A 72,089-nucleotide genomic window follows, 5' to 3' on the forward strand; every position below is an offset into this window, starting at 1 on the left:
GTACAACACTTCCACTATCAAACCCCAGGCCATAGGTACATGTAAAGTGAGGTCAGACCTGCACAGTAATGAGTAGAGTACTGATCAGTATACTTGTGAAAAATAGAAGCCTATACAGTTGTTAATTGCCATCTCCCTCTCTCCCCCACCCCTATTTGCATCAATAATGTATACACATAAATAATGGGTATGTCTTTCTCCAAAGCTACTGTTGGGACTTGTGTTTTATTGTTCTACAAATATTTAATTGCTTGAATATTAATGAACCTCATTCACATACTATAATTGGTGACCTGTTGTTGCTGTCATTGTAACTTGCACGCCGTTATAATGCCTAATGTAGTTCTATATATGCATGTGTTCTGTTTGCTATGCAACTGTTTCAAAATTGTTTTATGGGGTCAATTGGAACACCCATGCATGCTGTTATAATCAATCTTGAAATGTGTTGTTCATGACTAACCAACATATTTTTTAAAACCTGAACACTGCAGCACATCTGGAAAGGTAGATACCAGCAGATCCACCTGTCCCACATCATCTGTCAATAGCACTGGGTCCAAGCATGTCTGGGACCCAACCCAGGCCTTCCTTTTCCATTGGTCCTGCACCCCTTTTGGGAGGAACCACCTCAGGGGATGGGGCTTGCCCCCCCTGGAGGTGGATGCAGAGAGGAGACTGTCACCCATAGTCAGATCCAGGGATTGTGGTGCAGCATCCTCTGGTCGGAGTTTGGTGATCAGCTGCGCCAGCTTGAGGCCACCTGGTGCATCTTGTGGGTCAGCCTGCCCCTCCTGTTCAGCCCTCAGCACAGTCACCTTCAGGGCCATGAAGGTGCAGTGGTGACTGCCCATGAGTGGGGACCTCAGTCCCACTGTATCCATTTGGGGGCTCATGTGCATCCAATTCCCAACCACCCTTCCCATCCAAGGTGTCTATCCCCCACATGTCATACACCATCCCTGTCTACTGTCTTGTCTTATCTGTCTTCCTACCCAATTTACCTCCTCAAATTTACCTACTATCCTTCCCCAACATCTCACCCTCACCTTAAAAAAAAAAAGGGCAATCTGTTCCCAAAAAAGAATTACGCCACATACAAAGCTGTCCATTTCACACACGTGTCCATTGGACACATGTAATCTGGACCAATTTGCATGACAACACATTACTGTTGTCCTCACCCCTCTCTCAGGGGTTTGAGTGTCCAGATTCACTTTCAAATTCTGTAGACATTCACAGCTGTTGCTGTAGAAGAAATTGACAGCTATGAACCTTTCCTACACTCGTCCGGTACACCCCTAGCTACCTTTTGTACTGTACTTCCCCCGGCATGCCCCTTTATTCACCACTTTCCTATCACCCTTTTTTCTTTTCTTTCAATGAAATTAGCATAAGATTAAGTGGGAGTAAGCCACTTAAGGCTATGCCCACCCACCCCCCCTAAATATATATATATACTAACTCCAGGATCGCACTACAGTGGGGAAAAGGGCATATACCTTTTACTTTAATGTGTCAATGTTATAAGTTTCAGTCAAATGAGTATTCAGTGTTTTGAACTTTTGATGTTCTGGTCTCAATCAAATAAATTTCAGTCATATGAAATGTTGATCATGTGTAGTAGACCCATATATATATATATATATATATATATATATATATATTCATACATGTAAAAAAGAACACAGCAAAAAAAAAATACATACATACACACACACACACACACATATATATATATATATATATATATATATATATATATATATATATATATATATATAAACAAGACCCAAAGCCAAAGGATTATGAAGAAAACCAACAGAGGTAACTGCAGCTTACAAAAAGCCTTTAAATCGTTGTATAAAATCTTCAATGATGAAACCAACGTAAAACGAATCACTTTTAATGATGAAACACAAAAACATAGAGACGTAAGCGCTTTCACAGGCACACTCCCTGCTTCATCAGACGTTAACATTGAAATGGTACTATTCAAATATATAGTCATTTCACAAACCAATTAAGCTGGGTCACTCCCTAATCCTGATTAAACAGTTTTATGCCTAATTGATGCAGCACAGAAGCAAAAAAGTATGAGCACACACTCCATATAAGCACAAAGCAGTTCTGCTTACGTAAATATATATATATACAATTAAAAATAGTGTTAAAAATAGTAATAACAACAAACTAACACATAAAATATTAGCCATCAGTCCTATGCTAAAAATACTGCATTAACAAAAACACCTATGCAGTACAAACTGACTAAAAAGTCAGCGAAGAGGTATGGCATTTAAAACAGGTTTGAGTGAAACAGCTTCATGGAGGCCATTCCCTCGGTGTGCTCCCAACCTTAAAATCCATCTGAGCTCAGCACTCTCTGTTTCATTGACTATATCACCTAAACATTGGTTCATGGGTACTGTATGCAAAATCTGAAACACAAAACTATGAGATATACCTAAATCTAAAACATGCCTAGCTATGGCACTATATGTTTCACCTCTCCTTATATTATATAGGTGGTCACGAATACGCTCACGTAAAGATCTATTAGTCTTGCCTATGTAGTATTTGAAACAAGTTGTACAGTGAGCGACATACACAAGGTTTCTAGTATTACAATTACCCCCTGTCCTCAACTGCCACAGTACCCCCGTATCTGGGTGTCTAAAGTACCTGGATTCATCCACATAAGGACATTGTGGGCAATTCCCACATTTCATAGTACCCCAAGCCAATTCTTGATTAACTGTGTTGGGCTGGCCTGATGTATTGGTGTAACATAGACGCTGCTTTAAATTCTTACAGTTTTTATACACAAATATTGGAACATCACCAATTAAGTCTCTAGTGTGTCCATCAACCAGTAAAATATGCCAATGGTCACGAATAATCCGTTTAACCCTATTAATGTTATTACCATAAGGTATCACAAATGCCGATAACTGGCCATCCCTCATCCTGCTGTTACTAGGCTGTGGGCCAGAACAACGTGGCCCAAAATAGGGGGTGGCCCTTGTATGTCTCAAGGTTCCCATCTGTCTGTCAATATTCGCAAATTCTCTAACAGAATATCCCCTCTTCAGAAACCCTTGTTCCAAGGAGCTCATTTCTTCATGGAATGTTGTATCATCACAGCAAATCCGGGAAGCCCGCATGGCTTGTCCCTTGATAATATTAGAAAAGATCAAGGGATTGTGCATGCTAGTGTGGTGTAGATAGGCTGCACGATAACAGGAATTTTTATATAGTTTGGTTTTTATAGTATCATTTTCCACATAGACTGTGACATCTAAATAATCTATACTTGTGGTAGAATTATTAACAGAAAACTTCAAAAAATCACTAGTTGAGTTAACTTGTGCAATCAAATCATTGCCACATGTATCACTGTTTCGACAAATAAGGAACAAATCATCAACAAAACGCCTATAAAATAGGACGTTAGTATTGTTAAGAAGATGACTATGTTCCCAAGATACCATTATAAGGTTGGCATAACTATTTGCACAGCTCGTGCCCATAGCTATGCCTTTGACCTGTTTATAATATTTAGAGTCAAACAAAAAATGTTGTAATATATATATATATATATATATATATATATATATATATATATATATATATATATATATATATAGATAGTTAAAATTTTCCTATAAAGGCAAATATATATATATATATATATATATATATATATATATTTTTTTTTTTTTTTTGTTAAAATTTTCCTATAACTTGCAGTGCTGTCATACCTTAGAACACCTTAGTGCATGGAGTCTGGACCAAGCCATACAAAGTGGGAGGACCAAGGTATGGAAACAGGGACACATTGGAAATAATTGGGTAGATAAACTGTGCAGGTTGCTGCAGTAACTCCGTATGTCCTAACATATGTTGAATGTAATATCAGACGTCTAGGAAATCAATTGCCTGTCATTATGTAGTGAGTACATTCCACACATCATCCCACTGAATTGTCAGCAATACGTACCTGGCATGGGGACCAGATCAAATATATGAGACAGATAAGTGTACATCCTATGAACACCTGAAAGACTGAGACCTATGAGCGCGGCTATGTAACATTTGGAAAACTACAATGAGCTGACAAGCATGTCACCAAGTACCATACAAAATACAGTCAGGACAACACATCACTACCCCAAAGCAGCTTTGGGGAATTAAATATGCATTAGCTGCTACAGCATGCACTACAGGGATGGAACTGTACTGACAAACAGACACCGGTGTGAAAGTGCATGCACACAACCAATTGCAGTACAGTCACTGTTACATACCCGTAAGCCTACCAAATACTACAGTATAATGGCTGTGTCGACAGATATATCCTCAATGAGAGTTATGCAATACTCCTACATATACTATGCCAGGTCACAGTGTAGCCGGAATTGTGGGGTGCTATGGGACAAGTCTCAAAATTCCCCTACAAACATATACTTCTGATAGACCACCTATTACTTGAGCAACATGCACAGTTGGATACAAAAGGATGCATGCCACTGACATCTGCCCCCCTACACAGTCCAGCTAATAAGCAAACTGTATGCTACTACAAAATCATGCTAGGATATACACAATGGCCAGACATACACCAATCTCTTAGAAAAACAACTAAAATGACTGAAGATAGTAAACAGAAAAACAACCAACCAGTAATTCACACAAATTTAATATACTCTGATGTCTCGGCCAAAGCCTTCTGTTAAATTGCCTAGGCTATCATGTGCAAGGTCCTGGGTTCAAGACCTGCAAGGGCTGTTTATATTGTCCTATATGGGCAGTCTCAAAAAACTCCAACTATTCTCTGTCTCATACTGCCTACTTAGAGGTGATCTCTACTTGACTTACAAAGCCATGTCTGACCCAGCTTTATTAGAAATGCTTACATGTAAAGAAATCCCAATCCTTCCGCATCACATGATCCAGAGACCTCAACCTCATTACCACAATCAACAGAACATGCTGGAGGGACAGGTTCATAACCCAGAGACTGCCCATGCTATGGAACAGACTTCTCATACATGTCAAGTAGAGCATCTCAATGACACTCTTCAAGAAAAATCTTGATGAGTGGATGGGAAATAGAAAATTCACCCCGGGGATCACTCCAGTGGCTCTACTCAACAGGGGCACTAGGAACTAAGTTTGGGTGGCACAATGCCAGGGTAATCCTATGGGCTAGGCTTGTAAAGACTTCAGGGCCTCAGCCTAGTACACACCTATGAACCTATGAGTAAAACATTACAAAAAATACTTGCTTTAAATACAAGAAGCGATTAACACTTAATTCCATATTTAAACACACAATCTCCAATTACACTCCTTATTTAAGCCCCTAGGGGATAAAGTATCAAACTTAAAAATATAAATTGATTCTTTACATAGCAATTGTTCTTTTATAACTTTTCAATCAAACTAAGAAACAGACTTTTTCCAACACAGTACCTTGCAACCCACTACTGTTCCCATGGTGAGATTTATTAAAATGTACAGCTATAGAACTGTCTTCTTTCTTATTAGTAAAATCTCTCACATGTTTGAACAGCCTAATTTTAAAACACTTTTTACTCTCCCCCACATAAAATTTGTTACAAGGGCATCTAAGAGTGTTCTCTATACACCAACCTCTTGACTGTACAGAGTTCCACATGTTGTCCAGCCTTTGCCCTAATAATTATGGCCCCTACCCCACAAGTGTGGGATTCAACAACATCACTGGGATGATATCAGGAATGGCAGCACTCAAGTAATGATAGACCATACCTATCAACCTCTTACTGCATGACATCTAGACAAAGCCTGACATAATTGGGGGAAAGAGGCCCAAAAACAGGGACATATTTGAAATATTGATGTTATACACTGAGAACATTGCTGGTGTTACAGGGTTTGTTGTAACATATCTTTTCTAAGGGATATGAATTCAGAAACACAAATGGATGTTGGCATTTACTGACTGCAATCCCCAGAATATGCTACTGATTTGCCAAGGACAACAACTGCCTGGGGAACAGACCAAACATAACAGCCAAACCTCTGGCCATTATGTTTATAGCCTTACAGTTGAGAGCTATGCAGACACATAACATTGTCAGACTGAAATTGATGCAGAACTAGCATGTCCAGACAAACCCTGTTAAATTAGCAGTATTCAAACCATATAACAGAAATACTCACATTCTGCCACTAAGTCTGAAACCTTCTCCACCCTTTAGTTGGCCTGTCTCCACAAGTCTTGCAAGAGGTATTCCCACCAACCGTCTGTAATTCTATAGGTCACACACCTCCAGGATGTCATGCTCACAGCAAGGGAAAGGGCCAATGCTCACATGAACTACTCAATTATAGGAGTCTGTTGCCATTACAATGGCTATTGGAATAACTACACAGCTGATCTGCATGCAATTAGCAAGTGGGGAACACCAATTGGTGCACAGGCCATCACCTGGTCATGAGCATTACCTACAAAAATCAAGCTGCTGCTTATTCAAACCAGGCCTATACTTCTAGCTGAGAGACACAGACAAATCAAGAGAAAAACAGAGAGAAAGACTTACATCAACAGTCAGAACCGAAGATCTTATCTTACCCAATCTAGTTCCCCCCCAAAAAAAACAAAGTATGTGAAACAAGTAAGCATGTAGTTGAATGCAGTACATGATCTGTAATAATGAGAAACAGGAAGTTGAAAGAATATGTCTCAACAAGACTTGCTGTACTGATATACAACTGAGCAGCACCTATGGCCATAGCATCTGGCTCTGTCTGCAGTGACATAGGTCACAGTTCAGGCCTCTGACTCACCTGAGGAAAGGGCAGCTCACATCTGACAACTACTGGAGTGTCTTTAAAACACTACTGACTGTGCCACTGCTAGGCCAACTACTGGGATGTACATATCCATATGTTGCCTGTGAATATAACTATGATACATGTTTGTCTTGTAAATCTAAGAGACCTATACAGAGTATGTGCATAGTAAAGTTCTGTTGCAGAAGTGTGTGTTGAACTGCAAGTGATATAGTGTGGTCATACCATTCAACTGTACCGTGTTCCACTTGACAATAAGCACATGCGTGCCTGATATCTGTAGTCACTTACACATAGAGTTGTGATATGTCAGGCAAACCACTGGCAAGTCTGTGAACACTGACATTGTAACATAATAGCCTATTTATGAATGTCGGACATCCTCCGGGTTATTACTGTGATGGCAAAGCCTACTGTGCAATCAACTTACTTATGTATGTTACAGCAATATTAATATGGTGTCAATATTGATGTGCCTTTGCCACCCATTTATGTGTCCAATTGTCCAGATGTCCTGCTAGAACAGGTTGAGAGGTATGACTGAGCAGCAAGACTGTAAATACAGTGTGCCATACTAACATAGAACAGAAATGTATACAGGGTATCACCTGAGCACCTGTATGTATGAGTGTCTTCAGCTGGAAGGCACAAAACAACTGACATGGGTTGCAAATAGTCAGGTAAATAAATTGTGCATGTTGTATATGTGTGTAATATTGGTTTCAGTGCATACAACAGACGTATATGTCTACAGCTACTGGTTGTTGCATTGCCCTGACATAGATATAGGTGCTAGAATAGGCATGATTATCAGGTTGTTATCGGAGAAGTGTCCAACTGTGTTGTGACCCTCTGTCCATGCCTACCACAAACAGCTATATGAACACCTACATACAGTGGGTATCAAAAGTGTACACACCCCTGTTAAAATGTCAGGTTTGTGTGCTATATGAAAATGAGACCACATAAAATCATTCCAGAATGTTTCCCACCTTGAATGTGACCCATAACTTGTACAATTCTATTGAAAAGCAAACAAATATGTTAGGGGAGAAGATATAAAACAAAAACTTACTATAAGCTGGTTACATAGATATGCACACCCTTAAACTAATACTTTGTTGAATCACCTGTTTCTGTAATCACAGCATTCAGTGTTCTTGGGTACAAACATGCCATCAATTAAAGAGACTTTGATCAACCCCAAATAATGTTCAGCTGTCCTAGTAGGATTTTTTTGACATTTACTCAGTTGCCTGCTGCAGCAAAAGATATGTTTTGCAGAGAGCTTATAAAGCATCAAAGGGATCTCATTGTGGAAAGGTATCAGTCAAGAGAAGAGTAGAAAAAACTGTCCCCAACATTAGATATACTATGGAATACAGTATAGACAGTCATGAAACAGTGGAGAAGATAGGGGACAACAGTGACATTGCAAACACCTGGATGTCCATCCAAAATTGATGAAAAGACCAGACGACAACTGGCCATGGAGGCTGCCAGGAGACTTACAGCAACACTGAAGGAGCTGCAGGATTGACTGGCAAGTACTGGTTGTGTACCACATGTGACAACAATTTCCTGTATTCCTCATATGTTTGGCCTATAGGGTTGCAAGATGGATGCCTTTTCTTGCACAGAAAAACATACAGGGCTGGACAAACATTGCCAAACACTACATCAAGTCTCCCAAAAGCATGTTGGAAAATGTGTCATGGTCAGATAAGACCAAAGTTGAACTTTTGGTCCACAATTCCAAAAGGTATGTTTGGCCCAAAACAACACTTTGCATCACCAAAAGAACACCATCCCCCCAATGAAGCATGGTGGCGGCAGGATCATGCTTTGAGGTTGCTTTTCTTCAGCTGAAAATGGGGCTTTAGTCAAGGTGAAGGTAATTATGAACAGCTCCAAATACCAATCAGTTTTTTTCCCAAAACATTCAGTCATCTGCTAGAAAGCTGAAGATGAAGAGGGATTTTACCTGTCAACATGGCAATGACCCCAAGCATACATCCAAATCAACAAAAGAATGGCTTCACCAGATGAAAATTACATTCTGGGAATGTCCCAGCCAGAGCTCAGACATAAATCTAATATGAAACCTGTGGGTTTACCTGACTAGGACTGTGCACAAGAGATTTGGAGTGCGGTTGCAAGGAAGAGTGGGCAACTATTGCCAAGTAAGGTGCCATGCTGATAGACTCCAACACAAGAAAACTCAATGCTGCAATTATCTCAACAGGTGCTTCAACAAAGTATCAGTTAAAGGGTGTGCACACTTATGCAACCAGCTTATTTTACTTATTTTAATTTGCATATGTTTTCCCGTAACAGATTGTTATGCTTTTCAATTGAATTGTAAAGAATATAGGTCACATTAAAGGTGGGAATTGTTATGAAATGAGTTATTGTGGTGTCATGTTTAGATAGCACAAAGACCAGGCATTGTAACAGGAGTGTGTAAACTTTATATATACACTGTAGCTGTATGGACTCAGCAATAGCTGACCTGTAAAACCCACCTCTACCAAGGTAGAGTAATCCACTTTGGTGGACAGCAGCAATACACAAACCACATATCAGGTTGCTATATTGGCTGTACAGGACCACATAGGTGCAGGCAACAACTTGGAAGCATGCCCACTTCTATCTGAACAAGCATATTAGGTCACAGTTGAATCATTTAAGGCTAACTATGAGTACAAATCAGACACATCCATACCAACAAGGCCAATCACAAGGCTGTCTCCACATATGTTGTCACTCTCACCGGCAAAAACACAATTCGCCCTGTACTGGTGGTCAATCACACATCATACACACATGCCATGGCTATAGGCAACCTGCATCAGATAGGTTAGGTGGTAACATCACCTGCCTGCCACGCAATCCATATAGGTGGATATGCACATCACCTGCATGCCTCCCCTCATCAACAGTGAGCAGGTACATATTGTCTACTGAAAGGCAACAACACTAAGAGTCCATGGGGCCTGATAACATCACTGTCTGCATATTACATGAACTCAGGCATGTGCTCCCAGCTCCATCACACATTGTAGCAAACACAGCCTCGGCAACATCCACACCCCATCCACATGGAAGATGGCCACTGTCATTCCTCTATACAGAAATCAATGAGGAATAGAGGATTATGCAGTTAACTGTCCCTCATTGGAGGGAATATGACACATCAGGGCCAGGAGTGCAATGTGAGCTGATACTATGCTGATAGATTACAGGGGTATGGTGTGGTTGTGAGTGGTGTCTACAAATATCCACTTTTGATGTGCAATTTCTGTCCATACTGTTGCCAACTGTATGAAGTTCTGTGATGTGTTTCCCTGTTTATATCTTCCAGGTGAAATGCAGCATGTGAGGCATCTTCCTTTCACAGAGGCAGAGACAACTCTGATTATCGCAACCATCATCGATGACCATGGTATAACGTTTGACCGTACACAACATCTGCGGGAGAGGATCGCCCTGTGGAATGACCTTGTCTACATGGTAAAAAATGTCGGCCTGCATGCACGAACATACAACCAGGTCCGCCATCATGCAACTGACCTCATACGCAATGCCCGGTGAAGGGCTGCTGCCGTAACCATGGACTGCATAGACACAGATGGGAACCCAGCCATGCAAGCCCCACTGACACTCACTGAGGAGCTCCTCACCAACCATGGGGCACCCACCCCACCCAAACATCTGGAGCCAGCATCCACACAATGGACAAGGATCGTGCAGGTAAGGCCCCAGTGCAGATTACTAGACTACTGTAGCATACATAATTGTATCTGTAGAGTATCTACATGCATATATCAGATCAGATAGCAGTTGTGGATGGTGCTTTGAAATGAGTGCACATCTATGGTGAAGGGCAGCATATTTTGTAGTACTGGGGGTTGTACTGTTAATGTGCAGAAATGCTGAATCCACCCTGTACCAAGGCCACATGTGAGTCTGCTGACAATACCTCTCTCCCACAACTACCCAGGTCCCTCTGGTCTGCATGTGGGACAGCAGCCTGTAGCTGGTGAGTATGGAATTGTTTTGTTGTGGTTTGCCAAAATCTCAGGCATGTTAAGGCCATGCTATTTGCCATGCACACAACTGTCACTATTAGCCATATTGCTTGATGTGCATGTTCACATGTGGAGGGGTTAACTGCAGTGCATCACAGTGGTCACCACGGGGGCCTACCTGCAGGGTATGTAACATTTCTGTAGCATACCTCACAACCTGTCAGTGAAAGACTTCTGGACGGAGACCAACAAAATGGAGGACAAATGGCCTAAGGTAGGGACATGTATGAAACATTAATCTTATACAGTGAATACAACAGTGTACACACACCTGTTAAGATGCCAGGTGTATCTGATATATATATATATATATATATATATATATATATATATATATATATATATATACACAACAAGAGACCACAATATTACATTTCACACCTTTTCCAACCTTTAATGTGACATGAACAATTCACTTGTAAAACAAAAAAAATCTGTTAGGGCACCACATATGGAGTATACAAACCTTACAAAACTTTGGATGCATATTTGTGCACACCCTCCAAATAACATATTGTTGAAGTACTTGTGATGTTCTGACAGCATTCAGTCTACTTGGGTACACAGCTGCCATCAAGTACAGGGACTGTAACACCAAATAATGGTCTGCTGTCCAAGCAGCATATTCGTGACATTTGCTCAGTTGCCTGCAATAGAAGCAGCCATGGCTTGCAGACATCTTACAAAGCATAACAGGGATCTCATGTTTGAATGACATCAGTCAGGAGTAGGGTACAACAACATAACCACAGTATTGCATATACCCTGGAACACAGTGGAGACAGTTGTCAAAAGGTGGATTAAATATGGGACAACAGTGCTGTTGAAATGAACCAGATGTCGCTCCAAAACAGATGAAAAGACATGTCAAAAACTGGTGAGGGAGGCTACCAAGAGACATACAGCAACACTGAGTGAGCTGCAGGAATCTCCGACAAGTGCTGGTTGTGTACTACATGTGGCAACAATCTCCCAGATTCTGCATAAGTCTGGCCTATGAGGTAGGGTCAGCAGACAGAAGCATTTACCCACACCAAACACCATCCAGGGCTGTGTACAAGTAGCAAAACATAACATTAAGTCTCTCAAAAGCATGTGTGGAAATGTGTTATGGTATAATGACACCAAGGTTCTAACTTACAGTCACAATCCCTAAAGGTAGGTCTAGTGCACAAGCAACATCTCACTTCACCTGAAGACTACTATCCACATGTTGAAGCATGCTGGTGGCAGTGCCCTGCTTTGGGGTTGCTGTTCATTAGCTGGAACTTGCCCTGTAGACACAGTGGAGAGAATTATGAACAGTTCCAAATAACACTCATGTGTGGGCCAAATCCATCAAGCATCTGCAAGATGGCTGTGGAAGGAGAGGAGTTTCAGCTTCCAGCATGACAATGACCTGAATCATACATCCAAAGCTACCTAAGAATGGCTACACCTGAACACAATCAAGGGTATGAATTGGCCCAGCCAGACCCCAGACTTAACACAGATAGTAAACCTCCAGTGTGACCTCCGACAGCTGTGGACATGAGCTGGCCTTTCAATCTGACAGAGTTGGGGGAACTTTGCAAGGAAGAGTGTCCAAATAATACCAAGTCAAGATGTGCCATGCTGATATACCCCTTTCTAGGAAGAGTGACTGCTGTAGTTCACTTAACAGGTGCTTCAAAATAGCATCAGTTTAAGGGGGTTCACACTTATGCAACCACTATATCATACATATCTCATTCAGTATATTTCACAACAAACATATTTGTTTGTTTCTCGATTGGATTGCACAGGTCATATGTCACATTTAAGGTGGGTAATCTTTTTGAATGCAGTATTGTAGTCTCACTTTCTAAAATACTAGAGCCTGGCATGTTAACAGGGGTGTGAACACTCATCATACCCATGGTAAACTTAGAGGATTCTTGGTGTAACAGAATTTGTTTGAACATACATTCACTGCTGGTTATGAGGTCTGCAAATCAAATGTATGTCATTAATTAGTGACATCAAGCCTCATATCATCCCAGTTATGTGTATGACAAACACATAGGGGTTGTAAAGAACAGAGCAAACATATGTGCCAGACATCTACACATTCAGCAATGATTTGTACAGTTGTGAGGTATGGTCTACAGTAGTTGCCATTGTGCTAAATAGGTGAACAACAATAATGTGCACATGGGTGCAGTGTGTGCTAGGGGAATGGACATCGCCTACTAACACTACTCATGCATCCCAGAGATGTATCTTGTTAGTAACTAGGATTAAGAATGGCTGCAATGCATGATGTTGAAGGCCATGTGTCATGCATGTCACCTTTTGGGTAATGTGAGGTCTGTGTAATAGCTTTGTACCACCTCACCTGTAAGTGTCTGTGTGTGCGTCTGTGTGCATGTCTGCATGTGTGTCTGTGTGCGTGTTTGGGTGTGTGTGTGTGTGTGTGTATGTGTGTGTGTGTGTGTGTGTGTGTGTGTGTGTGTGTGTGTGTGTGTGTGTGTGTGTGTGGCAGTCAACCATAATGTATAAGTATTACTTTACATATATTGTCTTCTCCTCACAGGTGGCGATGAGGGTCAGGGAGCCCCACTTGGAAACTGATGTCAGTGTCTCTCCAGACTCTGACAATGATGATAGGTATAGTGAGGCATAGGCGGGGTTGTCAGAGGCTAAAGCTGTGCCATTGGTTGGTATCCCACTGTTGTCCACCCCATCCCCACACACAGTCAGAATGCCCAGACATACCCTGTCACCAGTGGCCATAGATAATGGACAGTTGGCAGGTGGTGGTATGGGGCAGGCAAATGTGGTGACTATGGCAAGTGTTTCTGTAGACACCAGCCATAGCCAGATAACAGGCGAGGTCCCACATAGGCGGATTGACAGGGGTGCTCAAAGGAGGACTGCTGCATGTCATGCCCCTTTCACAAGTGCCAGAGCAGGTGTCACCAGACCCATGTTTCAGACCATCATGGAGGCACAGGCACATAATGAACGTAACACCAGAAAGATTCTCAGCATCAAAAATGCAACTCTTTCTGCTATCCATGACAACACCCACTATCTTTCTGATGCCCACCGTTATTAACCTGAGGTCATCGATAGATGGTTGGGTGAGATGATGGCAATCCTTGACCATGGAATGTCTCTGTTAGAGCATGTGATGGAAGTTAGCCATCTGCCACATGGGCATAGGACAGCATGACCAACAGCTAAGGGTCCCCATGGGCGTGCAACTTCTCGCTCCAATAGTGGCAGTACCAGCAGCATGATTGCAAGGGGGGTTGCTTTCCATGCCACAATGCAGCAGGCCATGGGCACATGGTCCTGGCTGGTCCCAACAGGGATGCAAATCCAGCAGACAGCAGTCACCATCGGGGAGTAGAACAGCATATGCCTTGGGTCTTGTGGTGCCAGTGGGATCCCTGACAGGCCCAGTTCCCATGTCTGTTGCCAGAGATGATAAACTGTACATCCTGCCATGTATGGTCCACAGCTGTCCAACATACCCATGTGTAGGGCAGCCACATGGCGTGACAGTGTGCATCCATACACATACACATTACCATCACAACCAGGTCACCTCCGGACTTAAACACACCAACTCTGCACTGCCCATTTAATGAATTCCCCCCAAACACACACTTACACACACACACACACACACACACACACACACACACACACACACACACACACACGCACGCACACACACACACACACACACACACACACACACACACACACACACACACACACACACACACACACACACACACACACACACACACAAGATGTCAACCATATGGCCCAGTCTATGCCTTTGGAAAACCCACACCACATCCTGTGCATATGATGATATCTGTGCCATATCCCTGTCATCCATTCCATCAATCCAGGGACATACTAATATGGTTCTGATGCACAGGTTTGATTTAGTACAGTTTAGCAATGTAATGCTGTGTAAAGTGTTGTCAACCAGCATGTTTAATAGTTACACGTCAGAGTGTGTAGCTTTCCAGCCATGATGCATTATTGTTCTTATTAATGCTGATTGAATGTGGTCTCCATAATGTATTCTGTTTGTGTTATAAGTGGCTGTATGTCTGCAGGATGTGGCCCTGCAGACATTATCTAAAAGGGGTATGGCAGGTTGGTAATACATTGAATGCGTCATATCCAGGGTACAGCTGTACACAATTAACAGTTCTGTATAACAGTCATTGCATGTGCCACATAGCTTATAGGGGTCAGGGGTGTATACAGGTAAGTGTAAGGCTGCTGACATCAGCAGTTCTTGTACAGTGGACAATGGTAAGTGCAGTGGGTGGAAAACACCTCAGATTTGTAAATCCCACACACCCAGAGGCAGTGTCGACTGGTGACTTCAAACCAAAGGGGGGCTGCTGGAGGCAACTGAATGGGTGGGGCCAATGGGAAGGGGTGTGACCAACTAGAAAGGGCAGAGCTATGCTCAAAACCATAAAAACTGGAATTTTAATTAAATACACTGCCATGGGTGCCAAACCATCATTATGAGAGTCCAATCAAGACAAAATGAAGTGTAGAAGAAAAAAAATATTTCAATGCATTGGCTACATGGCATCTTACTTAATATCTAGATGGAAACAAAAAGTTTGTGAGGCATGATAAAATAAACAACTTTTTAAATACCTTACTGGAATGCCAGTCAAAATCAAGTGTAAGGAAAACAAGCAGCATTCAACTCAAACCATTTCTCCTTGCACTGCAGTTCTAATTATAATTTATATTCAGCTTTATAAAAGTACCAAACAACATACTGAAAGTAGCAATCTCTGTGATACACCCACTTGCAAAAATGTTTCTTATCCAAAAAAGACCTACTGGCTGCAACAACTATCGCTTGTTTCATGGGGAAAACATGATCAAAGTAAAAAACGAACAGTAAACAAGAAACAAGCTCAAGAGAAAATGATTACTGCACAGATTATGGACCACACATGATAGATTGGAATTCTGTTTAGTTTATGGGTAAAGCCTGCAAAGATGACTGCAAGTCTCCAACAAATGTAATGAGTTTTTGAAAATGCTGTAGTTCTGTCCTTTTTTATAAATACTGACATATGCATTTCAATACCTAAGGCTTACACGTTATCTAGTTTTGTAAATATTCTCTGCATGGCAACAACAAAAAGGCTTTCAATGTTGGTAATTCTTTAACAGTATGCTTATTAAAGCTTACTTGCATCTTACAATCTCAGACACGCTTACCTGATGGTCATTAAAACATTGCTACTTAAACACAGAGCAACAGACACTAAAACAGCATGCATTTTCTGAATAATAAGAAGCATAAATCAACAGTATAAAAATATAACAGAAAACCAGAACATTCTGCAAAATCAAGGACAGATGAAAAGACACCTTGGATGTGGAGATACTCTGCACACTTACACTGCATAACTGCTCCTTGCCTACTTGGACTCATCCAGAGTCACTACATGGGGGAGTGGAGTGCAACAAGTATGTTACAATTTGAAATGTCTCTGGCTGACAGTGATGGCCCTGACACATTTGTCCTACCTCTCAACCTCAGAGCAGGAAATCTGGATAAAGCCATACATAGAAGTGGGACAAAGGCCCAAAAATAAGGACAATGTTTAAATATTGTTCTTATAAACTTAGAAAGATAATAGAATAGTAGGTCTTGAATTAGTATGAACTTTCTGAAGGGTATGAAATCTGAAACTCAAATGTCTGTCATTATTTTCTAACTTCAACCTTTAATGATGTGCCACTAATTTGCCAGAAAACCACAGTTTTATGAAAAATGTACCAAACGTGATGCAAAAATATAAAATAGCCACACAATACAGCTGGAAACCTATCAAAGAAGGGACACTTTTTTAATATTAATACTGTTAACTTGAGTAGCTGACAATATAAGAGACTCTACATGCATTTCTGAAATAAAAGTAATCTATAACTCTGATTATTACAGTTATTTATTAATTTTAAACCCTCCATGTTTTCTTCCAAAATTGCCATTTTGGAGAGGGATTATTAGGGGGGAGCAACCTTTTGAGCCAAAACTCAGGACAGTTGAAGGTTTGGATATTCCTAATTCTATAAAGTAATTTATTTGCATGTTCCTCTCAACCTCTTAATGCAGGAAATCTGGACAAGGTCAAATATATTGGGGGAACATACAAACAGTACTAAAAATTGCTCTTGTATAAGCATAGACAGTTGAGAGAATAACAGGTCTTGCTTTAGCATGCATTTTTATGAAGGTTATGAAGTCTGAAACTCAATGTCTGTCATTATTTATGACTTCATTCCTAAATGATTTGCCAGACAACCACAAATTTTATGAAGAACAAACCAAAAATAAGAAGCAAAAATCTATTAATTCTGCAAACATCTGGACAGTTGAGAGGTATAGTTCAGCCGGGGCTTTCTTTGAGTTTGCTGTCCTTCACCCCTCACAAAATCATGGTCGAATGGAGCCTCACCCCCCTGCAGCCATTCCAATGTCGCATTACAGCTATTTCATCCCATTTACCATAAACATTGTAATTTTCACACTGCTTTACTTCTATAATGATTTGGATTTCATTTTAAAGTTTTATTTTGCATTTTACAGCACAAACACTAATAGACATGTGTTAATAAAGCAATGCAGTCTCACAATGAAAATAGACTCAGCATTAAAACTTCTCTGCCCTTGAAACTCACTTTTATTAAAACAGCATTGTAACCCACATTCAAAGAAAATACATTTGGCCAGTGGTTGATAAAGATTAACTTTTGTTTTCAAATCATAGGCCCCTTGCACACGAAACATATATGTGTTCTTTGATACACCTTCCTAATTGTATTAAATTATATTGCTTGTATAACACAGTACAGTTGTTAAAAGGTGTTTTAAATTTATTGTTTTGAATATTTTTCTGGTAAACAATGAAAGAAAATGCATGCACCAATAATGACAAAATTGCCCATTTCAGAAAATTTCCATCATAAGTCTACTCAAACTTCTGCAATCCACCAGTATCAGTAAATATGCACAATCTCTGCAGAAGTAAACGTCGTCTAAATAATTTTACATTAACGAGATCTGTAACTAATAAAGAGGTTGCAGCTAGCAAACAGCTTTATATTTCATTGTTTCATCTACAGATAAAATGTGTGTTGCCCTTGAGGAATAAATTGCCTAAGTTACATTAAAGAATGATAAGCTAGTAATATTGCAATATTGAATGGATGGCAAACTGATAACAGGTTCATAGTTACTAAGTATCTTCACCAAAGAAGACTTTCTCAGGACTGCAGCATCCACCCCCTTTAAAAGTACAACACAGTACAGTATCAGCAATGCATCTACATACTGTGGGAGTAGAACCCACTGCCTTCTGCATCAAAAGCTAGTACACTACCTGTTGTGCTATTAAAAATGCAAGCAGACTCCCCATAAGCAGCACTAAATGTCTCTTCCCCTGAAGCTCTCAGCTCCTTGTCAAATCCACTCGATACTCAACTGTATCTCTCAACTTTGCAGCACAAGAAATCTGGAAAAAGCCAAAATTTATTGAGGGGGGAATAAAATCCCCAAAACCAGGGACATATTTTAAACATTGCTTGTATAATCTTGGGAAGTTGCTAGAATAAAATGATGTGTTAACACCATGCACTTCACTGCCAAGACATGAACCCAGGACCCTGTGCAAAATAGTCAGAGCAGCATACCACTATGCCAAATCAGCTGTTTCTTGAAAGAGAGGAAAATTGAAACTTAAATGGCTACCATTTAGTGAACACCTGGACAAAGCCAATAATGGGGGAATTCAGGCAACAAACATAATCAGTGAATTCAGTTCTCAATATAGCTCTCAACCTCTTAGCACAAAATACCAGGACAAAGCCAATAATGGTGGAATACAGCCCCCAAAATAGGGACACATTTCAAATATTCATCTTATAAACAACTTATAGACAATTGCTAGAATATATAGCAAACAGGACAGGACCACCACGATAATCCTAAAATATAGATTTAATGTTCTAAACACAAAGATGAGTGCTTTCACGTACCAACAAGCATGCTTCTTCAGATCATACAAGAACAATCCATCTCATCACTTTATATACTCTCATCATGTAGACATTAAGAACTGTTAAAAACAATCATTCAATTAATCTGTATAATCCAATTTAATAAAACAATTAATTAATTAGTTGTCTATTTAAAAATATATATACTTATAGCAGAACCATCTGTTACATCATAACACATGCTGAAACTCTATCTAATCACTCTATATCTATGAATATAGAATATGTTATATCAAATATACTATAAATAAATTCCAAACATAGAGAAAACAAGATAAAGCCATGCTAGGTAAATAAATAATAATAATACTTAAAATACATATATATCTAAAAATAAAACTTATAAATTATAAATTATAAATTATTTTCTTCCTTCATATAGGTGAAATGTATATATATGTATATAATTTTCATAACCTATTCTGTTAAATTCATTTAAGTGATCATGCTTCTAATACTGGTTTTATACTAAATTATTTAAACCAGGATGCATATGTGCACAGTTTAAATATCCAGCGTAACTCTGTCAGTTCAAGATAGTTCGTTTTTATCTCCTCCCCTTTTATTTTCAGTTACCAATTGCAGCACTCTAAAACTAAAATGATGATCTCTCTCTATAGCTATGTTTTGCAAGTGCATTTTGTTGATTAGATCGTTTTATATCATATACATGATTATATATTCTTTCTTTTAGTCTCCTTGATATCATGCCCACATAAAAACAAGGACAAGAAGTAAATGTTGCGAGCTATATCAAATTACTATCATTATATGTAGCATAAACTTTTAGGTAAAAACTTATAATCTAGGACAGGGTGACAGAACAATTGTATATCTGTTATTTTTTTACACATGTTACATCAATCACAAGGGAACGTGCCAAAATCTAGCTTTTTCTTACACTCTTTCTTCTTAATATTAGTGTTGTGATCTACAGTGGCGTAACTATGAGAGGCGAAGTGAGGCAATTGCCTCAGTGCGCCAAGAAGCAGGGGGCGCTTTGGGCCGATGGATGTTGTCACGGATTGTTTGCTTATTTAGTAAATGTCCATCGTCCGGTGGTAAGAATCCCAGTTTGCAGCCCTCCCACCTAGAAAAAAAAACAAGAAAAAAAATCTGTGAAACAAAAATTTCATTCAGACTGCCTTTATCGGCAGTCCGAATGCAGAGAAACAGGTACCCAGCAACCTGTGCTGTGTAGGATACCCAGACATCTGTGCGGGCCGGTCAACTACCGCACAGAACAGAGGAGTTCCGGACTGCTTCCCTTGCAGTCAGGGCCAATGAGGAGTGAGCTGAGAGCTCTCTCTCAACTCTCGTGGGAATTTTGTTGCGCGGGCGTCGTGTAGAGCGATCGGGGTTTCAGACATGGTCGGACGGTCACTGGCTTAGTTTCTTTTGGCTGGATTATGTGGATGTTCATTCTGTTGGTCGGACTCGGACGGTCGCTGGCTTCAGAAGGTAGGTGCAGTGTATGTGAATTATGAGAAGGTGGAATACTCCTAGATAGAGCAGTTTCAGGGTTAGTGTGTATTTCCTTATACTCGCACATCAGTTATCACAGAACTGAGAACTGAAGTTGCTGCCCTAAATCATACAATGTAATTCCAGTATATAAGTGATGATCCTGCCCCAAGCACCTTGACACTTTACAGTTAGAGCAAGGTAGTTACAATAGTAAGAAAAGTGCCCAATTCTCTCAAGAAACTGTCCCTTGATGGTGAAATATGAAATGGTATTTGTAAGGCCTAGCAGGCAGGTTGAGCACTTTGATTTTCCTAGGACTTTAGCAAAGTGCCAGACTTTGATCAACTTCTGTGAGTGCATGTCATGCAACTTTTAGGTAACTCTTATTTGGTGCAGAAATTACCCGGTCAGTGAAGTAAATGAGATTAGCAAGAGGTGACTTAGCGAAGATATTCTTTGAATGCAGCCCTTCATGACTGAACAGCCATCCTCCATTCTATGTTCTCTTCATTTCCACTGGTAAGGTAGCATGGATGAGAATGAAGGTACATACCAAGAAAACCAAATGCATGAATGGAACAATGACATATATTTGCCTGACTTTAGCTTGGATATGGAATGACTATCTATGAAAAAAAAATAGAGAATCCTGTTATTGATATGGCTCAGACTCAAGTGCTTGAAAATTTTGAAGGACCAGTCAGATCTCTCCAGCACCTTCTGCTATGTCTTTCTTATTGAATAAATTAAAAGGTTTCATCAGTTTTTATACTTTGGAGATCATCTCTACCTTGCCGACTTACCAATGCCATGCAAAGAGCCTGTACAATTAGTACCATCAGCTCTGAAAAAGATCCATATAAAATGGGAAGATCGACATGTTAATCAGTGTTCAGTTAAAGCCAAGTTTACTAGTGCCAAAGCATTAATCCTCCAGCATCAGTTCTGCTGGACTAGATATTCCCAGGATAATGTTTGTACCCATTGCTTGGTCAAAGTCAAAACTTCTGTGATGGTTAGATAAAATGTTACAAAGATACACTTAAAACATACCTGTAGAAACCATATGTTGTTATCTTAAGGTGGATGATATTATCCATCAGCCAGTCTTATTGGTGTTATAACCTCTGTCAAATGATAGTTTGCTTTGGAGAAATGTGTCTACTTCTGGAATATGAGAAAGATCTATATATATATATATATATATATATATATAGAGAGAGAGAGAGAGAGAGAGAGTAGGAAGGAAAAGACTGTAAATCTACTGGTGAGCAGATCTTCCACACTGAAGCATCTGTACTTTTTTTTCAGAAATCTGTAGACCTGCATTTGAATTATTGTATCACCTCAAGACCCATTGGACAACTACATTACACATAATCTTTGAAATGAGGGAGGGCCATCTATGACTTACATAGCACAGCAGATTTTGAAATGGGAACTGTGTACAGGGAAGCATGCTTTAAGCTGGGGAGACCCCTTTTGTTATTGAAGTACATCATTATCAAAGCTCTCCTGTGTACAAATGCAGAAATATCGTTATACTGAAATGAATTGTCTGTGTTCAAATCGCCAGTTTGTGGTGTTGCACACTTACTCACAGTTCTACTGCTCTGGAGTTTTATTTATATATATATATATATATATATATATATATATATATATATATATATATATATATATATATATATAGTTAGGGGAAGCAGGGGCATAGCACAGCACAGTCACAACACCTTACAAAAAGTGCTTGTTATGCTGTTAGCATGCATCTTCCTATATTTATTTGTGCTGTAAATTGTTCCAGACATTTGTTTCTTGTTATAAACATGCTCACTAATTTTCTGCATTTAAAATGTAGACTGTCAATTACTAAGGATTTTTGTTTATTACTAATATTGTGACATTCCTGGCTTGCGATCTTCTGGTCTCATTAATTTGAGATTTAACATTGTCATGGTTGAACATTCGAACTTCCGATTGCAAAATATATATATATATATATATATATATATATATATATATATATATATATATATATATATATAGGGTTGGGGCGCCTAGGAAAAGTTTGCCTCAGGGCGCTTCTAACGTAGTTACGCCACTGGTGATCTATACATAAAAGTCTCTTAAAGTTCTTACTATTACTATACCTAAATCTAGGGAATTCTCCTATGATATCCAATATAGTTGAATCCACTGTAATAACATGCCAGTTCTTTTTAATTATATCAACTATACTTGTATTATCATTCATATATCTAGTAGGAAAAACTATATTAGTGTTTCTATTATATCTATCATGGTAGCTACCAGTCATTTGTAACTTCTTCTCCGTCTTGTTAGTATCCATAAAAACAGTTTATTTTATTGTTTCAAGCAAGGATCTATTATATCCCCTTTCCAAAAATAGACTTTCCATATAGTTCATCTGTTTATTTAACTCTATGGCATCTCTACAAATTCTCTTAAGTCTATAATATTGACTCTTAACAATATTAGGAAAAACGAATCTGGGATGCGTACTTCTGAAATGTAATAGAGTGTTTTTCCAACATGGCTTTCGATATAGACCAGTGGACAAAACACCTTGTACATCTTTTGAAATGACTATATCCAAAAAATCTATCTTCATAGCTGAATGTAGCAGAGTAAATTTTAAAAAATCCGTCATGGATTCTAAATATTTAACAAAATCATGCAAGGCAGTAATATCACCATCCCATATCAATAAGATGTTATCCACAAACTGTCTATATAGAAGTACATGTGGATAGTAACTACTATTAAACAAAAATGCTTTCTCCCAAAATTATACTACAAGGTTCGCATAAGTATTAGCACATGGAGTGCCCATAGAGACACCCCATGTTTGCAAATACATATTGTCACTGAACACAAAAACATTATTGGATAAAACAATATCCAATAATGTACAGATTAGCAACTGTTCACTACTATTAAATATATTAGTTTCATTTAGAATGTCTCTAATAGCTTCCATTCCATATTCATTAGGTATGGAAGTGAACAGGCTCTTGACATCTAAGGTGACTAATAGACATCCTGATGGTAATGGCTGTTCAATAAATTGATCTAGTTCATCTAGTAGCTGATAAGTGTATTTTTAAAATAGTGGGAATATTCCTCACTAAAGGTCCTAACTTGGATTCAATAAATACAGGCATTGTCTCTGTTATCCATCCATCCACCTCCTGCCACAATAGAGTGCATTGGGGGTGGAAAAACGTTCTTATGAATTTTGGGTAGCCCTTTTATATACAGAATCAACGGAGACTCAACTAATAGATAGGTATATAGTTCATAATCAATCTGTCTACACATTAGGAGATCATATAAACTATCATATACTTGTTTCATAATATTTTTATAGCAATCATCATCAATGGTTATATATGTATTAATATCTTGTAACATCTCTAGCATTGCTTTATCATAGTCTCTTGTATTTAGCAACACAATCCCCCAACCTTATCTGCTGGTTTAATTGATATATCAGTATTCTTCTGAAGAAAAGACAAAGATGCTTGTTCTTCTATATCTAAATTATAATAAGAACATCTACGTGTCTGTGTAGTGAAATAGTCATACAAATCCCTTTCGCACATCTTTATAAAACACTCAACATGTGTCTGTAAATTAGGAACAAAAGAGCTTTTATGTTTCCATCTATTAGCATTGTTTAGAACAACATGAGTATCATTTTTAAACATTAGTTTTAACACAACAGTGCGCCCAAACATTCTCAAGTCCATAAGTATATTACTCAAGACACTGCCTTGAGAAGGAATAAAGGACAAACCTTTGTTCAACAATGATGCATCAGCTGGAGTTAATTCATAGATCGAAAAATTGAAAACTAAAAAGTTCAATTCCTTGTTCAGCGTCTAATTTCTGGATTCCCTCCTGAATATTTCTTTTTCTGATGCCCTCGGCTGTTGGACCTTGTTTGAGACGCTGTACGTATCTTCATCGGGTAAGGTAAAAAATGTTCCATGCCCCTTGGTGTTGTTTTTGGCCTGGCTCCTGAGTTATTACCACTCACATGGTCTAACAGAGCTTGCTGACTGGGTGGAGGAGCATCAGTAGTTATAGAGGCTGCTGATTCTGAGACGCTACTTAATGAAGTATTGGGTAAACAGTCTTCATGTATTTTGTCACTCGATAAGGCATTCTTATTTAAAGTGGCAGTTTGATGAATTGGAGGTCTGGTAGCCCCACTTTCAATGGGAAGAATAGATTGGACAGATTGTGAAACAGTATTATCATGACTATTGTTGCTACTAGTAGTCGTGTTATTCTTAGGCCAAACAAATACGTGGCCTAAAATAAAATCTTTATAATCGCCTTGCAACTTGCAATGTTTAATCTGTTGCAGTCTGTCACTATACATAGAAACATTCATATACATATTGTCCATTTTAGCCTCAAATATTTCCCCTTTAAACCACAAGCATAGATCTTTATTCAAAGCCTCTACCTTTTTGGTCAGTTCATTTTCTATCGGGGTAAGTAATCAACAAGTAATTTCATATAGCTGTTACACAGTTCTATATTTAATTGTTGCCACCTTTTGAGCAGTTCAGGATGGCTGTCACCATAAGTAGGCATACAGAGCACTCTCATTCCACGTGGAATTATATGAAAGTGCATACTGGCTTCCATATGCCTACGTTGCCATATCAATCTCTGCAATTTATAGAGATCATTTTCTAGCTCTCTCAAGAGACTATTAAATTCATTCATATTGTCCATAGTACCTGTAGTAGGGGGCACCAGCTAGTGCTCCAATTCCAAATTAAGGAGTGGATTACTCCGTTTACAAAAATGTTATGCCATTTCATATTTAAGTCCATTCTTGATGGATTATAATCCAATTCCAGAGACAAGGTGTCAGTCATGTGGCCACTATAATACCAAATAAAACAACAAGCAATGAAAATGAATAAAAAGGTATATACAATGGCCCAAACGTCCAAATCGAGAGAAAAAACAACAATATATAGCAAACAGGACAGGACCACCACGATAATCATAAAATATAGATTTAATGTTCTAAACACAAAGATGAGCACTTTCACGTACCAACAAGCATGCTTCTTCAGATCTTACAAGAACAATCCATCTCATCACTTTATATACTCTCATCATGTAGACATTAAGAACCGTTAAAAACAATCATTCAATTAATCTCTATCATCCAATTGAATAAAACGATTAATTAATTGGTTGTCTGTTTAAAAAGTTTTTACCTAAATTTTATGCTACGTGTAATGATAGTAATTTGATATATCTCGCAACACGTACTTCTTGTCCTTGTTTTTATGTTGGCATGACATCAAGGAGATTAAAAAATAGAATATACAATCATGTATATGATAAATGATCTAATCAACAAAATGCACTTGCAAAACATATAACTATAGAGAGAGATCATCATTTTAGTTTTAGAGTGCTACAATTGGTAACTGAAAATAAAAGGGGAGGTGATAAAACGAACTGTCTTGAACTGACAGAGTTACATTGGATATTTAAACTGTGTGCACATATGCATCCTGGTTTAAATAATTTTGTGAGTATAAAACCAGTATTAGAAGCACAATCACGTAAATGAATTTAACAGAATAGGTTATGAAAATTATATACATATACATATATATATATATATATATATATATATATATATATATATATATACATTTCACCTATATGAAGGAAGAAAATAATTTATAATTTTTATTTTTAGATACATTTGTATATATTTTAAGTATTATTATCATTTATTTACCTAGCATGGATTTATCTTGTTTTCTCTGTTTGCGATTTATTTATAGTATATTTGATATAACATATTCTATATTCATAGATATAGTGTGATTAGATAGAGTTTCAGCATGTGTTATGATGCAACAGATGGTTCTGCTACAAGTATATATATATTTAAATAGACAACTAATTAATTAATTATTTTATTAAATTGGACTATAGAGATTAATTGAATGATTGTTTTTAACGGTTCTTAATGTCTACATGATGAGAGTATATAAAGTGATGAGATGGATTGTTCTTGTATGATCTGGAGAAGCATGCTTGGTGGTATGTGAAAGCGCTCATCTTTGTATTTAGAACATCAAATCTATATTTTATGATTATCATGGTGGTTCTGTCCTGTTTGCTATATATTGTTGTTTTTCTTCTCGATTTGGACCTTTGGGCCATTGTATATACCTTTTTATCCATTTACAATTGTTAGAATAAAAGGTTTTGTGTTACCATATATTTTCTGAAGAATATGAAGTCGGAAATTCAAATGCCTGTCATTTTTATTTATTTAACAATTGTTAACCAGGAAATTCTGACTTGGAACAATGCCAATTTTCAGCAGAGGCCCATGGAGAAAAACTCCAGACACATGTTTTTGTAACATAGGAGAAAACTAGAGCAAACCCACATGAAGAACATACAGACTCCACATAGAAGGCACCACAGGCAAGAATCAAACCAGAGAACATCTAGCTGTGAGGCAACAATGCTACCCACTGCACCATCAATTATTTAGTACATTAAAACTCCAGAAACCACAGATTTTATGAGGAACAGAACATAACAGAACAAAAATATGAGGCAAAAATCCAAATTATTTACACAAATGGTGGTGGGTAGGGAACTCAGGCTCTTGCTACCTGCACCTAAGGTATAGGGTTTGAGCCTGAATTATTCTCTAACCACCATCAGAAAATTGTATTTGCAATTTAATGGCCTGCTCAGAGTGGCCAAGCTGCAGCAGTGAGGTTCTTTTTTGCATTAGTGAACAAGCATAGGTTCCTGCACATGTCATTACTTTTCTGGTGATGTAGATCATGTGACTGATACTAGCATGCCCCCCCTCTACAGTTCACTATCATGGCTGTAACACAGAAGCTCTAATGTAATATACAGCTCTTTTGTTGAATACCAATGTTGTGCTAGTACTAATATATAGCTAAGCAGCTCTTGACCATGTGACTGTAAAACCTGCAAGGCATTCCGTTTTGCACTATGACACAGTCAATGTTTCTAAAGACTCCCCATTGACTTAACATTTTGAATACATAATACCATAAACAGGCAACAGGCTATTATGGGATGTTGATATTTGCGAGATAGAAGTCTGCACATTAACACAAACTCAGCCAGTTAGCTATGTAAGTAATTTCATTTATTTTTGACATTTAACAAATGAGCAAGGTCAATGCATCAAACAGAGGCAGAGCATCATCATACTGAAGAACTAAGGGAAACAGATCAAAGACGAGAATGACAAACTATAAATGCAGTAAAAGTTACCCTAAAAACCAGTCTGGTCTCTGTAGGTATCACAGAGAAGAAATATAATTATAACATGTAAAACAAAATGATGAGATGATTGAGAATAGTAAGACTTGTGTTATGTAATTCACATGATAAGCAGACGTCTCAGTCTACAAACAGAACTGAAAGCAGATAGTAAATGGGCATGAATTTGCCACATGCAATACAATAGTAGCAATACTGCAGTGTAAGGGATCAATGCTGTGCATCATACATTGTATGCTCTCCTTAAAAGCAAGCTGATGTAACATAGTCGCCCTAGCAGTAATATAAGTTGTAGTGCAGTAATCTATACATACACATGCATGCAAACATACACATACACACAGACACTCTCTCACACACACACACACACACACACACACACACACACACACACACACACACACACACACCATTACCTGCATTGAAATCCTCTGGGTCCGCTCCTGTCCTTGCTTGCAGCAGCTTCGTCTAAGTCCCACTCTCTACTTGTCCTCCCTTCACAAGAGCAGGCAAGCTATCCAGCCTGCAGACATTGCAGTCTGAGCTCCTTCCAATATATGTGGTTGTAACCGCATAGACTTCTGGGGCATCTCTGTCTGCAATGCCTTCTTTTGAATCTGGACTGCTATTTCACCAGTCTGGATCCCTGCACACATGCGTGCACTTCTGGGAACCGAACTGCCAATCACGCATGCATGCAGTTTATTCCTGGACTCATTGCTGGTTTTTTTCAGCTGGGGGGCTGCAGTCCTGCAGTCCATTAGCATGAGCCACCACTGCTCAGAGGGTATTGTTTTGACCCAACACAGAGAATACTGTTTTCACACACACACACACACACACACACACACACACACACACACACACACACACACAGGATCACAATTGCCAGTTTTGGGTTTGGAACCCCTACCCATCTAGTTACTGGTAGTACAGTGTTAGTTATTGTAGGTGGCACAGAGCTCAAAGTGTGTTGAGTTTCCATAGTACATGTATAGTAAGTAACATCATGTGCCCTTGTAAGGTATGGCAATGTGTGGTGCAGTGGGTGTGACAGGTTTCATAATACTTTCATACATGAGTGTACACACTCCCAAACACTGCTATACATACCAGTGCACACACACAAGTGTGCCAGTACTGTGGTTAGCAGCCCTGCCTTTCTAGCTGCTCATTCCATATGTTACATACCTGTTGCACAGAGCACAGGGCATATAGGTCTGCACAGTGTGTACAGATACTTCTACATTGGATGTAAAAAGCGGCCCTCATAGAGTGGAACACAGGACATGTGCTAGGAGTATGATGGCCTAAAATTGTAAACCATGGCCACATAATGGATATATTCCTCACTCAAACACACACACTCAGGATACTGGTGTTGCACACACACACACACACACACACCCACACACACACACACACACACACACACACACACACACACACACACACACACACACACACACACACACATTTGCCAGGACTAAGATTAGGACTCCTACCTATCTAGTTATTGCTATTAAAGTGTTATGTATTTATTGCATACACCAAGGAGCATGTAGGGTGAAGAGTGTTCCACAGTTCCTCTAAGGTGTACAACATCACCGGGCCTTGTACACTATGACAATGGGAGGTTTACTGGGTGAGAATGGACTCAAAATACTCTAACCTACAGAAATATACACAATGACCAACACAGATACAGTCATACACACATTTGCCAGACCTGAGGTTAGCAGTCCTGCCTATCTTGTCAGTCAGTCCATACTGTTACATAGTTGCTGCACATAGCAAGTCCCTTATTGGGCTGAGGAGTGTCATTAGATACCTCTATGGTTGATGGAGAGAGTGAGCTGCATACAGTGGACATTGGGGCATGTACTGGGGGTATCACAATCTAAAAATGTAAAACTCATCCCCCAGGTAGCCATAGTACTTACCCAAACACAGAGTACTTTTATCACACACACACAATCACACATTTGCCTGGACTGAGGTTAGAGCCACTAACTATCTAATTATTTCTACTACAGTGATATGCATTTATCACATGTGCCATGGAGCTTGGAGGGTGCAGACTGTTCCATGGCTCTTCTAAGGTGAGCAACATCACCAGCCCTTGTAAAGTATGGCAATGTGCAGTGTACTGGGAGAGTGAGGCCTCAAAATGATGTCTCCTACAAATATACACACTTACAAACACTTGCATGCACATACACATACTCACATTTGCCAGGACTCAGAATGGAACCCCTACCTATCTCCTTATTGTATGTAGTTACTGCAAGCACCAGGGAGCTTATAGGGTGAAGAGTGTCACAACGTACCTTTAAAGTGACTAACTTCACCAACCCTTGCAAAGTATGGCAATGGGGGGTGTAGTAGGTGAGAAGGGCCTCAAAGTACTTTCACCTACAAGTTTATATGCTCACAAACACTTCTATACAGAGTAATGCATGTGCACATGTTTTCCAGTACTGAGATTCATAGATTCATGTGTTCATAAGTGTGTACCAAGCAAATGGCCATGGAGCCATTACAAGCCTAGCCCATGGAAGTACTCTGGCATCATGTCACCTGAAAATTTTCCCCAGTGCATTTATCGACTATTGCCACTTGAGTGATGCCCAGGCACTCCTAACACAGCTGCCCAGACATGGCATTGTCAGTCAAGTAGGGATCGCCTGTATATAGCCAAGATGTGACTGAGAATACTTGGAGGTATTGGATTCTGTCCATATAGGACAGTTGTTTAAGGGCTAGGGTCCTATTTGTGAGGTACACTTGCAGCCTCCCCAGTTGTTGCAGGTGTCTGGTGAGCTACATGGCAAATGGACCATTGTACCTGATGGTTGGCCTAATAAGGGAGAGTAAAGGGAGACACTGACCTCTTTCTTCCTGGATGAAACAATCTTAGTTATGAGATGTGCCACATAGAAGGAATATCTGTCCACATTAACGATGTGGTGGTCATAAGAGAGTTCGCTGTCAACCTGTTTTCCCAGTCCTCTTATAAGGACTTCTGTGTCCAGTGGACTACCAACAATGTGTTAATTCATGGAAACCACATTGATTCCACAGGGGACTGCAACACATTTCTTTACATTCAGCCTAAGGCTAGTGTTCTGACAACAGTTGGAGGTCTCAGTGAAGATTTTATGCAGGATGTCAACATGATATGGGGATGTACACATAACACCCACCTTGGAATTTTCTGCAAACATTGTCAACCAGGGTCCTTTTGTGTTGGGCTGGATGTCAAAGGCATACGTAACGAACAAGAGGGGACCCAGGACCAGACCCTGTGGTAATCCACTCATGACTGGTTGGCAGTCTGACATAGAGTCCACTTCCTTCACACTCTGGGTTCCATGCATGAGCCAATTTGCAACCCACCTATTGACATAGGGGTTGATGCCTAGATGAGTGTGTTTGTCTATGATGCCTGAGTGGGGAATGATATTAAAGGATTAGAAGCCCCACCTATCATGTTTTTGAGCCCATATTGTTACATATTTATTCCACATGGCACGTAGCTTATAGAGCTGCAGTGTCCACAGGTACCACTACAGTGGTTGACAACAGTGGGCCCTGTATAGTGGACATTTGGACATGTACTGGGTGGACCACAAAACAAATTGCAAAACCAACCTCCCAAAGGTGGTTCACACACATACACACACACACACACACACACACACACACACACACACACACACACACACACACACTTTTCAGGATTGAGATTCAACCCTCTACCTATCTAGTTATTGCTACTACAGTGTTATGCATTTACTGCAAGTGCCACATAGTCTACAAGTTGATGGGCACCCCAAGGTACTTCTAAGGTGAGAGACATCAGCAGCCATTGTAAAGTATGACAGTTGAAAATGTACTGGTTATGGACAGCCATAAAATACTTTAATCTACAGATACACACACACACACACACACACACACACACACACACACACACACACACACACACACACACACACACACACACACACACACACACACACACACACACACACACACACACACACACACACACACACACACACACACACACACACACTCCCACAAACCTTTACACTTGCCAGCACTGAGATTAAAACCCCTGCCTATCTAGTTTGTTGCACTATAGTATTATGCAGTTTTCGCAAGCACCACATAGCTTATAGGACTGAGGGCTGCCCAAAGGGCTCTTTAAAGATGACTGAGATCAGCAGGAGTGCTAAAGTAGGGCAATGGGAAGTGTACTGAGTATGAATGGCCTCAAAATCCTTAACCTACAAACACACTATCACATTTGCCAGCACTGAGATTAGAACCATTACCTAACTAGCAAGTTATATTGTAGTATTATGCAGTTATCGTAAGTGCAACACAACTTATAGGGTTAAGAGCTGCCCATAGGGATAGTTAAAGGTGACTGAAATCAGGAGGAGTACTAAAGGAGGGCAATGGGATGTGCGCTTTGTGTGACTGGCCTCAAAATCATTAACCTACAAACACACACACAATTACATTTGCCAGGATTAACATTAGAACTCTTATCTAACTAGTTTGCTGCACTATAGTATTACACAGTTATCTTAAGCACCACAGAGCTTATAGAGTTAAGGGCTGCCCACAGGGATCTTTACACCTGGTTGACATTAGCAGGAGTGATAAAGTAGGGAAATAGGTGTACTGGGTGTGAATAGCTTCAAAATCATTAACCTACAAACACACATGCACTTTTACATTTGCCAGCACCGAGATTAGAATCCCTACCTAACTAGTAAGTTATATAATAGTATTACGCAGTTATCACAAGCACCACATAGCTTATAGGCTGAGAGCTACCCAAAGGGATATTTAAAGGTTACTGACATCCACAGGAGTGCAAAAGTAGGGCAATGGGAAGTGTACTGAATGCGAATGACCTCAAAATCATTAACCTACAAACACACTTTTACAGTTGCCATGACTGAGATTAGAACTCCTACCTAACTAGCTTGTTGTACTATAGTATTACACAGTTATTGCAAGCTCAACAAAGCTTATACTGCTGAGAGTTTTCCAAAGGGATCATTAAAGGTGACTGACATCAGCAGAAGTGCTAAAGTAGAGCAATGGGAAGTGTACTGAGTGTGAATGGCCTCAAAATCATTAACATACAAACACACACACACTCACATTTGCCAGGACTGGTATTAGAACTCCTACCTAACTAGTTTGTTGCACTATAGTATTACACACTTAGTACAAGCACCACCGAGCTTGTAGGGCTGAGGACTGCCAAAAGGGATCTTTAAAGGTGACTGACATCAGCAGGAGTGCTAAAGTAGGGCAATAGAGAGTGCACTGATTGTGAATGGCATCAAAATCATTAACCTACAAACACACCCACTCTCTCACACATGCATTAAATCTGCCAGGACTAAGATTAGAACTCCTACTCAACTAGTTTGTTGTACTATAGTACTAAACAGCTATTTCAAGCACCACAGAGCTTATAGGATTGAGGGCTGTCCAAAGGGATCTTTGAAAGTGACTGATATCAGCAGGAGTGCTAAGGTAGGGCAATGGGAAGTGTACTGAGTGTGAATGGCCTCAAAATCATTAACCTACACACACACACACACACACACACACACACACACACACACGCACACACACACACATACACCCTCTCACAGACACTTTTACATTTGGCAGGACTGATATCTCAAACACCACAGAGCTTATAGAGCTGAGGGATGCCCAAATGGATCTTTAAAAGTGACTGATATCAGCAGAAGTGCTAAAGTAGGACAATGGGAAGTGTACTGAATGTGAATGGCCTCAAAATGATAAACTTACAAAAACACACACTCTCACAAACACTTTTATATTTGGCAGGACTGAGATTAGAACTCCTACCTAGCTAGCTTGTTGTACTATAGCATTATGCAGTTATAGTAAGCAGCACAGATCTTATAGGGATGAGGGCTGCCCAAAGTCATCTTTAAAGGTGACTGAGATCAGCAGGAGTGCTAAAATAGGCCAATTCTAAGTGTACTGAGTGTGAATGACCTCAAAATCATTAATCTACAAACACACACACACACACACACACACACACACACACACACACACACACACACACAAACACACTCTCTTTTACATTTCCTGGGACTAAGATTAGATCTCTTACCTAACTAGTGTTTTGCACTATAGCACTATGCAGTTATCACAAGCACCACACAGCTTATTAGGCTGAGGGCTGAAAAAAAGTATTCCTAAGGTAAATGCCATCAGCAGATCTTGTGATATATGGCAATGGCATGTGTACTGTGTGAGTATGGACTAAAACAGTAATTCCTACACACACACACACTTGACAGGACTGTGATTAGAACCCCTGTCTATCTACTTATTTCCTCTAAAATGTTAGGCATTTATCATACGAGCTATTGAGCTTACAGGACTGAGAATCCTCCAAATGTACTTCTAAGGTGACATACATCAGCAGATCTTCTAAGTTGAGGTTGTGGGATGTCTACTGGGTGAGAAAGGCCTCATAATGCAACTCTCTCTATCACTGTCTGTCTCTCTTTTCCCCATGTCTCTGTCTGTGTGTGCATGATTGACATATTGTAGTATTTTGCCCATAGATATGTGTGTGTATCACACACAACAGATGCAGATTTACCACATATGTGCCACCTACAGCTGGCTGTGGGTTTTCCTGACCAGTGTGTGTATGTGTATGCGTGTGTGTGTGTGTGTGTGTGTGTGTGTGTGTGTGTGTGTGTGTGTGTGTGTAGACCAAAAGGTTTACATATTGGTGTGCATACAAAGATATCTGGGAATTACAGATATCTATAGTCCACTGTGGTTTCAGACATGGGCTTGATTTCTTTAAGTGCAGGACCATGCCCAGTATGACCTTCTATATTGAATGTGGAAATCCATTCCAGGGAGTGTCGTACTCCAGTCCAGGGTGTTGTGTGCTACAGCAATATCTTGCAATCTGTTTGTGCAGGATATATGTGGATAGGCTGTCAATATGGGGACACAATGGGCCAAAAAAAAGGAGGGATGCTGTAGCTATTGTTCTTATTAATGTCTGTGTTGCTTGAGTAACAGGGTGTGTTTTAGCAGACATTTTTCTGACATATGCAATGTGTGACACTGCAAAATATTGTGTCATCAAGTACTGACAGATATCATTGGTTCATCACAATTATTTACCAGGGAAATACAAGAGGGATGAGGCACAGACCAATATTATGAGGCAAAGGCTAGACATTCTTGCACTTTCTGGCCATTGTGAAGGTGTGGCTACAGCCACTTGACTGCTGGAGCTGTGTAAATGGTCCAGAACCTTGGTGGTATACTAGCTGGGGATCTCCTGGTTATTTATTTCTCATCTTACCTGACAGGTCATATCTTGGTGTGGGCATACCTCTCAACTGTAAGGATTCCACAAGGTTATTCGGGGCCATGCTTCATATATCTGGTCATTTTCCCTTTAAATTGTGGTTTACAAGCAGGTTTGTTGCTATTCACTCAGGGGGTTGCAGTCAAGGGGAATTATGACTGGACATTGGAGTTTCAGACTTCACACCTTTCATGACATCCATGCTTCTACACCCCCTCTGTTATTATATCCTCTTCCTAACATTATGAGAGCAATGTCTCAGAAGTATTCCTATAGTTGGGCCTTTATCCTGGAAATATTTATGGCTTTGTCAGTATGGGGGCACACCTGATGACTTTACACATTTGCAGTGACTCGACTGGCATTACACTTAATTTTTTATTCCATTTAGTATAGTATTGTGCCCTATCTTGCAGAATACCAGCATATCAGTAGAGAACACAGGTTTGATTGCAATGACATACGTTTCAGTTTCAGACTTCTTACCCTTCTGAACCATATTGCAACTGCAAGACCTGTTGTACTATGGCTATGTAGGTCTGTAGGGGGGGATGTTCACCATTACCGGCATTTGGGGGTCTTTGCCAGACCTTTCTTTATGGTCATCTACACCTGTCCTGCTGAGTGAAGCTGGGGTGGATATGGGAACCCAAATTGACATCCATGTGTGTGACCTATGGACACCCAGTTAGTTGGCTCACCACATGTACTGCAGTGGGAGTTGTCACTTTGAGTACCACTGCCTAGTATGGTGACACCAGTATTTGTCATGGATTTCCTGCTGTCTCACATAGCTGTCAGTTGTCTGCTGTTATCCCATTCAGCCACCAAATTCCCTTGCTAGCTTGCATCACTACCATAGATATAACTATCAGACCACACTACTTCATTCATTCATTGTTAGGACAACTAAATTATCTTGTGACTGAGGCAGTTGTGAGGATGGTGCTTGAGGGCTGACTATGTCGGATGCATACAGTACACTGCCTATACATGGTATGGCACATGTAGTGTCATGTTTGGCACCCCTTTTACTGTTTGTGTGAGTTCGAGAGTGGTATCAGTCCCTGGGTCCCTACAGTGTCAGTATGTGTGCTATGCATTGCCTCTTTGCCAAGGCATGGCCATACTAGGTATGCCTCCATCTGCCTACAGTGGCAGGCTCAGGAGGTTCTTCCTCAGAGTATCTCTGTGCCTGTGGTGACTTTGGCAATGGAGGGGGGCTGTGTGGTCCTTCCCCATGCTGTTCCTCCTGCAGCTGTTTTCGCAGGATCATATTGTGTAGCATGGCACATACTATGAACATGTGTGTACATGTGGCTGGACAGTACTGTAAGACTCCAGTGAATATGTCAAGGCAGTGGAACCATGACTTGAGCATCCCAAAGACACACTCTATAATGATACTGGTTTGGGCATGTGCCTCATTATGACATACTTGTGTGGGTGTGTGTGCATTTCTAATGGGTGTCATCGTCCATGGCTACAGAGCATAGCCAGCATCCCCCACCAGATGGCCATATGGGATGTCCCCCCTGGCAAATTCCTGATACAGACGTGAGGTATGCCAAATGTGGGAGTCATGATAGCTTCCAGGGCTGCCAGCACACACATTCATGATTATGCCCTAGGCATTGCAGACACCCTGGCAGTTGATGGAGAGGAAACCCTTGTTGTTTATGTAGACCCTACCCTGCTCACCGGGTGGTGCTTTGATGTGGATATGCATGCAGTCTATAGCACCCAGTACCTCAGAGTATTCTGCTATACAGTGGAAGAGACGCATATTGCTGGCCAACTCCTCACAGGTGCTGGGGAACTTAATGTGCTCACCAGCATGTGGTAGCATGGCATCCAGGAACTGGCGGAATACCCTTTATGCTATTGTCTGTGAGACCCCATGATATCCCCAGTTGGTCTTTGGAAAGTACCTCTAGCTAGTACTCTTAAGGCTACATATACATTAGTATCCACTGGGATGGGTTCCCCTCTATTGGCTCTGGGTCTAAGGCGAGGCTGGCACATCTTGATGATTTGCTGGAGAATGTCCCTATCCACTTATAGCACTCTACTATCTCCAACTCATGTAGCCCCTGGTAGGTTACCCTGAGTCTGTACACTCTACTCCTTCTCCTTGGTTTGTGACGGTTGTCAGCATTATCCTCCTCACCACCCTCAGCTTCTAGCACATGCTTATGTATCAAAGAGACAGCAGCCACTAACATTTTTTGTTAGTTTAAAATTCCCCCAAATGTGTACATCAGTGGTGTAGATTTAGTGGGAAAAACCAGACTGAAAGGTATTTGCATAGTTTATAGTAGTGTGCTGGGCTGCTGCTTGTGTAATTGCCTGATTATGATACATTCCACCTGTCAGTCTTGCTAGTTGTCCTTGATTGCCGTTCTTCTGCTGTTTCCCTTTTTTTTTCTCTTTTCCCTTTCCAATTTCCGCTCCTTTTATGCCTCGAGGTGTACCGTGCATATCAAATGTACACAATTCTGCTATTTCCTGTTTTTTTTTTTTTTTTTTTTTTTTATTTTAGGCCCGGTATGTGCCGTGCACACCCATTTAGCTAAAGTAAACACTTTTAAGCAGAACTGGCCCTTCCCTGAATGCAAACAAGCTCTTCATTTCATGGAATAAGTCAATACAGCCTCAGACTCCCCCCTTTCCTTAGCTGTGCTTAGCTAAGGGCAAACACAGGCTGCTGAGCTCCAATGAGCTTACACCAAGCATGACACAATGTTTTTTGATGTCATCTACTTCTCCTGCTTACACGATCATGTTAGAGCACCTACATGGTTAGGTGCAGTTGGACACTTAGAATTTTGTGATTCAGTACAAATCCCCTCATTTGCATAGTCCACTGCCTTACACTATAGTTACTGCATTACTACAGAACCTTTCCCTTAGCAACCACTGTTCCCTGGTATAGTTTTGATTCTGCACGCCATTGACTTTAATGGCAAAATGCAGATTTCACTTAAAATTGCTTTTATACATTTTCTTTTTTGCACAATCCCATTTGCTGCCCTATACTTAAATGGCCGAGATCAGTCAAAAAAAAAAAACGTTATTTTTTATAAAAGTAAGCTATTTTCCATGACAATGGCCATATAATAGTGTAATTTCGATCTCCGGTAGTAGGCCCACATATATATATATATATATATATATATATATATATATATATATATATATATATATTTATATGGCTCCCTTTCACAAGATCAAATTCTATAAACTCGAAATTCATAACCCCGAAGCCAGAATCTCGAGTTTACAGAAACTCAAAAATGTGAAGGGGAAATAAAAAAAAAATAAAACACCTTTGTAATGTTTTTGCAGGGGGGCTCCCCCCCTGCACCCCCACACCCCCCCCTACTTAAATATTCCTACTGCGAGATTGCACTACAGTGATGGAAAGGGAAATCTCGCATTCCACGCTATATGCATAAGCACAAAATGGAGATTTCCCAGTCCTCCACTATAGTGTGGTCACGCAGCTCTTAGATGACAGCTGCAAGGGTGCAGGGGGACCTAGCCCCCTGCAAAAAGGTAACTGAACTCTTTTTTTTTCTATCCGTAAACTTCCTATTCACAATTTTGAGTGAATGGAAGTTCGGGATTCTGGTCTCGAGCTTATGCATTTTGAGCTTCCACTCATTCGATCTTGTGAAGGGGAACTATATATATATATATATATATATATATATATATATATATATATATATATATATATATATATATGTATATATATATATATATATATTTATATATATATATATATATATATATATATATATATATATATACCCAGTTGAGAGGTATGAAGGAGATTCAGTATGGTTTTACCCTATTGGCTAATGCCTTTGCTGCCCCCATCAGGGCCTTTTTGGCAGTCTTTGTCTCTTAAACATTCAAGTTCAGATAACACCAGTGTGGATCTACTGCTAAGATCTCACATCCCTCCTAAAACAGAAGTACACTGATATCTGTGAAATTATAGCGATCTCATTTCATTGTAGTGACAGCACCTCCTCTGTACATGGCTTCAGTGGCTATCATGCCTTCAAATAACTCATCATTTTGGAGGAGTATCTGTTTATCAGGGATCCCATTATCTCAGTGCATATGACTCATAATCCATGCAAGTTCTGGAGATATTCTTTACACTACATAAATCTAGCTATCACATTATTGATTTCTGCAGATCATGTTGCATTCTTTCTGCTGTGCAAAATAATTATTATTGTTATCCATCCCAATTTTATTCATCTAAACAGTTGTAGCTACTCAATTATCAGCTAACAGGCCTGTTTTACCAACAATACATACACCCAATGCTTCCTAGAATGTTAAAACCAATTCTCTTGAGCAAACTCTGTGTTCTCATTAACAACCACAATATCCTTAATATGTCCTCATGAACACAGCTTCTCCTTGCACCATGTATCCCCGCATCCTTAGGTAAATATATCAACAAATCCATTATCTTCTTATTTAGAAAACATGGGGTACCAAACTGCAAATATTACTCTTTTTTGGAATTTCTGAACAACAGTCCTGCTAGAATTCAAAGGCATTCTAAATGAATTCTAAAATTCCACATACTGACCCCATCACCAAATGTGCTACCTACCCATTTGGTTTCTACTTAAACCTAAAAAGCTGTATTGGGAAGGCCATTTTGTCTTCTTCAAAAGTTATGAGAAACATTATAACAGACTTCTATGGTGAAATAGAGGTATTAATAAATTGTTGGAGCAAAAAAAATCATTAATTTGTATGATGAGTTTTCGTATATCCACCTCAAGAAAACAATGAAAGAGGTTAGCAAAATCTTAAAGGCACTATTAGAAAGTGTTAGATTAGGCACAAATTCATGATAGCCAGTTTCCCCAATGAAAACCATATATCATTCTTTAGCTATGCCAAAAAGCTAAGAAGTAACACCTAACTCTGCTCTCAGCTTGCCTACAACTCATATTCTAAAGACTTTGTCAATATATTTGCAAAAATGTATCGCTAACTTTTTCTTGCTTACTCAGACACGCATTTCTCCTATTCCTCAAAGCAGCATCAATTTAAGATAGACCAGGTATACATGGCCTGTCCAAAGCTAAAAATAACACTTTCATGGTCCTTGATAATGTGCCACATTGCCAACTTAATAGTACTAAGGACAACCTGGCTGAGAGTCATAGCCTTCTACAAGTTGTGTAGCTGAAAACATTTTGACAGCTGCCACAATGGCAGACACACCTTTGATCCAGTCAATCATAGACCCATTAGTTTCTCCATGTCTATATGTAAGGCTATGAAGTGCATTAAATCTAAGTTCATTAATATAGACAGTAGTAACTTCCTGGCCCTTGACCCCAAACTATATAGCTCTGTTAAGGTTAAAGCCTGTCTCCATGACCCTTTACATTTTTTCAAAAATGTTAAGAATCCATGGACAATAGTCAGTCTGTGGCAGATGCATGTCTTGACCTTGCAAACCCTTTGATACAATTTCATATGCACAATTGCATATATTGTTATTAAACAATGTAAATTCTAAATCTGTCTACTTACTAGCTAACTTGTTGACTGTCAGAACCCATGTAGGAAAAGTAGGAGGAACTTCCTGTGAATGCAAAAAATATGAATATTTACACCTTCATTTCAGCATCTCTTTCTCTTATATCCAATCAAATTATCCAGACTTGTGGTTTGCTGATGACCACCAACGGAAACTACTGTCAGCTCATCTTCTGACATAATTTACTTCATCAAAGACTTGACTATGCAGGTGCTAATGTGCTGAGTAAGGTTTTAAGCTAAATGCTAAGAAATGTAGTGATGTTCTAATTACTAAACACAGTTTTAACTTGTTTCATCATATGAACAACATACTCCAATGTTTGCCAAGAGGGGTTACCCTGAAACACTTCTGAAAAATGTCAGAGATGAGGTTGTAAAAAAACAACAGGAAGGCATGTATCAACCATTATTGGGAGGAAAAGGAAATGGATTAATGACCATGTACAAAAGGGATAAAGCAATAAGAGAAGGGACAAGTTTTATTACAACCTACAACTTGGATTCCGACCATGTGGTTGAGGCTATTAGAGGTAACTGGGAAATTTCACAGTTTGATCAAATGGTGGGTTAAAAAGTAGGAAAAATACAAAAATAGTGTATAGGAAGGATGGATATTTTAAAAATATTTTGGAAAGCTCCCATGGGAGTGGACTTGTTAATAGAAAGCCAGGTAACTGTAAGTGTGGTATGTGCCCATATTGCCCCTATATTTTGGAAACATGAGAAATGTATACTTGAATGGTAGGATAATATATATCAAAGGTCATTTTAATTGTAATAGTACAAATGTGATGTATATGGCCAAATGTCAGGAATGCACCACATTCTATATAAGAAAAACTAGCAGACGTCTAATGGATAGGATATATGAACATCTTATAGACATTAGAAAATGTAAACTGACTGATGCACTTAGTAGACATAAGAAAGAATTTGCTAGTCATAATTTTTCATTTCTTGTTGTACAACAATTGGTCAAAGATGCACAAGGGAAAATGTTGGATATACTCCTGGATATTTGTCAGCTGAAATGACAATTACAGTTAGATGCAATCCCAAACCAGGTATCAGTGAAAATGTTAGTATTTCTAGTGTTTTAAAATTGATGAATATTTCGGGTTAGGATATATATTTATCTATTTAAGTAAAAATATTTGTGTTTTAAATGTGAAATTTTATACATGCATTTTAATATGGAATTAATATAAATATTTTTGATAATGATGTCATTATTCATATGGACAGTTTATGTAGCTCTTACTTTAAATAATTGATTTGTAGTGAATGAAATGTGTTTAATTGGTGGAGTAGGATGTATACATAATGGCTGGGTAGGAAAGTTAACTTTGTTCTGATTAAGTCCTACATTAAGTGGGAAGAAAGCACTTAACCTGAAGTTTTTTACTGGAAACGTGAAGTTATTAACTGGAATTTTCATTGTCTGTGGAATAAAATTGGATTCAACTACTGTGGTGTCTTCAGTTGTGGTTATATAGTTTCTGTGTCCATTTGGTGTTTCCTGGTTTTTCTGGTTGTTGGCACAGTAGTATGGAGAATCCTAGCTCCAGCTCCAGCAGTAAAATAGCGAGTTTGTTGGAGTGGATTAATCAGTAGTTAGCCAAACATACAATGCAAATAAAATCCATTATAGACAAACAACAAGGTACTGCTAACATATTTGGTAGCTTAGGCTACCCTTTAGCTCAACCATCACAGCCTATACAAGGTACATCACTGGAGCATTCAGCTCCAAGTTTAGAAGGGGCACACCAAAGGAGTAATCCTATCAGACCACAAGAGGTTAACATGAATGTTATTGAAGGGCTGAAAGCCTGGAAAAACAATAATTTTGACTTTGGCACTGACAAGGGTTCAACCGTACAAGGTATGCAGCACTCTCAGACTTTAACAGACAGACTTAAGGTTTTTGAGAAAGATCTTTTGTCCTTTAAGAAGTTGCAGTTAGAGAACTCTTATTTGGAAAGAAATATTGAGTTAAAACAAATAACCCGTGATTTGCGGTTATGGAAGTACCCTACTGGTGCTGAAAATAACATTGAATTTGTCAATGAACTATGTCCTGTTTGACCACATGGGTTTGGAACTTATGAAACATGGTCAAACATAATAGACTGGCAATGGATGTGTTAGTGAGAGAACTTGATGAGAAAAATAATTTCATCAGAAGTGATTTAATGTTTGATAATTATCAGACTAATTATGACAACATCTTTAAGAGTTTGGATAATATTTGTACAAATATTTTCTATCATAAAATCAACAAAATCAAAAGAGATATGGTGGAATATTCCAAGGATAAAGTTTACCTGCTTTCCCTGGGTAATCAGAGTAACCATGGTGACCAAACCAATGAGCAAACAGCTGATGGAGAGGAAATGACATCTAATCAGATGATATATCAGGGCCAGCGTGGTTCAGCACAGGCATGCCCTTTAGAAAATGACATACATCGGTCAGAGAGACTACGAGGGAAAGAGCAGCAGATGCAGCAGATGGGAAGCCACCAGAGGGACTATATTGCACAGGGGGCCAGTCCGAAAAACGTCAATTACTGCAATCAGCAGCAGATAACCTAATGGACATGGCAATATGCATTTTCAATAAAGTAAGTCCTGTAATTAATATAGACAGTGAAATAATGAGTAACAATGTTGAAATTGGGGGTGGGGATGTACAAGGCGCAGTCAAAATATTTAAAACACTGCACTTGGTGGAAGAACTAATGGACTTTGCAATGGACATTTTCAATGAAACAAGTTCTGTAATTGATAGAAGTAGTAAATCATTGAAAGACAATGTGGAAAAGGACAGTGAGGTTGTACAAAATGTGGTTGCTGGTGCAATTAATGTTATAGAAAAACCAAATGTGAATGAAATGGAATGGCATTTGACTAGTGTAGATATTAATAAATATTTGCAAAATGTGAGTTTCAATATGAATTGTGACTCATTTAATGAAAGAGTATTTGGTGTTGAACATGATGAAGGTGTAGAACTGATAGATTTTGATAGATCAATGTAGTGATTTTGGTGCAATTTTGTGTGTGTTTGATAAAGGGATGCCCCCTAAAAAGTTTGGTAAACTGCAAGTAATAACCAATACAGCAGCAGATTTTAAAGTATATAATTATTCCAGTAAAAGCATTGACTACAAGCATGCAAGTTTATTGGTGAAAGTGCTCACATTTGTTCCAGGTAGGAGGAACAATCTGGCTGATACCCTAATAGACTTAAAAATGTATATTTGTAAATTAAACTTGAAAGTCTGGTATGACAACATGAAGTGGGATACTAATGCCAGTAATGAAATGAAGTTATAGAAGCCAAGTATATTTAACCCGCCCATAAATAATGTGATTGGAATGTGTGAGAAGGATATAAGAAGAGCATATAAGAAGGCATATTGTCCAGTTAATACAAATTTGAGTAAAGATGAACAAATAGTTTTGCATGCTTTGGCTAATGATAGGGGTGTCCGGTTAATGAAACTCGACAAGGATAATGGTATTGCAATTATGAACAGGGGGGATTATTCCAATGGGATGAGCATATTATTAATGCATGGTACATATGTAGAAAGCTCCATCAAAGAGATACATATTACTAATAAAAGAGTGGACTTACTACTTGATGACATGCTGTTTCAGGGGCAAATAGATGAGGATGAATATCAGTATATGAGAAATGAATACCCTCTGATATCTAATATTTTTGGAATACTAAAATACATAGGGGTTTAAAAGATTTAAAATTCAAGCCTATATTAGATGGCAAGTGCTCCAAAACATGTTTCATTAGCAAATATTTAGATGTCCAACTTCAGAAAGGGTTAAACTTGTTCTTCTACATATGTAAGGATTCATGGCAATTTTTAGAAACTTTAAACAAAATCAAGACAGGGGAAGAGGTGATATTAGTCACCATTGATGTATGCAATTTGTTCTCCGTGATACCCCATGAGCAAGATTTAAACTGGTTGGAAGTTCAGTTACTTAAAACCAGAATTTATGATCAAGATCAAGTTAATAAATTCATTACCCTGATGGAAGGGGTTTTAATAAATAACTTTGTGTATTTTGAAGGGCAATACTACAGGCAGATTACGGGTGTGGCAATGGGGCAGCATGCACCCCATACTCACTAATTATGTCATATTGGGAGCAGGAATTTGTAATGGTAAGTGAATATTGGCAATATAATATGTATTACACTAAATTTTTGGGTGATTTTTTTAATGTGGAAAAGGGCAGAGGCTCAATTGAATAAATTCTTGGCTTACATAAATAAGACAGTGGACTTTTTAAAGTTTACACACAATTATAGTAAAACTAATCTGTCATATTTAGATGTGGATTTGAGAAAAAGTGTTGAAACAAACCACAAGGTTTCCATGATTTATAGGAAACCTATTTTTTTCAAATTCCATTTGGAATTTGGAAGTTAGCACCCATAGCTTCAAAAAAAGTCCATTATTAAAGGACAAATGATACGGGCAACCAGGATGGTTACCAGAGAATGTGATTTTGTTGAGGAGGCAAAATTTATAATGGGGATGTTTGCCAAGAGGGGTTACCCTGAACACTTTTAAAAATGTCAGAGATGAGGTTGTGAAAAAACGACAGGAAGGTGTGTATCAACCATGATAGGAAGGAAAAGGAACTGGATTAATGACCGTGTACAAAAGGGATAAAGCAATAAGAGAAGGGGCAAGTTTTATTACATCCTACAAATTGGATTCTGACCATGTGATTGAGGCTATTAGGAATAACTTGGGAATTTTACAGTTTTGAGTCAAATATTGCTGTCCCCACTAAATCTCTCAAAGCATCTATTGCAACTGGGCATTAATGCATTTTATACTTACTAAATTTTCAAGTAATGTATGTCATGACAATATTATTCTTATTGCTTTTCTTTCTCTTTTTGCTTTTTCATTTCTATGCTTTTTTTTGTTCATATACAAATTAAATAACTGCTTATGCTTTTAGTATATTAGTATAATATTACTGGTTTATTGAGTGAAATAATTGAACAGTAAGCTATCTTTGCTTTTATGACCTTAAGATGACATGCTTTATTTCAAATAATATATAGCTCTTTGCCCTGCTAAATGTTCTTCTGAGTTATTACACAGGTATAATCACTGCTTAGATTAATTTATCAAAACTGTTTTGGATACATGGGATAATAGGGCATATCTATGATTTAGTATATATTAACTAGTTTCTTTAATATTTATAACTTCTGATTGTTTCAGAATATATATTGATACCTGTGTGAACAAAAAGCTGTTTGCCGGCTTTTGACATAAACTGGGTCTCTCTGACAGTAATATGCTTGTATGTTTTATGGCACAATGTTTTAAATGGTTACAAGTCATGTTTCCTGTAGAATTTAATGTTAAAGTACTGTCTTTTCTCTCATTGGCATTGAATGTTATTTTACTGTTTGGAAGTATCTGACAGTTAAACTTTACATTTGTTACTGTAAATAAGCAGACTTTGTGATACAGTTAAACTGAAGTTGGGAAACTGTACTGTGTAGCGTGCTGGGCAGGAAAATGTCAGTTTGAAATTTAAGAAGTGAAACTTTCTTACTTAGCTCATGACATCATGCATTCTATGCATGCAGATCAGATCACATTACATCTAATGTGTATATGCAAGCGTAATTGGGAATGTCAAGTCTCTGATTGGTTAATATAGCATAGTAGGCTTCTTTTACAAGAATTATGAGCTACACTGTCTGCAAAAATATTCATGGTTCCCTATTATAATATTGACTATATTTGTGATCAAATATATACAGAAATGCTATTTTTTCTTGTAAACAGTTAATTATAGCCACTATTTTTAGTGAATATACCAGACTTTTTTATAAATAGATCTTTATAAATAACTTATGCAGTTAGCAAGTGTTTAGTATAGGCTTATACATTTACAGGAAATGCTTATGACTAATGGTAATAACTGTACTCAAACACCATACTAAATCCGAGCAAATATATGTATGAATAATTTTGATTGAACTATAATTACTTTGCATGTAATATGTTGAGTTCCTTATTGTATCCTAGATATTATTTATATTTCAGATATCATGTTTTCAGTTATTATAAAGTCATGTCTTTTATTATATTAGCACTTTATGACAGGGAAAGAGCTCAGTAATATCTATGACTTGTGATACAACAAACAAGTTATGAGTTTCAGTATTACCCTATTACTATGGTAGATATGTACAGCTATCTCTATCTTAATTTTGTCTTTGAGTCATTCACTTTTAAGACCTATTATCCATAGTATGATTTATATAAATATATTTTTTTTATTATTTTTTGTCATTTTAACTGAATCCAGTTAATTATTATTGATTTTAATCAGTTATTTAAACATCTGCTATTCGAAAAGTTTAGGAGTTAATTAAGGACAAATATGTCTTATGGAATATTTCTAAAGATCTATGTTAACATCTTTTGGGAATGACACACACTCAGTAAGTGCTAACACCCAATTTTCGTGAAGTTTGTATTTAGTGGGAGTTTGTCATGATTAGATTTATTCAGAGAGCAAGTAAATACAAATGCTAAATGCTTCTTTGATTTGTTCTGCCATTTTGAAGTTTTTATTAGAACTAATACAGATGACATGCTTAGGTATTTTGGGTAATCATTTAGATTGTTAATAAAGCTAATGTTTCCTTAGTCTGTTAAGCACTAAATTCTGATTATATATATGCTAATATGTCTCTTGCTTCCTTAGTGAATAATTACTGTGTAAATGTTTAATTTTTCTAATAATAGTGTATGTAAATCATCTCTAAAAACCTAACTGGAATCAATATCTGATTAGTTGTTTATCACTACTATTTTTCTCTTAATTTGTAATATATTCTCCATTTTATACTTTGTTTTCATGGTCTTGAACCAACACATGTTGATGGTTGGGATAGGTAGTATATCAGATTTAGTTTTGTTTGATAGACTAGGAATGGATCTTATTCCATGCATAGGGTGTATTAAAGTTTATATCAGAGTGAAATATGCTATTTTTTTGTTATTTAACTGTTTTTCTAGTTTTGAAATGCCTGATACAATTGTTTTACTTTTATCTTTCATGGGGAAAGTTATTTTGATTGAGATAAATAGAAATACAATAATTGATATTCTATTGTCTATTCAGGAAGAGTATTATGTATATAGGATTCTGTTAATACAAGTTCCTTTATTATTTGTTATCTTAAAAGAATTCTGATATGCATTTAACTTTGATATCCTAAAATACTAATGGCTTAAACAACCCATATAAGAGAGCCAACCTATTAAGGTATCTTAAACTAAACAAGGCTCAAGTAGTTTTTCCTCCAAGAGACACTCATTAAAATAAATGACACATTTATGTGGGACCCTAAGGAATACACGATACTCGCTCAATCTTCTTATAAAAATAAGACCAGAGAAGTAACAATTCTACGGAAAAAGACGTTCTTAAATAACCAAATCATTTACAAACATGTAGATAATGATGGAATCATGGCCTTAGTTATATGTAAATTTAATAATAGAATTTGGACCCTGGTTAATTTATACTGGTTACTGGATATTGGGGTTGGACTAGCTAAGAAACACTTAGACTCTATTACAACTACGTCAAAAGGTAATATTATACTAGGAGGTGATTTCAATTGTATCACAGATATTACAGAAACTACCAATAGGAAATGTCCTCGACTATTGTCCTCAGCCAAACAGTTAAAAAATGGACATACATGTTTAAATTAAAATATACTTTTAATGCTTTGGGACCAAATTCTTTACTATTTTCACACCAGGACTATAGAGATGGTACCCAAACTAGAATAGATAAAATGTATATCTCACAAGCTCTTTATTCTAAAATCTTGAATTTTTCAATACAACTTTGTCACTATTCGATCATAATTCCCTGTTGCTAACAATACACTTGGAATTCAATCAATTAGTTATTACTTCAAGGATTTCTTCATATATCACAAAACTTAAAGACTTTAAATCTTGGATAACTTCTGAACTTCAGCTTTTCTTAGAGGTTAATTATAAACCTGAAACAAACACAATTATGGTTTGGGATTCTCTTAAGGCCTATCTCTATGGTAAAAACTTTAGCTGGTACAAAAATAAAATTAAAGAATGGGACTCAGAGTTACAGCAACTACAAAATCAAATATCATCTCTTAAATATAATACAAACTTAATTTCTACAGATAATTAGAAAATTGAAGAAGCAAATAAGAAATAGAATGAAATGTTATCCCATAAAACTAATTTAGCTATGGAGAAACTCAAATTAAATTCTTATGCTACCTCTCCTAAACGTCTTCATAACCTAGCTTTGAAAGTTAAGATACAATCAAAAATGAATAGCATTGATAGTATCTTTCATGAAAGGAAAATGAAAAAAAGTCTTGGACAAAGGGGACATTTTGGATGCTTTTAATTATCGTTATGCAGAACATTATAAAGATAAAAAAAGTACAAATGAATGTGAGAACTTAGAGAATATAGTACCCAACATAACAAGAATTTCTGAGGAATTTAAGTTAGATCTACAAAAAACTATTTCTCAAAAGGAAATTATAGATGGGATTAAAGGAAGTAAGTCTAATAAAGCACCTAGAATAGATGATTAATTATCAAAATTTATAGATGATTCCCTTCTTCTATAATCTCTCTCCTACATAAAACCTTTCTTGAAGTTCAAACATTAGCAAATATTCCTCCTTCTTGGAGATAGTCTCTAATTTCCCCTATATTAAAAGAGAATAAGGACCTTAATCATTGCAACTCATATAGACCAATTTCTTTGTTGAATTATGATTATACACTATTTATGTCAATTATGGTTAATAGATTGAAAATACCCATATCTAAAATACAGACTTGTGAAGAAAAAAAACACTTTACAGAGATACTATCCCTGTCATTGTAATGCAGAAATGGCTGGTGTTTAGGAAGAAAACTTTGTCTTTGCAAATATTCTTTGCGAATATTCAACAACTTTAGTTTATATCAATGGAACCATTGTTTTTGATTACACACGAGAGCACTGTCATCTAAACTGTCTTGGTATAACACTTTAGACTAGTGTAACTTTTAAAGTTACGGACTACCATACTTTGACTACTTGTATAGTGACACTGTGGTTTTTACTATAAGACAGTGTTGCCATGAGTTTTGCTGGTAACTTGATTCTTGGATTTCATATTAGACTTTTTTGTAAGTTTTAACTTGATTTGTCAATTAACTAGATGCTTGCTTGTACACAGTTTAGCGTAATTACCAGCGCTATCTTTTGAACAGCAATTAATGACGTTGCACCTCTTAGTAGTTGACTCACTACAACTGAATTTGGCGCCATTTCTTACATTTAAATCAGAATTTTGTATTTTTATATGTATTAACTCTGAGGAAGCTACTACAGTGGTGGTGGCGAAAACGTTTCTGTTTTTAATAAAGTTGCGTTAAGACAACATAATCGATTCCGTGGATTAGTGCTTTCTCTTGGACTCCCTGTTCCGCTTTTTTTACATATCTAAAATAATTAATGAAGACCAAACTGGTTTTATACATAACAGGCATACACAGGATAATATTAAAAGAGTATTAACTCTGATAGATTACCTCAATAGAGGAAACCATGAAGCATTATAATAGGTCTTGATATTCAAAGGGCCTTTGATACCTTAATTTGGGGTTATTTATTTAAAGTCTTACAGTTATTTGATTTCCCCCCTTTTTTATAACAATGATAAAGAAAATCTTTGCAGATAATCTAGCATATGTCAAATTAGGTCCCTTTACTTCCAAAGCAATCCAAATCACTAGAGGTACTAGACAAGGGTGTCCCCTGTCCCTTATCCTATTTGCTCTGGCCATAGAAATACTTGCCATTTTAATAAGTACTGACCCAAAGATAAGAGGTATATATATGACCAATATATTTCTAAAATAATGATGTTTGCTGATGATGTCTTACTTACCTTACCCAACTCTAAGGAAGTTCTAGGTGAAGTGGATATAATAATAACACATTTCCAAAAAATATTAGTACTCTCCTTCAACAAATCGAAATCAAAATATTTATTATTAAATAAAAAAAAAAAAAAAAAAAAAGGAACATACAGGTTCCAGTTAATCATATTATTGGAAACCAAGTTTCAACTCTAGACAATTTAGGAATAGTCCTAGGCAAGAATATAGAGGAAATCTTACAGCTTAACTATGCTAAAGCCATTGACTTAATCAAGACATTAATAAGCAAATGGAGTAATTTGTTTATAACATTTGATGATAGGTTACAACTGATAAAAATGGTTTTGTTGCCTAAAATATATATAGCACATGCCGTTATACTTCTACCAGAAAGAAAATCCTTAAAGAAATCACTTCAACTCTGATGAAATTCCTATGGTAGCCCAAAAGAAATAGAGTGCCATATTCTCATCATATCAAAAAATGGGAAGAAGGGGGGTTAAAATTCCCAGAGATTGAAACTTATATAAAGGCATCTATAATTAAAATAGTGATGAACTGGATACATCCTAGATACTCTTCCAATTGGAAACAGTTATACTCCATTATACTAATGAATGAAAATTATTTATCAAAGAATGCTTTGGTAACTGACAAAGATAACACAATATGGCACTTTTTAAGTTTAAATTTACAGTATAGTACAACAAAATTAACTAAACTAACACTAATAAACAATATTTTTGATGTGTTTAGAAAATTCATTAACACAAATTTAGATATAAAACTGTGGCATAGTTTTTTAATACCATTTACTATTATAAGGGATTTCCCTAATAAAACACTTAGAAAGATTTTTGGTTTATGGGAAAATAATAACCTATTTTATTGGTTGCAATTTATTGAAAACCAACAAGCTTTGAAAACACAAAGTATATTGTCAACCTATGGCCTATCCCCTAATGACTGGTTGTTTCTTCAGAGTGTCACAGCATACACTGAAGGTAAGGTGGGTAACATACTGAGGGTAAGGTGGTTCACACAGCCTATCTTGACCTTGCCAAGGCTTTCAACACCATCCCCCATTCTGGAATTATAGCTAAACTCAATAAACTAGGCATAAATCCCTACGTCACAAGATGGGTTGCCAACTGGCTCACTGACAGAACCCACGCTGTAAAAGTTGCAGACTCCAAATCTGACCTCAAACCAGTGACAAGTGGAATACCACAGGGATCCATCCTGGGACTGCTCCTGTTTTTATCTACTTCTCTGAAGTACAGGCTAACACAGAAGGCCTCTGGCTAATGAAGTTCGCAGATGACTGCAAACTAGGAGCCATAGTCAAGTCCCCAAATGATGTGAACATCCTACAGAAGGGCCTCACTGAGACAGATACCTGGTGTCAGAGCCATGGCCTCAAGCTCAATGCCAAAAAGTGCAGTGTCATCCCCTTTGGTAAAAACTCTGTACCCATGAACTACCACATAGGCAGCAATCTACTTAACACCGGATGCGTGATAAGAGACCTTGGGACCCAGGTGGACAGTAGTCTCTCCTTTGATAGTCACATTGCCACAGTAGTCAGGAAGTCCTTCTACGTGACACACCTCATCATAAAAGGGTTCTCATCCAGGAAAAAAGAGGTCATCATTCCCCTCTACTCGACACTCATTAGACCCATTATAGAGTACAATGCCCCTTTTGGAATGTACCTCACAAGACATGTGCAGCAGCTGGAAAGGCCACAGAAGTACCTCACAAAGAGGATTACTGGACTGAAACAAATGCCCTACACTGACCGGCTCAAAAAACTCCAGCTTTACTCCGTAGTATATCGTCTACTCCGAGGTGATCTCTGCCTAACATATAAAGCTGTGTCAAACTCAGAGCTGTTGGACATGCTACACCTAAAGAAATCCCAATCCCTCCAAGCTACACGCTCTAGGGACCTAAACCTTGTCACCACAATAAACAGGACATGCTGGAGGGATAGATTCCTATCCCAGAGACTTCCCATACTCTGGAACAGGCTACCCATCTATGTCAAGCAAAGTTTTTCATTAGCACTCTTCAAGAAAAATCTTGATGAGTGGATGGGAAATAGGAAATACACCCCGGGGATCACTTCCGTGTCTCTGCTCGACAGTGGCTCAGAAAAATAACTTTCTTGGGTGGCGTAAGCCAGGGAACCTTGTTGTCTAGGCTTACGTAGGCCCTTGGGCTGATAGCCTAGTACCTACCTTTGAACCTATGAAGCTATGAATAATACATAACTCATCCTTCAAAACCATACCAAAAATTATAAACTGGATTTTTGGAATTCTACATAATGATATCAATGTTAGGAATTAATTATTATATGTATATAATACTTTAATTGTCTATATGACAGCTCCTAAAGATTCTTACTGGTAATACCTAATTAAAGTGTTTCAAGTATCATTATCAACGAAAGATACAACAAATTTTATTTTCAGTTAAACTAACTTCTTACCCACAATTCTGGAGGATTTTTCATTGGAAATTTCTACAGAGATCCTTTTTGATACCTGAGAAATTCTCAAAAATGAACCGTTCAAACAGCAAGTTATGTTGGAGATGTCATCTGTCCACTAATGCTGACTGGTCTCATATTTTTTATGACTGTACTAATATTAACCCATATTGGAATGAGATTAACACATTTCTTCAAGCTATCGATAGTGATATATTTGTTTTGACAAAGTCTTTAATTTTATTGAATGTTGTTAATAGTAATAATATGAAGAAAGACAACCTGTATTTGTTGTGGACAATGTTACAATAGCCAGAAAATGTATAACTAGAAGATGGAACTCTAATGTAGCACCCACAATAGAGGAATTCCTATCATCACTGAAGAAATGCTTACTAATGGAGAAAAGAACCAAAGAGTTAAGAACTATTCCTAAGCCATTGGTTAATAGTTCATGGAGGAAAGTTTTGAATTTGATTGATACCCTGCAGATGGAACCAAACTCTTCCTAACTATCATTGTTTATATATTAACTTATTATTTAACTACAAATATTTTTATCTGAATTCTTTTTTGTCAGGCTGAATGTAAATACTGTAAATTGTTATTCAATGTTATGAATGTATTAAATTATTGTGTTATTTCATCAAACTAAAAATAATTTGAGTTAAAAAAAAAGTTGGAAAAATACCAAAAATAGTGTATAGGAAGGATAGATCTTTTAAAAATATCTTGGAAAGCTCCCATGGGAGTGGACTTGTTAATAGAAAGCCAGGTAACTGCAAGCATGGTAAGTGCCCATATTGCCCCTACATTTTGGAAGCAGGAGAAATTTATCTTTTGAATGGTAGGAAAATATATATCAGATATCATTTTAATTGTAATTGTACAAATGTGGTGTATATGGCCAAATGTCAGGAATGTACCACATTCTATATATGGAAAACTAGCAGAAGTCTAAGGGATAGGATATATGAACATCTTATGGACATTAGAAAATGTAAACTGACTAATGCACTTAGTAGACATAAGAAAGAGTTTGCTAGTCATAATTTAAAATTTCTTGTTGTACAATTGGTCAAAGATGCACAAGGGAAAATGTTGGATATACACCTGAATATTTGTCAGCTGAAATGGCAATTACAGTTAGATGCAACCCAAAATCCAGGTATCAATGAAAATGTTAGTATTTCTAGTGTTTTAAAATTGAGGAATATTTTGAGTCAGGCTATATATTTATCTATTTAAGTAAAATTATTTGTGTTTTAATTGTAGAACTTTATACATACATTTTAATATGGAATTAATATAAATATTTTGATAATGATGTCATTATTCATATGGACAGTTTATGTAGCTCTTACTTTAAATAATTGATTGGTAGTGAATGGAACGTGTTTAATGGGTGGAGTAGGATGTATATAAAATGGCTGGGTAGGAAAGTTAACTTTGTTCTGATGAAGTCCTACATTAAATGGGAAGAAAGTACATAACCTGAAGTTTTTTACTGGGAACTTGAAGTTTTTAACTGGAATTTTGATTGTCTGCGGAATAAAATTGGATTCACCTACTGCAGTGTCTACAGTTGTGGTTATATACTCCACTGTCATCAGGCATTAGGTAACTATATTGATATGTCACTGTCTTTTGACCATGACTACAAATTCTAATAAAAAAAAAAAAAACAAACATATTGCTGTTCCTGACAGAAAAACAATTAAAAAAATACTAAAAAAAATGTAGAAGTGGGTGAGGGCAGGCAACCAAAGCAACAATAACTTTCCAGCCTGTCAGTTCCATCCATTACCCATTATTTGTTTTCAATGTTCAAAAAGGCCCTCTGGCTTTTAAGCAACAATTTTAACTTTTTTTTGGGGGGGGGCAGATTCTATATATATTCTAGATATACTATCAATACATCTCCAGCACTATGGTGATGCTCCTGGGAAAATTCTTGCTACCTGCTGCAATTTATAAAAATATTTTCAGAGACATTTCCAAGCAAGTATTCTAAACTACCATGAGTGGGTGGAATTCATAGTGTCTTCCCAGTCAATATGTGATATCAGAGTCCATGGAATTTTACTGGACACAAACAACCACTGTCCCCAGTCAAAACCAGGAAACATAACACATGAATTCTCCTCAATAAAATAAAATAAACCAAGCAAGAGCACAGCTGCGGCTACAATTCTTTATTCCACATCACATTCTGGTACCTTGGCTCCATCAGCCTTCAAATGAATAACCTCATTACATTCAGTGGCCATTTTATATCCCCCTAATTACAGTGCTAATTAGTTAAATACAGTCACTTCCTTTTAATAATGACTTTAATTTCCCAAACTTTTAAAGGTGCCTCACACAGATATAAAAGCCATCCCTTACTTTTATAAAGTTGTTACGCATTTTACACATCTCCATTATAAAATGTCTTTGTATAATATATGTAAATAACTTTTTCCATTTCACCATTTTCCAATAATGTTCTATGCTTATAGTGCCTACCACTGTTTAAGTTACATCCCGCTAACAATGGCTAAAAGTGCCACTTCACTTTTCCTACTAACCTCTTAAAATGTATTAATGTGACATTTACTATTTTTCCTTACCAATTCATCTGTGCATGAATCTTATAAGTCCCAGTTTACTTCCAAATTCAGCCCTCTAGGATATAAAGTACCTAGATTAATAATAATTTTTATGTCTAATTTTACCAATCTGCTTTTGAATGCTTCACTTCCTATATTATCACCCCCCCACAAAAGATTGTGCCAGAACACTAAAGAAAAAGCTGTCACTATCTCCCCCATGTGACGTCCAAAAATGCTTAGCAGTTGGACTTTCCATCCTTTTATTTCACCTAGATGTTCCAATATTCTCAATTTTACCTTTTTTTTTGTTTGTCCCACATACCACTTTATGGGTGTGCATCCACATCCAATAATGTAGACCACAACACATGAATTACATTTAATGTATATATATATATATATATATATATATATATATATATATATATATATACATGTGTGTGTGTGTGTGTTTTGGCAAAATAATATGCTTCACAAGTCAAGCAAGATGCAAAGTATACAACACATTTTGATTTGCAATCAAAAATAACATTGCAGACTATTACTGTAGATTATCCAGTTACTGCCAGACTTTGTGAATCATAAATGTTGATATAGTATTTACATCAGCTGTATTTTCTCATGCTCAGAGTTTACATCAGTTTTGCTAAATGTTGGCTTGATATAGAAAAGTGCTTAATACATTTGTTGGTTCTGAATACAAATATAGATTGTTCACCCAATGGGTTTTAATTGATGTCCAAATCAACGGTTTTAATCCATTTTCTTTTAATTATAGATGCATATTTTTTGTCACTTGAATAAGTCATGAGCATAGCCTTACTCATATCTTTGACATCATTTTGAACTGTTGAGACATGCACCTCTGTGTTAATCAATATCAGTGCAAATCTAAGATGTCTCCCTTTTTCATCTCTTTAATATCCTATTTCAGTAATCTTCCACGGTAAATCTTTCTTTTAACATGCTTAATAAGTTTTTTTACTTCTTGTGAAAAACTATTGTAATTAGATGCTAATTGTGGCAGTTGTAGTAACACTCCTTAACAATATTTTTTGTGTTTGGAAGCGTGATTGCTACTATAATGCAAATACATGTTAGTGAAACTACATATCCTGTAAATGATAGACTCCAATCTATTTTCATTCATATTTTTGATAATTGCCACATCCAAATATGTAATAATTTTATCTGTGTATTAACTTTAAATTTCAACAAACTCATTGCAGTTTCTATATAATGTACAAATGCATTCAACTGATTTATATTACCTCTCCAAAAAAAAAATGTAGCATAGAGAAAAATGAATGAATGTATACAGATAGATTTATATCTATCTATATACTTATATATATATATACTTATATTTATATCTATATCTATCTATATCTGTATATATATATATATATATATATATATATATATATATATATATATATATATATATATATATTGCACCAAAGACTAACACAAATTGTTTTTCTCAGAAGTGCAACAGCTTCATATATGATAGCATATAATGGGGCCCATGCAGGCCCTACAACCACAAATGAAGTTTGATGACAATATTTATATATATATATATATATATATATATATATATATATATATATATATATATATATATATATATATATATATATATATATATATATATATATATATATATATGGATCTACCTCAGAAGATTGAAAGCTCACAACACCAACAACCATATGGCCGACACCATATGACTGATAGCCAAAATCTTGACATCAGAAGAAGACCATAAAAAAGGAAAATAAAATTCCCTTTCAACTGCTAACCCACCTGCACCCCCCATGGGGGGCTCCACCCCCACACCCCACATAACTTTAATATACCAACTCCAAGATCGCACTACAGTGCAGGAATGGAAATCTTTCCATTCTGCACTATAGTGTGATGCCGGTTCTGCATTGTCGGCATTCCGAATGTCAGTCATATGGAGTCAGCCATATGGTTGTCGGCATTCTGGACTACCGGCAATGTCAGGTAGACCTATCTATATATATATATATATATATATATATATATATATATTACATCAGCTGCATAAAAATCATAGAACAATCTCATTATTGTACTAAAAAATGTGTATTTTTCCATGAATCAATCTAGTCTATACATATGGGGAATAAGAGTACAGGTCAACATTGTCCAACATAAACTGAGAGGTGGCCTGAAAATCCCAGTAATCATTCAATACATACTTTACAATAGTGAAATAAACTTAAAATTTTCTGTCAATGAATATTCTGAATGATTCTATTTCAAATCAAGTTGTAGCAACTATAAGGAAAAAAGAGGATTATTAGGGTTCTTATGGATGTTAGGGTCACCAAGGACAGCAGGATTCATGAGGCTTTTTACTCTCAAAATCAAAGATTCTATGAGAAATTATACTTTACGCCAACAAATCAGTTATTCTAGGCCAACAGCCTACTACCAACCTATGGACCTATGAACCTATTACTCAGTCAGTGCAGTAATATTGTTTGTTTGCTTCATACTGGATGTTACTTCATAATTCTCAGTGCTCAGACATGTAGCATACATTTTAATATTCAGTAGTTTCACTAAGGACTACTCCTCCTCATTTATCTGGCATTTATCTGGCTTCATAATCTGGACAGATTTGTCATTAGTTAATTCATGTAGTAACTGAATTTCTTCCTTACTCAGATTAATGCTTTGAAATAATATTTTTTTCAAAAACATTGTCATTTCTTTTTCTTCACTTTGGTGTTCAAATACTCATAAAGTAGAATGCCAAAACAGGTCAAATGTACTCCTTCTAGTTTAGTTTACTTCATATTGTATGATAGACACATGCCACTGAGGAAGTAAAAATTCCAAGTTTAATTTACAAAATGTATAATTGTAATCCTATCATGATCTCAGGAAGATCAGCCCTGTGTTTTGTCACAGAGGTAAAGCCCTTCATGAACAAGTGAAAGTGATAATCAGTAATAACAATATTGCTGTAATTTTAGATATTAAAGCTATCTTTTCCCAGTAGTTATACAGAATATTGTTGTGGAAGATCACCATCAAATTCATTATTTACTTCTGCATCTTCCTAGGCCAATCCATTGTTTTTTGTTCCCCTGCATTTTCCTCTCTCATGGGACCTTGATATTTTGCCTCTGATTCTTGTTTCCTAACCCTCCCAATCATTTCATGGTGGGGGAATCCAAAACTCCTTGCAAACGCTATTATTATCAATATAATTTGCATTATTCTTCTCAACATTTACTAGACATGATACTGGAGAATGACAATAGTCTTCAGAATTGGGTATGCACAATTCAGATTATATTTCCTTATCTCCATTTAGTTTGTTCTCTTTCTTTTTCTCCTTAATACTACTGAGTTGTCTGTTCACCCACTTAAATGCACCTACAAGCCATTCCTGGACTATGTAGGATCATGCGACGGCTGGACATCCAATGATAAAGTCAAGTCTTTGCATAACTCTGATGAGATTGAGGTGTTGTTTGGAAACTTCCATATTCTTAACTCTTTTAGCACTCTTAAGGATGTTATACACTCAAATTGACAAACATCATCTAGTTGCAGTTTGCTGCATTTTGACATTTCATGTTTATATTTTTAGATTGATTTTATGTGTTCCTAATTGTTTTATGTGGCTGCACATTAGGAGTAGCCTAGAGCAGCCATCTTGAATTATGAGATTTATACAGTATGACACCTGCTCAGCACAATACAATGTGTTCTCATAATGCTGAAATCATTTTGTACTTAAGAGATATGCTGATGATCAAGATGCTCCTTAGGCATTTTTACTGCATGTAAATCTCCTGGAACCTCTAGTAAATTTAAGTGATTCTGTTATAAAAATAAGTAAAAATTAACAATGACAACGAAGTTGGTTTTGAACCATAGTTTACATGGTAGCATATAGCCTATACATATTGTTTATGCTTGTAACCGTCTGACAGTTTAGTTTACAGGGTTAAGGCTGCAAGCTGTTGATAAGCTTCATTCTGTAGTCCTGTGATTTGTTTCCCTCATTTCAACCTGACATTGTGTGGATCTGAATAAGTCAGTTAAACAAACAGTACTCCCATGTCACCCATGAAGAGGTTTACTTTCATCTAGTTGGTTTACATGGTTAACAAACAAAGTAAACTACACAGGCATAATGCTGATGAAAAAGTGGGATTAAGATATATGTTCATAGGTTCATAATGCATTTACTAGGCTATAGGTCTGTGAGGATCATATGAAGCCTGGTCTTACATTCCCATGGTAGCTTTTAGCCCTTATATTTTGCACACAAATAACTCAGAGATAGGCCGACCGTGGATATTATAGGACATTTATATGTTTTTTTTTTTTAATCAGAGGGACAGGGGTTCTAAACCAGGGGTGAATTTGCTGTTACCCATCCTGTCATCCATACACGTTTGAACAATGTAAGAGAAGTACTTTGTTCTACCTGAAATAGAAGACACTTCCATAAAAAATGTATTCATTGTGATACAATTCTATCCCTGCAACATGTTCTATTTATTTTGTAATAGAGATTTAGATCCCTTGAGTTGGTGTTTATGATATCATTGGACTTGTGAATATGTAATAGGGTTGATAGAATAGGGTCTGTAAGGCAAAGGTCTCACTTCTCAGTAGACTCTTTGATACTGATAAGAGGGACAAGGGACAAGACTTTGAGAGGGACTGGATAAGTGTTATGATTTAAGCCCCTGATTTTTTAGTGATATAAACTGTTGTGGTCATTCCTGTTATGACAAGTGTTTAGACAGGTACATACTGAAAATGCCATTTTACTCAATGAACAGCTTAGTCAGTGCCAAGGACAGCGGACCAATGAAATTTATGGATCTGGATACAATACCTTTGGATATAATCTCTTCAGTGAAAAAAGACTCCTTACAGCAGTGGATTCATGGTGATCAAAGGATAAAATGTGTGCATGTTTTGTTATAAATATTTACATAACTCTTTGTAGATCATATATGTAGATGAAAGTAAATAATGTATGGGCAAGCAAGCAATAAAATGCAGACAGTTACATGATGCATCAAAAGTTGAAAATTGAGAAAATTGTTAATTAATAGTATAATGCAGGAAATATGCAAAATAGCTCATCCATGATATTACAATAATAACAATGTTGTTGGCCCTTCTTGATTAGTTATGAATAAAGGAAAGTGGGTAATTTTGTTAAGAGAAGTTGTGTTTGATTTTTGGGTATCTGCCTTATAACTTTCAGACTGGATACTGGACCACTTGAATTGTTCCTTGTCTTAAACTTCTTAGGTTATTTTCCATAGTGTGAACTCTTTAGGACAATGGATTATGATCTAGTTCAGAAAAGAAAGGAACTGATAACTCAAATTCACTCAAGAAGCCATCCTTGAATATTCTCATCATAAACAATAACATGTCTCTAGCATGCCATATATTAGCAAGTTTACTGAGGACATGATTATTTTTGCAAAAGTGGTTATTTCTACATTTTCCTGGGTTATAGGAATTTTTTAAAATCCAGGTTCCAGAGATGAAGAGTGCATACTGCTCTCTTTAGTGTACTTAACAAACTACCTGTGGTAAGAGATCAGTTATATTATTCAGTAATGGTCCTCTGATCTCACAGCAGGGTTTCTCACTAGTGTTCCTTGCATTTTGAAAAATACCTGAATTCCCACTGTAATCAATTTCCACTGTCCTCAAATGCCTTTACTCATAACTCTAGCGATGCACAAAGTGTATCCACTGAGTCTGATTCTTCATTGTCATCCATTTTGTTGGTATTTTGTTGGTCCTTTATTCACAGTGCTCATGCTTTCCATCAGAAATGCCATTCGGGAGAGAGAGTTGAGATTGTTACCGTTATGTAGATGATGTTCTGCTTTACTACTCCTTCCCTTGAGTGCCTACTTCAGATCCTTATTTATTGTACTTTAACCTTTAACATGTCTTGTTAGTATTTTATCTTTGCCATGCTCAGGCTTTTAAGCATAACAACAAAAGTAACTGTTTGTGTACATGCATGATCCTAAAACTGCAGGTGTTGGAGACCCTACAAATTGGAAAAAGTTCAGGGCTCAAAGGGCATCAACCCCTGCTGTCATGTTATCATGTAACCCTGACTAGAGCTATATCTGTACAATGTGAGAGTTTATACAACTTGTATAGCTTGTAGCAATAGTAGCTACTTGGTAAGGTGTGCTGTACACAGATCATAGCATGAATATGATTCTACATGTACATAGAGAAAGGATCACTAGTATGTTATAATAACAAAGTGATCTTGTGCTGTGCAAGTTCCTATTGGCAAGGTCTCACTAGCACCATGGATGCAGATTGAAAATGGAATTATGTACTATCAGGTTTGTCAACGCAGTATGGAACTCCAGTACCAATAGGAGAAGTTCCTGCCATGCAATAGAGATGTGGGATAGGGGGTGTTACTTAGGGCACAATATAACATAAAGAGAAAGGGAAATTGTATGCACACCAGTGGTATCATGAAGAGACTCAGCATGTTCAACACTGCTGTGGTTTTGTGAATGATCCATAGTAGGAGTTGGACTCATAGGGAGAACGTGCCTCGGGCAGAATAGCACAGAATCATACAAGGGAGTTATTACAATATTGCTCCATGGCATTAGTGTCGTTTGACAATTATGTAGGCCTTATTCTAGTCTTTTGTGGAATGTATCAAGACCTCTGCAGTGGTATACATCTTTAATGATTTTGGCCCAAAGGCTGGAATGATTATTCCTGAAATATTAGAACAGGTAACCCAACTCTCTTCAGTAGAGACAACACACTGAAATGCCCACCATAACAAACCCATCACATTCTGAAATATATATATCTGTGTACTGTTCCTAGCTTAAATCTACATACAAGATCTATGTGAAAAGCACAATGAAGTGTATACATATGCAGCAAATCACTGTCTTCTGAAATGTATGTCTGGATCCTCTTATCTGTTTAAAATATCTATCTCACCCTAGCTATAAAGTAGGGAGTTCTTATGCAAACAGTTCAAAAGTTCTTGCATTTAGACAACAAAGTACATTGCAACAATGTGTCTGCATTTTGACAATAACCCCATCAACTTATTTTACATTTACTATGTGAAAATACACAAAGTAGTTTTAAAATAATCATGTTGTATTTCTTTCACAATCTTAGAACACCAAAATAATTTATTTGTGTTTCTAAAATATATTGAATAATTCCCCTTTTCAAATAAATTGACTGGTTAATTGTATATGCTTGTTTTCATTATCAAATGCTACAAGGCATAATCTTAATATTTAAATTGTCTGCTGCACACATTATGTTCTTAAGTAAATACATTTGCATTAAGATAATACACTTGCATAATCTCTTACATATAAATCACTGTTTAATTGCAGCTGTTTATATTTAGCTATATTACTAATCAAAATCATGATTACTAATTATATTCTCCTGTCTTATACATTTTGATAATTAATGAACAAAATTTGCCATTTATTTGGTTTGATATGATTTTCTCTGTTCATAAAGTTATATAATCAAAAGATTTACCACACAACTATTTACATATTTCTTCTTTGCACCATTTGCCTTGGCTTCCCTCTGAATCATCTAGCATGCAATACAAAAGCTGTCATCTTAATCATATTATGTGTTAGTGGGATGTCTGTTGAAAATTGCTTTGATTTAGTCACTGATAAAATGCAAGTCTTGTTCTTGAGAAAATATATATATATAACAAATACTCTTTATGCACCTACAAAAGACTATGCATGCTAGAACATATAAAACAAGAGTGTATGTATATGTTTTCTGTGATAGTATTTTTTTCTACTTTATCTTCAAGATTGACGGTAAATCTTTCCATTTTCATTTTGACTTAGTTAAACTCCAACCATCAGATTTCTTTGACCTTCTCAAAGTAAAGAGATCCTCTTTTAAATAAATGAAAATTCCTTAAGCTTCTGTTAGGAATAAAAAAGTTACTTTGGTTCTCCTTGAAGGGGGGGGGGGCAGAAAAAAAAATACCCAGTTTGTACATTTGCACCATGTAGCAAGTCTATAAAACAGAGCCCCGCCACATCTTACACACCAAGAATAAATCATTGTCTTTGTGTCATCATAATCCATCGCTAATTTATAATCACATGCATGACTTCACTTATTTATATCACCTCTAATTTGTAATCACATGCATGAATTCACTTATTTATATCACCTCTAACTTGTAATCACATGCATCACAGGCATCACAAGGCTTTCTTTAGTTATGTTAGGAACCTGGGTGGTAATTCCCAGATATGCTTAGAATTAGTCCAAAATGACAAAAAATACACCGAACCCACAGACATTGCAAACATCCTAGCTGACAGGTTCAGCGCAAACTTCTCCCCCCCCACCAAAAGGGCAAATATCTATCCCAGCAGAGTGCTGCCACCCTGACATCTCAGATGCTCAGGTATGAGCCGCCCTCTCCCAAGCAAAAAACACAGCATCAATGGGACCAGATGGTGTTCCGGGCTGCATCCTACATGAACTCCAAGAAGAGCTAAACCCAAACATAAAACTACTGTTCAATCTCAGCCTTACTACAGGATATGTGCCCAAAGAGTGGCGTACAGCAACAGTGGTCCCTCTCCATAAAGGTGGTGCCTCAACAGATCCTGGAAATTATCACCCCATAAGCCTGACTAGCTTGGTCTGCAAAGCTATGGAAAGGATCATCATGGACCTCATAAATAAAGATATTGGGGACCTACAAACACTGGATCCTACCCAGTTCAGCTTTGTTAAGGGCAGATCCTGCCTCTTAAACCTGGTTGATTTCTTTGAAACAGTCACCAAGGCCATTGACGAGGGGAAGGTGGTCCACACAGCCTACCTGGACCTCGCAAAAGCCTTCGATACAATACCCCACTCGGGCATTATAGATAAGCTCACCAACTTAAATATAAACCCCTATGTCACTAGATGGATTGCAAACTGGCTCAAGGACAGAACCCACATGGTTAGAATTGCTGGAGCCATGTTAGACTCCAAACCAGTTACAAGTGGTGTCCCACAAGGCTCAGTCCTGGGACCTCTCTTGTTCGGTATATATTTCTCGGAGGTACAGGCCAACACAGAAGGACTGTGGCTGACCAAGTTCGCAGATGACTGCAAACTGGGCACCATAATCGACTCTTCAGTCGACACAAGCATCCTCCAAAAGGGCCTCATAGAAACAGACAACTGGTGCCAGAGCCATGGCCTCAAGCTAAATGCCAAAATGTGTATAGTCATCCCCTTTGGCAAAAACAAAGTGCCCACAAATTACCACATAGGTGGTAATCCATTAAGTACAGAAGAAGTAATTAGGGACCAGGGGACCCAAGTTGATAGCAATCTCTCATTTGACAACCACGTGGCCAAAGTGGTTACAAAAACATTTTATATAGCCCACCTAATCATGAAGGGATTCACATCTAGATCAGGGGACGTCATTGTGCCTCTTTACTCATCCCTCATCAGGCCCATAATTGAGTACAATGCCCCTTTTGGGATGTACCTTACCAGACATCTGCAGCAACTGGAAAGACCCCAAAAGTACCTCACCAAGAGGATCAAAGGGCTCAAACACATGCCATATGCTGCCCGGTTAAAGAAACTCCAGCTCTACTCAGTAGCATACCGCCTGTTCAGAGGCGATCTGTGCCTGATGTATAAAGCCATGTCCAACCCGGAATTAATGGACATGCTGCACCTCAGAAAATCCAAATCCCATCAAGCTACATGCTCGAGAGACTTGAACCTCAGCACTGAAATAAATAGGACATGCTGGAGGGACAGATTAATAACCCAGAGGCTCCCTTCACACTGGAATAAAATCCCAGTCCAGGTTAGGCAGAGTCCCTCATTGACTCTCTTCAAGAGGAATCTTGATGAGTGGATGGGAGATCATAGGTTTACCCCGGGTATCACTTCTGTGTCACTGTTAGACAGAGGCACAGTATACTAACCTCGAAAAAGGGCATAGCAAAATAAATTTAAAATGGGTGACGAAAGCCAAACACATTCTGGCTAGGCTTATAAATGCCCTAGGGCAGATAGCCTAGTATGAACCTATGAACCTATGAATTCACTTATTTATATGTTTGCATTTTGTCAGTCCCCTTCACAGAAACACAGCTTAATGTTTTAAATTAACTACATTTTTTAAAATTATTGGGCATCCCTTGGAACTTTAAGTGTCTCACCAAAATTTATTTAATTTACTTATTTTATTTTATATGCATTTGATTGCTGGAAAAGTCTGTATGGGCTCAATAAGCCTAGTCTCAGTGGAGGCTGTTGAAGAAAAGTTCTAGTTTAATACAAGAAATGTTCCAGTTTAATACACAAATTACAAATGAGAAACCATATATACAGTTATATGAATATAAAAATAAAAAATGTAAAATAAAACATACTGAGACACAGCAACTGGGTAAAAGAAAAACTACATCAGAATAATGGAGCATCAAACTCAATATAATATGTAAGGACATTTTGCTGATAATGTACAAGGATACAATGGATAGAGAGAGGGAGAAGAGAGAAACACTTGAAATTAGCATGACGATTATAGTTAGAAACTGCGGGATGAAAGTATAATAGTTATGAGTAAGAATAAAAACTGGTACGCTATGAAAGACTGGCACATATTGAATAGGCTAGATATGAGAAAATGGTAAAAAACTGAAAGGACAGTCATGAAAAGTATTGTGTATGGTACAGGGTGTCTATGTTTGGAAGTAAGATGAAAACATGGCTTTAAATTGCTAGGGGGAGTATAAGTAAATATATATAGCAGCTTCTGTGATGGCTTGGTGGTTAACTACTGTGACTATGGTGTATAGGGTCCTGGGTTTGAGACTTGCATGGGTGTTTATTTGGGGGAGGTTGGCGTAGTGGTTAAAGTGTTTACCTTACAGACACAAGGTGCAGGGTTTGATTCTCACTTGGAGTAATTGGCTAGGCTTACAAATGGCCCCTAAGGGCAGTTAGCCTAGTACTAATCTACGAACTGATTGCAATTACTTATTTTGAGAGAAAACTGGGGCATTGGGTGATTTGCATGAGGACTGTAGAGGAATATGTTGAGATGACATCTTGGAAGAAGCTTAAACTTTATTTCAGAAGGAACACAGTAATATTACCTTCATATTTACTGCACTGTTTGGTCTGAGCCTGACCATCTAGGCCATGCTTTCATAGCTCATTTTAATCCCAGATTCTCTGGTGGTTCTACTACCTCTCCTACATCCTCTACTTCCAATTTCCAGTTTATTCTATATCTCACATAATGATAATTACATCAGGCAGTTCATTTCTAAAAGGAATATAATAAATATGCACATTCCAGCTGTCTGTACCCAGAGTTTCAAAAACATATAAAATATACATTGCTGTGTAATGAACATCTCTCAGGACAATATGGTCTTCAGTGTTCGAAGCACTGGTAAAGATCTAGCAGCTACTAACTAGTGCCTTCTGTAGTCAAACTGCCAAAAATGTTAATATTACCTGAATGAATGAATTAGCTGCTAGGGCACTGCTGCCTCAGAAATAATAAGAAGGTGTTCATTTATATTTTTGTTTTGTTTATTGAGTTATCTCTCTTGCAGAGAGAATGTCAGAAGGAAAAAAAAAACATCCGTATCTTAAATTATAGTACAATCAGTTTGCATAAATATACTTGTGACATGTCAAACAACACAGCATAGTGTAACACAGCAGCTTTGTTCTCATTTAAGGTAATTTGTTAATAAGATTAAGAATGAGCAAATAAACGTAGCTAATGTAAAAATTAATATCAGCAAAAATAATACAATCATACATTTGTAATATTGAATTATGAATTAGAGAAAATTAAAATAAAAGAATAAATTACAATACTGACTTAAAAATAAAATAGTTATTAGATATAAAATAAAAGTAAACAGATGAATATATAAAAAGCCTAACAAGGATTGATTTCAAAGTATAGGCAAAGGGATGGATGATTACTATGTGAAAGACCTGCTATGGGGGAAAGCATAGATTATATTAGTATTAAGCTAACTGCCCTTGCAAGCCATTTGAAGTCTAGCCAATTATCCCTTGTAGGACTCAAACCCTGCACCTTGTGTTTACACAGCAAATACCTTGACCATTAGGCCACCCTCCCTATCTTCAAAAGGTCTAGACATACCCCTTCTAAAGGAACATTACCAGGATTAATACTCATATCACATCCAAAAAATATATAACCACAATTTTAATATTCTAAAATAGTTGTTTCGTACATCTGCCATTTAATAATATGCTTAAAATAATATTTCAATAGGGCCACCTAGGAAAAATACCAACAATAGACTAAGTGAGCCATATAAACAGTATCTTTCAAATGTATCCCTCTGAGTCCAATAATATGTTTTCCATCCTCTAGATGAAGTTTTCCTTCTTAACTTGATGTTTGAATTAAATTTTGCAAGTGATTGGTATAAATAACCACTAGATTTTATTTCCCATCTTCATAATACACATGAGGCCCGATTCCAAAAAGCACGATCTCAATGTAAGTGACCATTTCCACTGACAGCAGGCCGAGAGCAGTTGTTTTGGAATATTGCCCCTGGTATAAGCCTGTTTACAGACAGGCCTTACACAGCTGTAAGTCACTTAACTAACAACAAGTCTTTCGGAATCAGGGCAGACTTACACTGAAAAAACCTCTTTTGGTATTTGGCCCATGATCTTGTCATAGCAAGATATTCATATGCAGTGCACACATTCACAATGCAACAAAAATAAATCCACTCTTCTCCTCCATCAATAGACTTCTTTTAGACAAAAAAATCCTTAACCCAAAACACCAAATTATCAAAGACTGTACTCTCATCCAGAAACAGAAAAGAAAAAAATGTTATATAAAGAGAACTACAGCCATCCCTGAGGCTGTCAATTCCTCATAAGATGCTTTCATCTCTTACAGTTCACATCAGATCCAAACATAATTTACATGCCAGTGCAATGGTAGATTATTATACAATACAGTATTCTACAAAAAATATCATACATCATTCTATAATAATAAAATAGAATACAGTATTCTACAAAAATGTTCTACAATCTAGTAATCTACAATAATATAATACATTAAAGCTATCTGTAATAATATCATAAAATAAAATATTCTACAATAATACAATACAATACAGTATTCTAGGATATTTTAATACAATACAGTATTTTACAATAATATAATACAATATACAGTATTCCACAAAAATATAATACCATACAGTATTCTACAATAATATAATACGAAGCAGTATTCTAGGATATTATACAAATAATATAGTATAAAACAGTAGTCTACAATAATATTATACAATACAGTAATCTACATTGATATAGAGTGCAGTATATGCAATACGATATTTTACAATAATATATACCCTACATTGATATTATACAGTGCAGTACATGCAATACAATATTTTACAATAATATAATATTCTACAATAATATTATACAAAACAGCATTCTATGATTACATAGTACAGTACAATATTCTATGTATTATACAATATAGCATTCTACAATAATATGATACAATACAGTCCCCTGGATTCACTAATCTTCTGTGCAGGAATAAGTTATTCCTGCACAGAAATGACTGTTTAAGGGCAGCACGGCAACGTGCCATGCATAGTAATGAAGGCGTGCTGCCTCTGCTCCTAAACCCACACAGAGCATGGACGAGTGCAGGGGGTGTGGCTGAGAGCAGAGCTCTCACAATATACATGCACCTGCATTCAGGAAGTGCTGTTCGGCTATTGCAATGAGCAAGAATGCTCATAGGAGGCTGCATACCTCCCAACTGTACAAATCATCGCAGAATGTCAAGATTCGTCGCCCAAAAAGTACCCCATTTGTCCTTGCAAATCACTGGGATGATCGCAGGATTGAAGTCGGTAAATAATGGCATACATTTCAGTTTCAGACTTCAAATCCATCAGAAAATGTATATTAAAACAAATCTGTTACACTAGCAACTTTCCCAAGTTTATAAGAGCAATAATTAAAATATGTCCGCAGTTGGACCTCATGTTGTCAAGATTTGTCCAAATAATTTGCATGAAGAGGTTAAGAGGTATGGGGGATTGGTAGGATGTCTGGCAAATGTGCAGATGTATGCAGGAATCCACGGCAATAAGTGAAACCTGTCCCTTCCTAGAGAAAATAGCAGTAGAGAATTTTTATCAAACAGATTAAATTTAAGCGTAGGTGCGTGGGTTTGCCCATTGCGTAGCTATGCATAATGTAGCTTAAATAGCACAAGAAGATAAATAGCAAGATACAGTCAATTGAAGCATTGCTGTAATAGTGTAGTGGTCATAGTGTTCACCTTGAGAGCAGTCATTCCCAGTTTGATTCTCACTGTAATCAATTCCATTTTCCATCTAAAATCATTTTATGAACATTTTTTTTTGCTGTATAACCTACTAAATAAAATGTGAACTGGAGTACTGCATTAAGTGCAGATGTGAGGTGTCATTGTAATAATGTGGTAAAATCCACAGATAAACAAAAGTGCCCATACAGCATACGTACACATGAATCAGGGATACTAAATAAAGGTATAATGTGTAATGAATGATAAATCCATAGAGTGTCCCAATCTACCACTTTTCCAACACCCATGTTTCATTTCTTTCCAAATTATTGTAGGGGTAAGTGGGGGTATACACTTTTAAGCAGTAGTAAGTGGATTTAAGCCTGTTTGCATGGGGGTTAGCAATGCGCACACAGGTTAAGCAATTTTGAAGCTAACTCTCTGTAAGCATATTTAACCGGAAGTTAGCATTGCTTACTGTCATGCAAACCCGCTTACAACTGCTTAAGAGTGATTTAATCACTCTGTATCCAACAGCCCTTGTTTTGCCCAGCAGCAAAATAAGCAGGGCTTGCACCCAGGATCCTGTACGCTATAGTAACAGCAGTTAACCAATAAGCCATTACAGCTGTACATAAAATGGAGGTATACCCAAACAGATCCTCAGTATAACAAAATCACAATTTACATGTGAAAGGAATCTATAACCAGTTTAATGTTGTATAACCTACTACATAACATATATATGTGAACTGGAGTATCGCATTAAGTCCAGATGTGAGGTGTCATTGTAATAAAGTGGTGAAATACCCCATTAAACACAAGGACCCCATACAGTGCACGTACACATGAATCACTGATATTAAAGAAATACATAATATGCAATGAATGATAAATCAATGCCAAACAGCAAATAGTGTGCAAATTTAAAAATAAGCAATGCCTAGCATTACTAGATTTAAGCAATGTGTAGCACAGCTAAATCAGTTTGCCCATTGGTATATCCCTTTAAGCAATACCAACCTTAGGTAAGCAGGTTTGCCCATAGCTTTGCATTTTTAAATCCATCCAATCATGTCAAAGTGTGTGAAATCAGCCCTATTTAAACCCCACAGGTGGGAATACGTCTCATAACTGGTTGCAGCTTCCTGCTGTAGGCACTATGGCCGGTGTCAGAGAAGGATCATGCTTCCAAGCGCAGCACTGGGGCATCCAGGAGTCCAAAGTCATGGTAGGACTCCCTGTAAAAGACCATGACCAGAGACTGCTGCAGGGCCAGTATCAGGCTCCCCAGTATAAAGTGGAAGCCTGGGACCATCTCACCTGTGACCCCACCAGTGTCACTGGCATCCCTCGAACTGGTGAGCAGGTCAGGCATCACTATGCCGACCTGAAATGGAGGAAGAGGGAGCTCTTGGATCAGTGGATCCAAGAAACTAGGCAGTTGGGTGATGTCCCAGCTGAGTGTAAGTACTCATCCTACTACCTGTTTAATAATTGCCAGCTCATGTATATTATGGATAGGTATGGCTAAATATTCCTCTTATGCATTTGACAGCGGCAGCAGAGTGGTTGTGAATCATGAACCCCATGCTTGTAGGCTGCAGAGGCTGTGTCGCGAGGCAGGTTAGTAACAATCTTGCATGTACTGTCATAAGTAATAAATCTAAAAGCAGT

The sequence above is a fragment of the Protopterus annectens genome, chromosome 5.part1 (assembly GCF_019279795.1).
Source record: "Protopterus annectens isolate FY-2018-M chromosome 5.part1, PAN1.0, whole genome shotgun sequence".
Lineage (NCBI taxonomy): Eukaryota > Metazoa > Chordata > Ceratodontiformes > Protopteridae > Protopterus > Protopterus annectens.